Source organism: Chrysemys picta, chromosome 1, assembly GCF_011386835.1.
Source record: "Chrysemys picta bellii isolate R12L10 chromosome 1, ASM1138683v2, whole genome shotgun sequence".
In the NCBI taxonomy this organism is placed as follows: domain Eukaryota; kingdom Metazoa; phylum Chordata; order Testudines; family Emydidae; genus Chrysemys; species Chrysemys picta.
The window spans coordinates 293892889-293964977 of NC_088791.1; the positions used below are offsets into that span (position 1 = coordinate 293892889).

Sequence of the window (72089 nt, forward strand, 5' to 3'; positions counted from 1 at the left end):
CGGTACAAGGAGGTGGAACTGCATTAGCTTCAGTGGTGTTACAGGGGTGATGAATGTGGTCCATTATATTTGTTAAATAATTTTATTTGGCCATAGCAGAAACATTTTTACAGTTGGATTTTTTTCGCCACAGTTGAGCAAACATGGATCCCTTCCTACACAAGAGAACATGCCTTTGAGTGTAATATTCCTGCTGGGTTTCCAGCAAGGGAACAGCATTTATTTAAAAAAAAATAAACAGCTGGCAGTTATTGAGGTAGACTTTATATGGGCACACGATCAGTCTTGGGAAAATAAACCTCAAGTGCCTACTATAATATAGATATATACTTTAGAAGTAGGTGTTTATTTATACGTTTTAACAAAAAAAGCACTTTTCTAGAAACATCATGTGGCCCTTCAAAGAGTAGCTGTGGTATTTTCTAATAAACACACCAGCCTCTGGAAGGTGAGTAGAACAGCAATCAAAGCAGACATGAATTGTCAAAAGAAACTGCAATATTCACTATGAATATGATTTTTATCTGGGACACGTGTGTGTGTGTGTGTGTGTGTGTGTGTGTGTGTGTGACCAGAACCAGGCTGCAATGTTGTTTACAACTAGAAGTTGGTGAGAACTATATGCAGGGTACAGTTTTGCTGAGGAATTTAGCCTATCCTTTTTCATTATTCACTATTATTTGCCAAGTGGTTTGTGCAAACATATTTTTATTGTATGGATTTCTTGCCAGTTATTTGCTATGATTATTGCTTTGCGTACTCATTATTTGTAATTTGCTATTCATGCCATGTTATTGGCCACTTAAATCACATGGTGTTGTTTTTACTCCCTGACTGCGAGACCCGCAAGCCATCAGAGAGCTTTCGAGGAGGTAGTGTGCACACTGCCAGCACTGATATTTTTGTGACTATATATTGACAAAAGTATTTGTGTCACATGGACTTACCTCTCATTTGGAACATTCATTTTTAAAAGTTAGAGAGGGGACATAGGAGAAAGGCTGCATGAGAGATTAAATGTTTGCTATGCAAACCACCACATGTACTCTTAATAGTCAGATATTTCCATGTTTTGTAAGCACCCCCAAACATTATTCAAGTATTATATTTAATATTAGGGTTCTCTAGTGCCATTAAATAATCATGTTGGAGTGATTGATTATAAGCCGGTAAACTTGAAAATAAAATAAGAACTTGCTGATTGGAAGGTTTCCTAAACTTCCCCGATTCACTATTTGTCTTCTTTTAATGTAATTTCCTGCAGTTGCAATGCTCTCCTGAATCTGATTCCTTCGCCTGTCATTGAGGGTGAGCGTACCATTTCCATAATGCTTCTAATTGGCATATCAGGCACTTGGAAGCTCAGGTACAGGGGAGGATTGTGCCTCGTGTGATAAAGGAAGCAAAATCATTGAATCATATTTTGCTCTCAGTACAGTGCACAATGCTCATGCATGTAATCCAGTCACCGCAACTAAGGGGGAACTTCTGGGGTAAGAGCCTTTGATGCAAAGGCACAAAGCAGCCAGAGCATAGTGATGAATCTGCCCCAATGGAGTTACTCACAATTTGTATCAGTGCAACTGGGAGCAGAATCTGACTCAACAGTAGAACATTTACTGATACCACATGAGATGTCATCTCATGAACCTTTAGCCTGTGCACCATGGCCATGATATACATTCCAAATGGCATCCCCATTTGAGAATGCGCCTTCACTATGACAGAAAATACAGCTGGGAGCCAGAGAACCTGCTTCCCCATTACTTTGCACGTTGTGTAGTCATTTACACCTTTGCAAAGATGGTGCAAAATGCTACTATGGATGTGCGTAGAGAATTTTGATAAGGTTTTAGCATGACTACTATTATTTATTTGTATTACGGTCGTGCTTGGGAGCACTAGTCATAGACAAGGACTCCATTGTGCTAGGGGCTGTACAAACACAGAACAAAAAGACGGTCCCTCACCCACAGAGCTTACACAAAGGAAAAATCAGTGTCACAGTCTTTAAACACTAGGCAGGCTGTGGTAGCACCCTGGCTTCAGGGTTCTAAACATTCTGCATCAGTTTATCAAGATCTTCCAACATGTCTCTCTCTTATGCAGGACAGGACAGCTGTAGGCATCTGGAATGCACTTCTAGCTCTTGACCCAGCTGCTCTGGATCCACTTGTCTCTAAAACTTGGTAATTTATCAAAATGTTCTTCCAATTAAAAGAAAGACCTTCCACACTGATCTCTATCCCCCCTTCCCAAGCAAGAACTGCGTGAAACTTTCATGTGCTTTTTGAGCATTTGGCATACATTGTCCAAGTATGTTTGTATGTCACTCCCAGCTCAGTGGGCTAACAAACACACACCAAATGAAATATGAACTGGATTATTCAATGTATGTTTCCACTACTGCCAACTGTTCCTTGCAGTGCCCCAGGGGACTGAGGTCAATTGTATTCATTTCTTGAGTTTTGGTAGTTTTAAAAACCATAATTCAAATATATTAAGATAAAACAAATTTGAGGGCTGAGTCTCAGGTCCTGGTTTACTTAGCCTGGCCCTACTATTTGGATTCATTTAGAGGACAAACTGCAGCAAATTCATTCCTGATATAACTTCACTGAAGTTAACAGAGGTACACGAGGGATTAATTTGACCCATTGTATCTACTTTGATTCTTGCCTATTTACACTGGATTTGGCTGAAGAAACCCTTGGCCCGATTATGTCTAAGTTCAGTTTATTTGACTTGTTCAGGTCCTGCAGGGCTCCTAAGGGTTGCAGGCACCAGACAGCTGTGCTCAGCCTTGTCTGCTACAGTAATGTCAAGGAAACCTATCAGAACTGGCAAAGCTTCAGAACACTGGAGTGCGCCTGGGTTACAATAGGCAGAACCATTCCAATGAAAATAAACTGTTCCTGGACAAAAGAGCTACCTCCATTTCTTTTTAAAAACCAGGGGATATGCTTTGAGCAGGCTGCAAGGTGAGAGCTGATACTCTGGAAGTTATCTTCTCACCAACAAAACAGCAGTAAGCGAGAGAGGAAATGGAGCAAAGCTATAGCACATTTGTAAAAAGGCAAAAATCTGGCCATTGTATTTATCTCTTGCAAATTTGATTGTGAGCAAGGACAGAAGAACCCGTGTGAGCCTTAGCCAGGATTTCCACTGTTGCAGCATTACCCTATTTGCCTGAGTTCTGGATCCTATGGAAATGTCACTCGCAGAGGAGATCAAGAGCAATGACGAACGCACTTCCCCTACCTAGTGTTTTCTTTGTGAATATAGATTTTTTTGACTGTGAAAATCAAGTGCAAAAATGGCATACAGTAACTGACCACTTTACCCACAGCCCCAGCACAGCAAGGTCAGACTTTTCAAAGGCTTGGGAAGGTGCAAATAATTTGTTGACCCCTCTGGGGGCTCAAATGGTAGTTGAATGCCATGGGGATTTTCCAAGTTGGTAAATGGTCACACCCAAGTTATCTGAGCACCCAGTGGCTTGAGTATTCCAAGGGAATGTCTTACACAGGTATAAAAGGCTACCCAAAGGGAACACCCCTGGGGAATTAGGCCCACAGGGTCAAATCCTGCTCTCAGTTATGCTAGTGTAAATCATCAGTTAGTCCATTTGGCTAGATTCAGTGGTATGCCCTGGCTGCCTGTAACAGAAAATACCTGAAAATTCAGCTTAGCTATCCAGTTGAGCCTAGTTCATAGCTGTTTTGTACTGCCACAATGGTGCGAAGCAGCTGGAGCACACCAGTGAAAATGGCATGTCAATTTTCATGGAGTTACTCCAGATTTACAATGCACTGAGAGCAAAATTTGCAGCAAAAGAACCTGATCCTGCACAACTGAAGTCAGTGAGAAGGTTGTCATTAATTTCAATAGAAACAGGGCCTAACCTACCCTCTGACCCCTAGAGATGGGCTTTTCAAGGCAAGGCTGAGGTAGACTGGCAGAGCAAAGTGAAGGAAGCTTTTCACTGCCCAGTCCAGACTGTACCCATTCTGTAGATGAATAGAGGACTTCACTTTATATTCCTCATCAACTGGGGCCCTTTCACCAGCACCGAATTCTATATTTAGAATGAAGAAGCCAACCAAAGCAAACAGGATTTCCATTGGTGTGCATGGTTATCTTGTTTGCTTGGATTCTTAGTTGCAAAGAAAACTGCTTGACAGGACATTCAGAGGAAGGTAAATACAAACCATCCTCCACCTGGTCTTTCCTTTATGAGGACAGGTTTTGAGTGTGAAAATCAAGGGCAGGTAAAGCACCCACAGAGAGCAGGTCACAGGTGGTAATAACTATACAACAGATCAAAGACACTAAAACATTCATTAATGAGAGCTGTTGCTTATCAAATGATCCCATAATACAATTTTGCTTAACAGTCTTGACTCCAGGTGCCCATACTGCAGCTGATAGGTTAGATTAAATAATACCAGGATGAGCAATACTAAGAATAAATGGTTAACTGAGTTAAGGAGTTGGCAAGGTCAAATGACCTCTTTGGACTACTGATGGAGACACTTAGCATAATTGGGGTCTAATATAGTGCATTCAGATTCAAAAACGAAGAGAACATCAGAACATAGGATTTGCCAGACCAGCTCAGAACCCTGGTCCATTCTAGTCTAGTCTGTTCCTGTCCAGTAGCATCTAATAACTGACATATCCCTTGCTGGTCACTACAGGATGCCCTGAAGAGTGTGATTTCTTTGCTAGCTGAGCCTGCATGCTGTTTGCATTCAGAAAATTACCCAGTCCTTTTCAAAGCTTGCCACAGCAGATGTTCTGATGACCACCTGCAGCAGTGAATTTCAATGTTGACGACATGTTGCAAAGACCAGAATTTCCCTTTTTTTGTTCTAAATGTGCTGTCCTTTCATTTCAAGCACACTTTTGTTGTTCCTGTTTTATGGCAGAGGATTAAAGAAAAAGAGGGACCAATCAATTTTCATGACACTCTTCATAACTTTTGAATCCTGTGCATGTGAGTCCCCTGTAACTCTTCCTCTGTCTGGTAGCAGGAAGTAAACAAAAAGAAGTACCACATCCACCTCCCTCATTGTCCCCACCAAGCATCTGGAAACCCCTCTATGAGTGCTGGGAGAGACTGGGCTCTGCCACGTTAGAGGTGATGGGTGGAGGGCAGGAGGAGAGATGAGCCACTGTCCATGGCATGATGATCCCAACACCAGAATAGCTCTATCACTCCTCATCACAGCCTCACTGTAAGGGCGTGTGTGGTTGGGATAGGAGGAGGCATAAATGAAGTGTGTTGGACTCTAGCTAGTTCCAGCTAGTAGCTGTTACAGGCAGCCCTAAGTTAGAGTATCTATGGGGTTCCTATAGCTTATGCCATGGACCAGGCCAGGCCTCTGCTGCCTCCAGAATCCAAAGGGCTAAGAAGTGACATACATCTTGGTTTCTTTCCCCACTAAAGCTGTGCTGAGCTCAGCTTGGTCACAGCTCAGAATCAGGGCCCTAAGTCTTCCTGTCAGTTGCTAGCTGCGCCACTCTTCAGAACCTCTTCAGGCCAGAACCCCGCCAGTCTCTAGCTGGGCAACTGATATGCTCAATTAGAACCTTCTAGCCAGGCCCCCATGCCGTGTATCTGCTTTCTCCCCTTTCCTGTCTTGTTTGCTGTTCACCGAACCATCATCCTGCTATTAGAACAGGCCCTGAGTTGGCTCCAGTCTTCCAAGCAGAGTGCTCAGTGAGATTTGCACACCTCTGAGTGAACCTTCCTGATGCGTATGGTTGGCACACCCCACGAGATTTACTTTGAGTTTTAGGCTTATGCAGACCCAGACAATGATTGATTTCAGAAAATGTGTGAAAGTGGTAAATTTATTCAGCTTCTTTTTCTGAGGTTTTGATATTAATCTAGGTACTTAGAAGTTCCTAATCACTGCTTAACTTTGGCTAACATTGTCATAACTCTGCTTTCCGCTGGCTTTGGCCCCAAGAGATTTATTCATATTATTTCTATTACAATAGTGCTCACAGGCCCCAACCAAGATCGTGGCCCCATTGTGCTAGATGCTGTACAAACACATAGTAAGAGACAAAACAAAGGTGGAAGGGGAAACTGAGGCACAGTGCTGTGAAGTGACCTGACCAAGGGTCACACAAGTAGGTCAGTGAGCAGAGCTGGCTATAGAATCCAGCTCTCCTGAGCCCAAGTTCAGTGCCCTGTCCCAGCAACAGGTTTACAAAAAACAAACATTGTCCAGTTTCACCAGCAGGTCCGAAATCTGGTGAGTTTCACTTGGGTTCACAATTAGTTGCAAAAAAATCACACAGCTTTACTTTTAGGCTCAAATGCCCTGGAATGGTCCATTACACTATTTCCCACCCTGGCTTTCAGAAGGCAGAGTTCCCTTTTCAGTGCTGTACACTTTACATCCCAAATCAAACACAGATGGCAAAAGCTTTTACTCAGGTAGCACTTGCTTACTGTTTTTATTTAACAACAATATCCCTACTTGTGAGAGGGTTGCAACATCTAAATTATTAGTTTATTTAAAACGGGGTACCAGAAATCAGGCTGCAGCAGCAGCAACTTGCTGTACAATAACAGCCTCCTCATTCAGCTACAGTGTGTTGGACTGGGGAAATTTTAGTTAAATATACATATTTCATTAACCATTGACTTGATCTTTTAATGCATTAGGTCATGAGAGCAGGTCTGGGGAGATCTCTGGAACTATCACATTTGTCACTAGTGTACAGAGCAGGAAAAACTTCATATATACCCTGTCATGAGTAGCTCAAGACCATGTTCTATGTATGTTCTATAATTAGATTTCACCAACCAAGTATCAAGTGTGAACTCCTCAAGCACTATAACGGCCTTAACATAGAGTCACAGATAGTCTCCTTGGGCACTCCAGTCTATCTTGTCACCCAGGCAAGCCTACCTTTCTGATAGATGGTCCCTTACATCAAAAATCACAACAATGTTCAGGTTACCCCCAGGCCCAAAGGATCAGTCACATACCCCAGGTCAAAACAACGAGAAGTCCTTGTGGCACCTGCGAGACTAACAAATTTATTTGGGCCCAAATAAATTTGTTAGTCTCTCAGGTGCCACAAGGACTCCTCATTGTTTTTGCTGATACAAACTAACATGGCTACCCCTCTGAAACCTTACCCCAGGTCAATTTATCTTAGGTCTCTCACCAAAGACAATGCTTGAAGCCAATCCTGTAATAAACTAACTAAAGGTTTACTAACTAGGAAAAAGGAATTAGAGTTATTTATAAGGTTAAAGCAGGTAAACATACACACACAAATTGGTTAGTCTTCGGTTCCAAAAGACAATATAAGCTGCTGTAATATGCAAGCTCTAGAAGTCCTTTAGGGTTAGTCTAAGCTAAGCATCTTGGGGATCCCTTGCTCATGTTTAGAAATATTCCCCTCTCCAAATTGCAAGCAGCATAGCGATACACATCCAACAGGGATTTTTATTGCTGTCCCCCAAAGTTCAATCTGTGAGGGGATGAGGATTTGTGCATGTTCCTTCTCCATGGATGTTTGAAGGAGAAATCAACAAAGCCTTTTGTCCACCGATGTTCCACAGTGGTTCATCTGGGATCTGTATGCCTTCTTTTGTTGGGCAGGGGATGACATCTCTTCTGGTGAACTCCTAATTCACGCTTAGTAATGCTTCCCTCCTGGCTGTGGGGGTTTCCAGTTTCAGAGCTACCACTTTTATGGTTACAGAGCAAATACTTAAATATGACCTTATAACATGGAATCCAGATACTGTAAGTGAGATTAAGGCAGGAAGCAACTCACAAGCATTTCACAAAGTCCACACACTAAACACATCTCTATAAATCTAATACCTGTTTTAACAATACTAACACACAGGTGAGCCAGACTGGTTTCCAGATATTCATTTGTCAGTGTTCAGTGAGGCCTAGGGGCCTTCGCATGAGTGTCACATACGCCCCTCCACCCCCACGTCATTCCCTGTCAACCAAGAGGCATCACTCTGAGACCTGTCACTATCTCCTTGTTCTCAGTGTTGGTGTGGAAGGGAGTGGGTCGCAGGGCAGAGGGAACAAACCATATTCTCCTTTTCTGAACTATTTGACAAGACTAACAAGTTTCTGCCCCCTTCCTGTTTATATTACAGCCAGTTAATGCTTAGTCATGCTCTGGCGCGTGCTACGGAGCCTCAGCTCCGGCCTTTCACGGTGTGCATGGGAGTGTGTGTCTATATAACAGCATGTAACAATGTAAATGATTGCACTGGCATTAGCCCAGCTAGAATGGAAAGTACCCAGGGAAATGCTGCTGACAGATACTATAGTGTTACGGTGCGTCCTGTCAGACATAATGTGCTGAGTCTCAAGAGTCCGCCAGATTGATGAGCCCCGTCGGCTCGCCTGCAAACCAACAAACAACACTGGCTGAGTCAGCAAAGTGTCCAGGCAGCTCATCTCCTGCACGTGTTTTTATTTCAGATGTCGGGAAAAGGGAGACCGATACTCTGTAATCAGAGCATGTTCCCCTTGTTAGCTCTGATTTCTATGAGAAACTAAAGCAGCTTTTCCTGGTGCCATTTTCATTACCTTCTCTGCAAAGAAAAGCAAAAGCTGCAGAATTAGGTAACTGTGTCAATTGATTTTTATCCCCTTCTTTCCAGGAACGAATCTGGTTCACTAAATACACTGTATAATCATGTCTTTTTTCCTAAAGATTATCTTCGTTATATTTACCCATTCAGTGTCCATTATTGTTTCCATTTGTAACTATACAACTGCAGTACTAGGTTATTATTTTTTATTTTACAGGCATTGAAAGGGATTGTGTCTGTTCTTATCGGTGCCCCCCAGCAGGGCCAGATTTTTAGTTCAGTTACGCTGGTGTAAATCTGGAGTAACCCCATTGATTTCAATCTGGCCATTCTGTTTGTACACCTGCTGCTGGCAGCCCTGGAGAACAGGCTTGACCTCCTTTTGGAGACAATCAGTGCCTCACTTGAAATGGCCACTGGCAAAATTCTCAAGGTGTCCCTTACATAGGGAGCTCCCTTTTGGTTTTCAATTGTTTTCAATGGGAATGCAGAATTATGAATAGACTATTTTATTTATTGCAATGGAGAACACCACACTGTGTCATGCCCATCTGCTACTCTGGGTGCCTTTGATGTTATTTAAAAAAAAATACAACCCAGCAATAAACTCCCAGGAAGAGCTCCAGCAAAACTCCACTCCCAACACAATGCAATAGGGAGGACTTCCCCACCAACCCTCCGTCCCCATAAATAACCTCCCACATCAAGTGCCAACCTGTCCAGCAGCCCAGACAAGATGCACCTGGTAGGGTGCGCTTAAGGACAACAATCCCTGGCTATTGCGGCCCAAGGACAGGTGGGTTCCTTGCAGGGATAATGATTTATAATGAAGTTGCTAATGCACATAATCCAGCACATGGTCTTTTGTCCCCAGTCTCCATTTGATTTTTGATGGGTTCAGAGGTATGGACAAAAATATCACTGTTGACTCATGCTAGCCAATCCTTCCTTCTTGAATCTGAAAGCTCCTATCAGCCCACGGAGCAGCAGACTGAGATTAGGAAATGACTCCTGAGCTCCCACATGGCTGTGGGAAATACTAAGACTTGAGTTCACTTTTTCAAAAAAACCCAACACTGTGCTCAGCACCCCTGCTATCCCAGGCATGGGGTTTTCTTGATGATCAGGCCATATCATGTAGGACCACTCAAAGTTCTGTGATGTGGCAAATATGGCAGGACTATGATGAGACCAACAAGCTCAGTTTCATGTATGTATTATTTTAACACAGGATTTTAACTCAGATCTCTTGGAGACAGAAGGCAAGTGCTTTATACAAACTTTAGCCCAGGAGCTATGGTCTCTCTGACTATTCCTGGACTGATGAAAACACACCCTGTGATGTGTTGTTGCTTAGATATCAGTCACTGCTTCAATAATTACTGGTTTGCACGCACTTCACATGAATTCTAATTGATACAAGTGCAACAATGTCAACAGGGTGAAGCAACGCATCATCGCCCTTCTCAATGAACAGAATGGATTCTCATGCATAACTGCTTCAGATGTGACCTGCTCACAGTAGCAGCCACATGCCTGTTCAGCAGGGGACCTGCTGATGACCACAGTTGCATGGATGTCCAGGTATGTTACCATCTGCTGTAGCTGGACTTGGTCCTAAAAATGTGTTAACATTCAGAAGACCTCTTGAAAATATTGAACCTCTAACATTTCACAAGTCCAGCAGTACAGGCATATTAGCAATTATCTAACAAGGTGTGTGGAGGACTGTGTGGCCAAAGCGAGTTATACTCTAGAGTATTTCAGAATCATTGTGAGACATGAGCCAGCTTTAGGCCTGAATGTGGGGTAGAAACCATATCATTTGCTTTAGTCAATGATATTCTCGTGTCTGCAGATGATGAAAGAATAACAGTGCTGATTTCATTTAGATCTGTCAGCAGCCATTCATACCCTTGACCATGAGAGTATATGGAAACATCTGCAGGCCCTAGCACACTTCTGATATATAGGTGCCAATTCTCCTTGTTCTGAGAGGACCCAGAGAGGAGCAGTGGGAAAGTGCTCTTCTGTCCTGAGGCCTCTCTCATGAAGGGTGCATGCACAGAGGTCTTCTTTGTCACCCGTTGTTCAATGTATACATGAGACTGCTGCGGCGAACGGGTGAGGGGGCTAGTGAAGAGATGTGCAATGTTTTCAACCTGCTGATGACACCCAGGTCTAAGTCTCTCTCACTTCTGACTTGGTTTGTGCAGTGGAATGAATATTCCAGCGTCTTCATGAGCGTGGGGCTTGGGTGAGGGCTGACTGATAGTGACTCTGACTAGGGAGGAAAGAAAGCTGGTTGGGGGTGGGTACCAGAATTTATGCCACTGCCCCCAGCTGAAGGCCTGTGATTGCTGAAAGACTGTGATTGTAATACAGGAGTGCACACTAGGTGTGTTATTAGATTCTGGTCTTCTGAATGCTCAGGGAATGACAGTGGCCAATAGCACTTTTTTCCTCTCCGCTTGAGACGAGTGTGGATTAATATAATGTGCTCTATCTGGGGCTGCACACTGAGACCACTGGCAAACTGAAGCAGCCAGAATATTAAGTGCAGTTTCACTCTGGAAGCAAATTACCTCAGCGTTCTAGAATCTGCAGTGGGCTCCCAGGCAATTCCCGAGAGGAATCCAAGGCGTTTGCCTTCCCTGTGCAGCCCTCAATGAGTTGAGAAGTGGCTACCTGGGAGACAACCCCCTGTCTCCCCCGGTACCATACTGCAGCGGCTATGCTCAACTGAGGTACAGGACCTGGAGTTTTGCCTTTGGGATTCACTCTACACCCTGGCCTGCCAGCCCCTGGATCTGTTAACAAGCCGGGCATTCATCTTCTCCTGGGTATTTAAGGAGTGGGGAGGGTTGAAGAGGTCTCAGTTCTGTTTCACCTGCTGGTTATGTAAATGTTATGTCTGAAAGAGGAAGCCATTGTAATTTTTGTAGGGGGGGGGTGACATTAAATTATGCCTGACTGCTCTGAGCTTAGAGTGAGCACTTGTTGATGCTTCTCTAAATCAGAAAATAATTTTTAAAAATGCTTAAGATGAACTGCAGTATAGAAATATTATTATTATTTATTATTAGTGGCTTATGTGAAATGGGCCAGAGGGTTCAGGATACTTCCATTGTGATATGTGTCCTGCAGATTTCCTTTCTTTGTTATCAACATTAAACAGAAAACAAGTCCACATTAAAACAATTGTTGTGATGAAACCAGAGCCTTGTTAAATAAAATTCCGTTCCAAAAAGAAAATACTTTTAAACTAGAGCTGGAAAATACTTGATTACACATAAAGCTTTTTGGTCTCAGGTTCACAACTTTTGCAAATCATCATGAATTAGTTTGAGCAGGATAAAGTGAATTGCTTTGAACAGACTCTACTTTTAAACAAATTAAAAAACTTCATCGTGAAAAATTGATTCCCAGGCATGTTGTAAAGCCACTTCTGCTTTTCAGATGCCCAGAGAGATAGTTTGCACTGTTTGTATAGCGCCTCGCACAATGCGGCCTGATCCATTATTATGGTTCCTAGGTGTTATCACAATACCAAGGAATAATAATAATAATAATACCAACCATGGGCTCACATGATGAGGAGGCAGCATGCTGGAAGGCTCATCATCATTAGGGATGAGTCAAAAATTATTAAAATTGAATGTAGCTATTTATAAGCTACATTTTCATAGGAAGAAGCAATGGGTGCACATGCAAAAAACTCATATTTGCGAATGCCAGTGAGTATTTGCATATGCAAAACTGTTGACTGTAACTGCTGGAGCTCACAGAGCCTGACCTTGAACACAGAAATGCTCATCTGCATGGTCAACTACAGGCTTGCTGCAGGCAGAGTGAATTTGCCACAATTAATCTGATGTTCCTTTGTGTGTTAATCTCTGAGTGCCAGATAGCTCAAGCATTCAAAAAATCAGTCAGTCAAAACAACATGAGATAGTCTTAAAAATCATGAGGGGTTTTTTTTGGGGGGAGGGGTTAAATAAGTTTTAAGTTCTTCTTATTTCCCTTCTGGTCTTGGAGATTTGAGGTCACATTTTCTCCCTTTTCACCCCAATTATGATGGCTGGAAACTTCCATATTTAAAAAAAGAAAAGAAAAGTGGAGATTCTCAAGTAATCACTTGCCTTCAGGAGCTGGGCCTTTGAGTAAAATATTGTGACAGGATAAAAATGCAACAGTTGGCAACAGTGTAATAATAAAGAGCTTCCTCGCCTTGCTCAGGGGAGCACAGGAGCTGTGCATACTTCCTTGGCATACTAAAAGGGTTGAAGACATAGGAGAGAGGCAGGACTCTCCTTTCTCCCACCAATACTCTTGGCAGCAGAGCTGGCTAGCCAGCTGTCTGTAGGGTGGGTCATAGCAAGCTGGGTGTCTGCCAAGGAGACATTCTGCAGACTGTCTTCCAGTGTTCCACTTGGAGCATTGCAACAGCACACCACTCCTTTAAATAGGCTGTGCCTTAGGAAGCCCTTAATAAATAAAATGATTGTCTTAGCTTTCTGCCTTCCAGTACTGAGTTCCACACCCTATACATGCCCCACCACACAGACTCTCCAAGGAGCTGCAATTAGCAAATGTAAAAAATATAAATGAAGGCCTGAAGACTAAAATGTATTGATTGGATGGATCCCTCTTTTCTGACAGAGACTGGACCAATGGAAAGCTTTGTTCCTTTTCAATGACATCACTGGCTTCTGTGACAGGCAACTAGCAGAGATTTTTTTTCTACCAATCAGGTACATTCAAAAGGCCTTGATAGAGCAGATACGAAAAGTTAATATTTGGCTTGACAGTGCCCACCATTGTTTTATGAAAAACTGTCACACTGCAGTAGCAAGTTCAAGCAATCGGTAAAGAACATTCTTGAGAAAGTGTCACCGGTGGCTTTGGCAATATTAGCACCATTGTTAGAAAAATGAAACCAACTAAAAACATGTTTGGTCCTGGTGAGCACAGCCACTCAAATATCTGCCCTTAAGGGCTCTCCAGCCAGTTGTCGTCAGTGCAGCTCTTGCCAAGTTTCCATACAAAGGCACAATCATAGGCATCACATTGTCTTCTTTGTACTACTGCTCTGAGCAGTGAGATGTTTTGGCTTTTGGAAAGGTGGTGCTCTTTCCAGGAAACAAAAGAACAAGGAATATGATGATTTCTGTTTGGCACTCCAAAGTAACGATCATGTGGTTAATACATACACGGTCCCCAGCAACTCTTGAGGTGGACATCTACGATGCAGACAAACAAAAACAGAAAGAAAAGAATTAGGTGTTGCCCCCAGAAAAAGTCTAGTTCCAGAGCACATCAAACACAGACACCCCAGCCCCATCACTCAGATTTCCCAGTGCCTGAGCAAGATGAGCCCCGCGGTGAAGAGCAGCTGATTGGGACCCAAATCTACAGGAGATGCTGGTGGAAAGAGGAAAGATGATCTTGTGGTTAAATCACGACCAACATCCCAAGGCTCTTTCTTTGAAAATTGTCAACTTTTAGTTAGAAAACCTAAAACCTGAAAACCAAACCTCTTTGGCCAAATTTTTAGTTTTTTTAATTTTTTGACAAAAAGTCAACATTTTCCATAGGGGAAAGACTCGACGTTTTGCAACCAGCTCTAGTTACGATGCATTTGACCATATCATGAAATGTCTCCTACTATAATAAAATGCAATCAAATCCCATCTTGGGAAGGGAACCATGTGGCAACTCCTCTCTCCCCCCCCCCCCCCCCCGAGTTACTCTTAATAAACAAGTTGCAGTAGCTCTGGAATGTTAGCAGAAATGCCTGTGCTCATAGGTGAAGTATCTTTAACAATAAACACTTTCATACCTGCCAAGTCTACTGGTTTTCCCCATAGACTGCTGCTTTGGGGTCCTGTGTATGTGGATACAGAACCAATCTAGTGTTTTTCTGATGGTGGGCTCCAAGTTTTACGTGTGGGGATTTCACATTAAACCACTGTGTTGTTTGGGTGTGCTAACGGTGATCTTCAAAAATAAATGTATCTGCCCCTTTTTGCTGCTTTCGGGTGTTTAAAGAGAACTTGACAGGCTTGTTGAGCAGTTTCTTTTAGAAAGGGCCGTTTTCTTCTGGTTTTCTATTTTAGAAATATACTGACAGTCTGGAGAGGAAATTTTCCCAGCTCTCAGTTGAAGGCTGCTGTGCTTGGCTATTGCAGCTAGCTAAGTATTAACGGTGGGGGTGGGGGTGGGAGTTGGTGAAGTGCTGACACCAGGCTGTTTGCTCTCCTGCCAGCTGTCAGCTGGGCTCTTGCCCTGAATAGCGTCTTCACAAAGAGAACTTTTCCCTCTAGTGTTAGTCAGAAGTTTGAGCTAAATCAGTGTTAACACCCCCCCCCCCCACACACACACACACGCGCACGCACACACACTCCAATAAACAGAGTCGTATCCTTGGCCCTGCTGTTTCTCCTTTGCACTGCTCAAGTGGCTAAGCTGGTCTGTCTTCCCCTTCACATAGCTGAATGGCAGAACTGGCTTTATGGCTTTGCCATATGTAGTGACAGAACAGAGCTCCCTGTTGTGCAACTGAAGTGGGGGAACCAGAATTAGCTCAAAAGGTTTAAAACAAAGATGGATCAAAGCCATAAATGTCAAATGTAGATCCAGATCCAAACCTTCTCAAAGTTCAGGGGGATTTCAATCAAGGCTTCTGGTCTGGCCCAAGACAGAAGCAGGGGCCAAAGCAAAGTCATTCACCAGATCAGAACTTCCTCAAAGTTTGGGGATGGTTGGATTTGTGGTTTTGATTCAGTTCCATCTCTAGTTTAATAATAACTTTCTGTTTCCCTGACTTCTCTCATAATTCAGGGGAAGCTAAATCCAGATACCCACCCTCTCTGGCAAGACAAAATTGTAAGCAAATCTTCCACCGGATTGATTTTTTTGTTTGTTTAACCTCCATCATTCTCAAGTAGATTTCTCATTTTATCTCTGTCAGATTGGAAACGCCCATTGAGGAAGCTTCTCAGGGGCTATATTGGATGGGTCAGGTTGCTGTCTGGAACTGTGATCCAACTGTTTTTGTGGGGTGGAGGAGACAGAGGCGGAGGGACAGGACTAGAAGAAGAAGCTAGAGTTCCAAAGATTGCATTTCCAATGTACAAACTTAAGGGGATCTTCTGAGTTCCCAGGGACACAGTGGTTGAAAATGGATTGACATTTCTGCACTTCCTTTTGACATTGCTGGGGCTGATTAAATGGTAATTAGGCTAGAAGCTCTGCTAACTGACACTGCTTCCCCACATTCTTTTACCGCCTCCAGATTTGTCATCATAGAATAAAGCGGATGGAAGCAGTATTGGAAATGCATGCAGTTTTGGCACAGTTAAATTTAGGAGCACAGGCTTTTAATGATTTGTGGTTAAATTGATACAAATCAAATTCCTAGACTGATTTTTGGGGTAGGAGGTGTTAAAGGAAGTTGGCAGAAAAGCACTTTATTAGTGAGTGCTAGGTAACACAGGTTTGCTCTCTGGCCTGCGCCTAGGGAACATGGTGTGACAAAGTGGGAATTTTCTGCAATATTTCTATAAATTCTAGGAATGTCTCAGTTTCCCTCTGTATGTTGCATTGCTATTGAATGGGCACAAAGGGGTTAACTCTGCTCCTGGAACAGTGCAGGAGATAGGAAGTGTGTGTGTGTGTGTGTGTGCGCGTGTGTGCACTGTCTGGGGAGAATGAATGGAGTCATTAAAGAACTGGCTCAAACTGACCCAAATCAACAGAAGGTCCAGCAAGACAAAGAGATGCCCCAAGAACTGAAAAATCAACACCTGACAGTAGGAAATGCCAGCAGGTGAGACTTGGGAACTGAGCTGGAGGAAGCCTGGACCAAGGAAGACAAAGGATGAGCAAGAGAGCCAGAGATGGAGTCCATCACAGCTTGGCTGGTCCACCAGGGCACTTGTTTGATGAGGATCGACTATGGCTTAATTTCTACCTCTCTGTGCTAAGCTAAGAACTTTCAAATTCATTATGCCAGGTTAATAATAGATGGTTACCTTGTTTTGAAAAGGCTGCTTGTGTCTCTGTGAATACTCACTGAGAAGAGTAGAGCACAAACTTCCCGCATGAGTTTGGCTTGGCTGGATTCGCTGCAGGAAGCCACAGAAAGAGACAGGGACTGCTGGTGCCAACAGCCCAGTCTTGGAGGCAACAGGCTTGCCTCTGTGGAAACATGTGGATCCTCTAAAGAGGTCACTCCCAGGAGACTGGTGATAGGCTGGGGCATAGACCAGCACCTGGGACTCCGTGCAACATGGATGTTACCCACCCATAATACAAAAAGAAAATTGCAATTCTCAGTGACTGATCTTTCTCTTTAGAAGAGTGGCTATGGGAGATCATAGTGGTGACTCTATGTCATGCATTTTTCAGGGTAACTCCCGTTTTAAACTGCATGATGTCTTTACGTTTCCTTTTATTTTGGTGAATAAACTATAAACTTCTACTAGGCACCAACTCTGCACCTGCCGAAGTGAGTCCATATGGGTCCTCCCCGATATTTTTACAGCCTACACAATTCAGCTTCATGATCAAAGATAGCCTTTTGTGGTAACAGTCTTGGCTTTTTATAACTAATGAATTGGAGGGACTTTTTCTGGTAGAATAGCACAGTTGGAATTTGGTTTTCACCGGAATAATGCTCTTTCTATAATCCTTGTGCTAAGGAATAATCTTTAGCTTTACATCAGTGGGTGGCAAGAATAAGAGTTTGTTGCTGTGAAAACAGCAAACTGAGTATGTCCCCAAATGAGTAAAGTTTCCTTTGCTTGAATTGTCTTCAGTAGATGTTTTCTTAAGTGTGGATGTTGGTGGGTTCATTTAGATGTGGTAGCCCCCGGAAATCTGTTGCATGTTTAGAACATTTACATGTGGTGATTTTTCCCAGTCGATCAGTTACTCCATAGTTATTGACACTTTGCAATAGAAATAAACAGGCTGGCCTATTGCAAGAGCACCCAGTGAGAATCACAAGTTGAAAAAACATTTTAGTGTTAATGGGTGGGATTCATAAAGATACTTCAGTGTGTAACTCCCACTGATTTTGGAGTAAGGTGCCTAAGTACCTTTGTGAATCCCACCCAACATGTTTATAAGGACCATTGCCTATTCCATAATTAAGGGAGAAGGTCGGTTTAGCTCATGATGCCAGTCAGCGAGAATTACAGCAACAGTAGCCTGACAGCAGCATCTCAGATGGAAGGTGAGTCTTGTGGGTCAGCCGAGAGGACTTAGGACTTGTCAGCATGACTCTTAAGCTGCAAAAATGGGTGATAAAAATGGCCTGTCCTCCAGGACATTGTTGTATGCAAGTACTGGCAGCTCTGTGGCCAGCACATCCCTCAGCCCACGCCGCTTCCCAACGCCCCCATTGGCCTGGAGCGGCGAACTGCAGCCAGTGGGAGCCGCGATTGGCCAAACCTGCAGATGCGGCAGGTAAACAAACCGGCCCAGCCTACCAGGGTGCTTACCCTGGTGGGCCACGTGCCATAGGTTGCCGACCCCTGACCTACCTCATGAGAGAAGACTCAAAGAGCTTGGCTGAGGGGAGATATGATTTCTCTCTATAAATACATCAGAGGGATAAATACCAGGGAGGGAGAGCAGTTATTTAAATTAAGCGCCAATGTGGACACAAGAACAAATGGAGGTAAACTGGCCATCAACAAATTTAGTCTGAAATTAGGTGAAGGTTTCTGACCATCAGAGGAGTGAAGTTCTGGAACAGCCTTCCAAGTGAAGTAGTGGGGGCAAAAAAACCTAACTGGCTTCAAGACTGAACTTGATAAGTTTATGGAGGGGATGGTATGATGAAACTGCCTACAGTGGCGTGTAGCTGACCTGTGATTACTAGCAGCAAATATCTCCAATGTTCCGGTGATGAGACATTAGATGGGAAGGGTCCTGGTCTTTCCCACATGCACAGAGTCTAACTGATCATTATATTTGGGGTTGGGAAGAAATTTTCCCTGGGTCATATTGGCAGAGACCCTGGGTGTTTTTGCTTTCCTCTGCAGCATGGGGCATGGGTCACTTGCAGGTTTAACCTAGTGTAAATGGAGGATTCCCTGTAACTTAAAATCTTTAAATCATGATTTGAGTACTTCAGCAATTCAGCCAGAGGTTATGGGTCTATTACAGGAGTGGGTGGGTGAGTTCTGTGCTGCAGGAAGTCAGACATGATGATCCCTTCTGGCCTTAAAATCTATGAGCCTATGTTATCCATGCTGAAAACAAGCCAGCATTTTCTTATTTATTTGGAGCTAAAAGCTAAGGCTCTTACCCAGTCCTTTCCCAAGCAAACTCTCGTCAACAGTATTAGGTTATCTTCTGTATTGCCTGCTGAGTGCCAATTCCAAAGTACTGGGATCAGTTTTCTTTCTTTCTCTCTCTGGCATACAGAAAAAAAGGCAGCATGAGCTCTCCATGGATGACATCGTAAGGTCCTCACTCTGTTTTTATTTCTGGTCTTAGACAGATGCCTATGGGAATATTTAACATTGTTAATGTTTATGTAACTTTGAGAAAGTAAGCATCTATGAAAAGCAAACACAGAAGGATATGCGCCTGGCCAAAGTGAAATTGAATGAATAGTTATGGGAAATGCTTGTGGTATTCACCCAGCTCTTTCAGAAAACACAGTAAAAAAAACCTCCCAGTAAACGAAGTTCTCTTGATGGATTTCTATTTTATTCTACGTAGGTTCTTATGCCCGCTTATCACTGCGCACCTTCCAGCAGTGCTTTAAGCAATGTAACTACACATCTGTCATGAGTGATTTCTTCTCTCATCCCCTCCCCAGGCAGAGAAGCGCATGCGCAGTGAAGTGTTTGTTTTTGGTAGGGGTTTTTTTGGGGGGGGGGCAGTTTACAATATCTGTACATGGTGTTCTCTGTTTCTGTTAGAGAAGGCAAGGTTAAGGAAGTCCATTTTGCACTAGGAGGGAAGAAAGATGGGGAGGTTTGTGATGGTCCTGAGTTCCTGGGGAAGTTCTGAGGGGGGATTTGATAGCAGCCTTCAACTATCTGAAGGGGGGTTCCAAAGAGGATGGAGCTCGGCTGTTCTCAGTGGTGGCAGATGACAGAACAAGAAGCAATGGTCTCAAGTTGCAGTGGGGGAGGTCTAGGTTGGATATTAGGAAAAACTTTTTCACTAGGAGGGTGGTGAAACACTGGAATGGGTTACCTAGGGAAGTGGTGGAATCTCCATCCTTAGAGGTTTTTAAGGCCTGGTTTGACAAAGCCCTGGCTGGGATGATTTAGTTGGGGTTGGTCCTGCTTTGAGCAGGGGATTGGACTAGATGACCTCCTGAGGTCTCTTTCAACCCTAATCTTCTATGATTCCACTGTCTCAGGCTGACCCCCAAGCAAACTCTATATCCTGTGCAGGCAAACTTAGTCTTGATGTCTGGATACAAAAGACAGCAATCACTCAAAGGCAAATGGTTGGGATTTTCTATAGGCTGAAATTTAATTTCAGTGGGAATTGTGTGGCTACAATTATTTTTCCAAATCTCAGCCAACCAAAGAGGGAAGGATAATCTACCAAACACATCTCTGCCCCTCCCCTCTTTCAGGACATACATTTCATTAGAGCTCTTGGGCATGTAGGAGGCATTCTAAACTGAACTACAGGATTCAGGTCTTCTGTTGTTCATGCTGCACGTTTGGTATACATGTTCCCTTCTGTCGCCCATCAGGATCAGCACCATCCTTCCGCTGCTCAGTATTCAGAGCCTGCTGAATCCACCTGCTTTTGATTATATTGATTCTTCAGTAAAAATGCTTGTCAGCATGAGTACAAGGGTAACAGAGTGCTTTCCCCTTCTCAGCTAACTACAGATCAGTGTTTTATACTGAGGCCCTAGAATTGGAGAGGATTTTATTTTCTCCTGCATGCGCAAGACAGGAGGGTGAAATTTGCATAGCCTTTGGCACCGATAGGGACAGCTGTGACAGCGGGGAAATTATTACCTGCTCTTCTCCCTTGGGGTTCTGTCTGTGAAAGGGAAATTTCAAATGAGCTGCATAACAGCCCAGCTCTCCAGGAGATGCTTTGATTCTGTTAATTTCCTGGGTGTCCTGGCCCCATTCCCTCCTCAGCCAGCCCCACCCGCTTTGTGTAAATGGGCCTTTTCAGTGATGTCACAACTGCACAGCAAATCAGTTGTGCACCATATTGTGTCTGGAATTGGACCCAAATAGGACTAGGACTCACTCCCAGCATTGCCAAGCCCAAGGGTTCAAAAATCATGAGTCAGGCCCCCACAATCATGAGATTTGTTTTAAAATCAGGGGATTTTTAAAAATAATAAATGTTGGGTTCTTTTTATTTGCCTTATTGTTGTTGAATAAGTTTATGGTTTATGTTTCTAAGCTTTTCTCCACAACCCTACAGTCTGGAAACTTACTGTAGGCTGGTGGGCCCAGTCACCAGCCTGGGGGAAAATAATAGGCCAGACCCACTTCATAGCCCTTGCCTCAGTCCGGGCTTTGATAATTGTCCAACACAAAAGAAGAAAAATGTGGAGTGAAACAGGCCCATTGAGATACATTTGGAGCCCCAATAGAGCATGTTTACTGAGACTACAATCCCTCCCATTTCACTTTATTTACACAGATGCTACAGCCATTTTGGGGAACCCCTGAGCTCAGGGCCTCAGTACAATTGTTCTCCCTTTGCCTTCCTCTTGTCAGCCCTGAGTGAAAACATAAAGCAATGGTCCTGTCCTAGCCCAGGTTGTGGGTCCTATGGCTTCTGGCAGTTTTGTAGCCAGGGCCTCCATCAAACCTAGGCCTTCCACATGGCCTCCTGCCCCTATGCAATCCTCCACTGCACTGCCTGCAGCCTGCTCTGTAGTTACAGGAACTGAGGAATGCATTCTCATAGCCCTCTCCTGGTCCCGGTCTCCCCTAATGGAGATGAGGCCTTCCTCTGCCTCCTCTAGCTGGTAGTCATCAGACCCAGTTATTTGATGCTGCCCATCTGGTTCCCATGATTCTGTGCACCACCTGCTGAGCTTCTCCCCAGAGCAGGACTGGCTGCTCCAAGCTCCCTGTGGCACTTGCAAGGGGAAGCACACACCCTGTTACACTTACTTAAAAAAAAGAAAAGAAAAAGCAAAGACACCTGAGATTCTCACATAATAACCTAACTGCAGGAGCTGAGTCTATAATAAAAACACTTGATATCAGGAGATGCAGGATTCACTTGTGAACATTGGCAACACTGCAATACTCACCACTAGCTATCATGACACTAACACAGTTCGTCGTGGTCTGCACTGACTGGTTATTTGTGAGAGACCAGGTGGGTGAGGTAAAATCTTTTATTGGACCAATTTCTGTTGGTGAAGGAGACAAACTTTCAAGCTACCCAGAGCTCTTCTTCAGGTCAGCATTATTAATTATTATTATTCATGAGCATTATGTCTGCTAACTCGACTCTTCATACATGTGCTTGAGCGTGATATCATTTTGTAACGTGACAGATCCTGAACAAACCCACTAATTCTGAATACAGTAGTCCCGCTGACTTGTATGAGAATTGGCAGGGTCAGGCCCAGTGGGTTTTTTTGCTTATTAGTGAAAAATATACACTAGAGATGCCTGAGAACTGGGTTTTTCATTTTGTTGGAAAATCAGTAATTTTGAAAAAAAAAATTCATCCTGAAACAACAAAACCAAAAAATTTCCTGTGAAACAAAGTTGTAGAAAAATGTTTTTTCATATCTATCAAAATGTTTTGATTTTAATTTTTTTTTAATTTTATATAATACAAAATTAAGAAATTGAAAAAAAGCCACGTGGAAACAGTAAATGGAAACCTTCCATTTTGACCTTGTCAAAATACTTTTATTTTTCTTTGTGAATTAAATTTTCTCAAAATTTACACATTTCTGTGAAATGTTTTGCTTTCAACGAGTCAGCATTTTGCAATGGAAAACCGTTTGCCCTGAACATTTCCAAGCAGTTCTAGTAACAACAGAATGCTAGTTTCTGGTACTGATCTCACATACTCTAGCATAAATCAGAAGTAACTCTGCTAAACTAATGGCGTCACACTGGTGGAAGGGGAATCAAAATCAGTCCTTATATCTTTCCCTCACTTCATATGACAGAACCATTATTATTCTGGGAGTGGACGACGGGGATGGATCACTTGATGATTGCCCTGTTCTGTTCATTCCTGCTGAAGCATCTGGCACTGGCCACTGTTGGAAGACAGGATACTGGACTAGATGGACCTTTGGGCTGACATATATATCTATTTAAAGTGAATGTAGAGAGGAAGGATGGTCTTGTAGTTAAGGCTGTGGACCCAGGACATCTGGCTTTGTTTCTGTCACATAGTTTGTGTGTGACCTTGGGCAAAGTCTTACACCTCAGTTCTTCACCTGCCAACTTGGGATAATAGTACTGCCTTCCTCCCTCTCATTGTCTGTCTTGTCTATATAGCTTGTAAACTCTTTGGGACAGGGATTGTCTCTCACTATGGCTACACATACTCTTAGTACAATGGTGTCCTGGCCTTGGAGTTCCTGTGTAAATAATTATTGTGCTTTACAGTCACTTTGCACAGCTCTAAATGACTAAACAAGGACTAAGGCAGTGGAGAATCAGGCCCTCAGTGCTCAGTAATTGACTCAAGAGCTGGCACAAGCATAGTCTAAAAATACAGGAGTCAAATGAATACCGTCACAGGGTGCTGGACAGAAAGCTTTTGATTTAAACCGGTGACTCAGACATTATTTCCCGTTCCTGACTTTAGTAACGCTCTGCAGAAGGGCATTGCTTTCCCAATCGCACAAAGTCGGTTTTATTGCTGCCATATGCTGGGAAATGTTTTTGATCGTGTCCATGCAGAATGTGATTAGATCTGTTAAAAATTAATTCGCTCCTTTCATCTGAAAACTTGTTGAGAATACCAGTGCTGGCAGTTTGTTTACCACGATACAAGATAGTGATTTTCCCCTGTGGGTCTGATTCTCTGTTGTCTTGCACCTTGTGTAGTTATTTACAGCAGGGCAAAGTAGTTGCAGAATGGTACCGTTCTGCTTCAGTAGCATTTTACAACCACTTTCCACTGCACAGGGCGTAGGACAATGGCGAATCAGACCCATGGTTATTTGCTGATAGATGATTAGGGATGGAATACTGCCCAGTACACCTCTGCCCCAGCTTATGTCTCTGCTTGTGTTGCTCTCACCCACAGCTCCACTAATGAACTATATCTCCTCCTTGCATTTACTTCTCCCTCTTCTCCCCACCTGCCCCGTACACCTGGAATGCCCTCTTCACCGTATCCAGGCATCCACACACTCCTCACTTAGATTCCTTCTGAAAACTCGCTGCTTCTACCAGCTTTCCAAATGCTAATGTGTGTCAAACAGGATGTCACTGCAAGGAACAAAACCCTCTCCTGAACTAGTACCTTCCAGATCTCCCCCAGAGTTCTTGTCCATTGGTTTGTATTATAAGCTCCTTTGGGTAGGGACTCTTACTTTAGGCCTTTTGTATAACCAAGAGTTACATTAACAATAATGATTCTTATAAGAAAGAACAATTAATGGGAGAATCTGAAGCATTTTGTTCTAGAAAGTACCCAAGAGTTTGAACACAGAAACTGATGTGGAAATTTTGACATTAATTTTGTCCTCTACTGAGTCTTCTCCAATTCTCACCTCCCTTGCTTTTCCCCTCTTCCCAATGCATTTAGTTCCCTAGCCACTGATGAATGTACATTGCAGATCCCCCTCTGTGGCTATTATTTGTTACAGTTCCAAGTTACGGAACTATGACTCCTTACCTCAAGCTATAGCAGCTCATGTTTTTAGCTCTGGAGGTCCCCGCTTGAAACCCCAGTTTGTTGGCCAAAAAGGTGGCCATCACACAAACACTTCTTACTTGGCTTAGTGCTTATGGCTGTGTGTAGTTCCATTGGTGTCAATAGGACTACTAATGGTAGCGAGTATCCTTACCTAGCAGTAAGCAAGATTAGGGGGAAAAAGGTGAATTGTGGAGATTCCAAAGCAAGAGTGAGATCATTCCCCACCTCCTACCACAAAAGATCAGTACTACACAACTGACTAACTGATAGATCTCAGAATGTAACTGAAAATGGGGACTCATCATCGAGTGGGTCTGTTTCCAGTGGAGTCCCATGGGGATCGGTTCTTGGCTGTAAGCTATTTAACATTTTTATTAATGACCGCTGCAAAATCCTACCTCAGCGCCTCATCATGGTGCAGCGGTGACCCTGGCCGTCTGACAACTATGGTAGCGGGGCATATGCCCTGGTAGGTTTAACCATGCTACAAAGGTGTCGGACTATCTAATCCAAGGAGGGGGATTGCTCTCTCAGAGGAAAGAACAAGAGTACTTGTGGCACCTTAGAGACTAACAAATTTATTAGAGCATAAGCTTTCGTGGACTACAGCCCACTTCTTCGGATGCATATAGAGTGGAATAAATATTGAGGAGATATATATACACACACATACAGAGAGCATGAACAGGTGGGAGTTGTCTTACCAACTCTGAGAGGCCAATTAAGTAAGAAAAAAAAAACTTTTGAAGTGATAATCAAGATAGCCCAGTACAGACAGTTTGATAAGAAGTGTGAGAATACTTACAAGGGGAGATAGATTCAATGTTTGTAATGGCTCGGCCATTCCCAGCCCTTATTCAATCCTGAGTTGATTGTGTCTAGTTTGCATATCAATTCCAGCTCAGCAGTCTCTCGTTGGAGTCTGTTTTTGAAGTTTTTCTGTTGTAAGATAGCCACCCGCAGGTCTGTCATTGAATGGCCAGACAGGTTAAAGTGTTCTCCCACTGGTTTTTGAGTATTATGATTCCTGATGTCAGATTTGTGTCCATTAATTCTTTTGCGGAGAGACTGTCCGGTTTGGCCAATGTACATGGCAGAGGGGCATTGCTGGCACATGATGGCATATATCACATTGGTAGATGTGCAGGTGAATGAGCCCCTGATGGTATGGCTGATGTGATTAGGTCCTATGATGATGTCACTTGAATAGATTTGTGGACAGAGTTGGCATCGGGCTTTGTTACAAGGATAGGTTCCTGGGTCAGTGGTTTTGTTCAGTGATGTGTGGTTGCTGGTGAGTATTTGCTTTAGGTTGGGGGGTTGTCTGTAAGCGAGGACAGGTCTGTCTCCCAAGATCTGTGAGAGTAAAGGATCATCTTTCAGGATAGGTTGTAGATCTCTGATGATGCGCTGGAGAGGTTTTAGTTGGGGGCTGAAGGTGACAGCTAGTGGTGTTCTGTTATTTTCTTTGTTGGGCCTGTCTTGTAGGAGGTGACTTCTGGGTACTCGTCTGGCTCTGTCAATCTGTTTTTTCACTTCAGCAGGTGGGTATTGTAGTTTTAAAAATGCTTGATAGAGATCTTGTAGGTGCTTGTCTCTATCTGAGGGATTGGAGCAAATGCGGTTATATCTTAGAGCTTGGCTGTAGACAATGGATCGTGGTAAGGTACGTGGTAAGGTAAGTACCTACATGCCTCCAGCTTCCATCCAGGACACACCACACGATCCATTGTCTACAGCCAAGCTCTAAGATATAACCGCATTTGCTCCAATCCCTCAGATAGAGACAAGCACCTACAAGATCTCTATCAAGTTGGTAAGACAACTCCCACCTGTTCATGCTCTCTGTATGTGTGTGTATATATATATCTCCTCAATATTTATTCCACTCTATATGCATCCGAAGAAGTGGGCTGTAGTCCACAAAAGCTTATGCTCTAATAAATTTGTTAGTCTCTAAGGTGCCACAAGTACTCCTGTTCTTTTTGCGGATACAGACTAACACGGCTGCTACTCTGAAACCTGTCAGAGGAAAGAGCGTTTTTCCTTCTCCTTAGAGGTTGAAGACTAGCTAAGCTTGAGGAAGTACATATGCCTGCCCACCTAGCCAGTGGGATGGCTTAAAGATAACGGCTAAAACAACATGAGTAAATGGGTCTTAGTTCCCTGCGTGTCATCAAACCATTCTTCGGTGGTGGAGTGAAAATTGAGTGACAAGAGGTTGCTAAAAATGTCAGGTGCTAGGCCAACATGGAAAAGGACAACCCTCACTGTGTGTACTTACAATTGTAGGTCGCTGGCGAGGGAGGAAATGTTAAACCATCTGATGGAGGAGAAGAAAAGGATAATATGCGATATCCTCGGTATCTGCGAAACCCGACGAAAGAAGGAGTTGGAAGTCAACTGGAAGGATCGAAGCACTGTGAGGCTCGGAAGGGGAGACGGCGCTAGAAACGTTGGAGGAGTCGGATTTATCGTTAGTAAGGATTGGGTTTCGAAAGTCATATCATGCCAGCTAATAACATCATGTATTGGTGTGCTGCATCTTCAGATGGAGTCAAAAGCTATCCTCAAGGTCATCCAGGCCTACGCTCCCACAAGTGCAAGTGAGGACGAAGAAGTGGAAGAATTCTACCAAGAGCTCAAAAGAGCCCTCGCGCAAAAATCCACTTACACTGTCACGATGGGAGATTTCAACGCTAAGGTCGGGCGAAAAGTTCATAGGGAGATACAGCAGCGGCGAAAGAAATGAAAGAGGAGAGAGGCTGGTAACGATGGCAGAAATGAAAGAACTGTACGTGGCAAACACCTGGTACAAAAAGAAGATTGCAGAAAGGTGGACGTGGATCGCGCCAAACGCGAAGAGTAAGAATGAAATCGACTATATTTTAGTCAATAAAAGGCGCATCGTTCAAGATGTCTCTGTGGTGCAGCCCTTCAACACCGGCAGTGACCATCGCCTGCTTAGAGCAAAGTTGATTTTCGATGAAGTAGTGGAAAAGAAAGCTTTACAGATGGCAAACAAGAAACAGCGCCCAAAGACATTCGATGATGCAAAGCTGAAGAAAGCAATTTCTGGGTTTGACTGGAGCCAGACAGAAAAGTGTGACAAGGACTATAGTATCTTTGCTGACAAGCTAAGACGTTGTATAAAAGCAGCTGAAATTGAAAAGATGAAGAAGGCAAAGGGAAGAATCTTGAATGAAACAAAAAGCTTGTTAGAGAAGCGGAGAAATATGAAAAGGATCTCGGATAACAACCTCGAGTACTCCACTCTGTGCAAGCTTATACAGCAAAAACTGAAGGATGACTTTGAGAACTTCTGGAAAGAAAAGCTCCTTAAAACAGCTGAATCATGCAAGAGCCTCAGGACATACAAGCGGGAATTGGTGCTGTATAGATTGAGCGTAACAGCATTGAAGAATAAGGATGGATAGACAGTAATTGACAGAGCAGGGATGGAGGAGGTTTGCAAGGACTTCTATACAGAACTGTTCAAATCAAGAATCAACGTCCCTTTCCCAACGCTCCAAGAGTCAGAAGAACGCGTCCCCCCAGTAATCGTCAGTGAAGTCCGAAGCACACTACACCAGATGAAGAAAGGAAAAACTCCAGGCAAAGATGGAATAACATCCAAAATGATTTCTGCAGGAGGCGAAAAACTTTGGAAGGCTCTCGCTTTAAGATTCAGTCGATATCTCGAAGAAGGAAAAATACCATCAAGCTGGAAGGAGTCGAATACCATCTTGCTGTACAAGAAGGGGGATCGAGAAAATCTTAAGAACTATTGCCCTATATGCCTGCTCTCTCATATCTATAAACTCTTTACAAAGGTGATAACGAACAGACTCTGGCAGAGTCTGGATGAACAACAGCCGAGAGAGCAGGCAGGATTTCGAAGAAATTTCAGCACGATTGACCATATATTTACCCTTAGCCAGCTCCTAGAAAGAGCGAGGGAATACAAACTCCCGCCGTGCATTGCTTTTGTCGACTATGAAAAGGCCTTCAATAGCATCAAGTTCAATGCAATATTAAAGGGGCTCGCAGAGCAGGGCATTAACACGCAGTACATCAGTTTGTTGAAGGAAGTGAATACTGGATGTACAACAGACATTACTCTCCTCGAAACTCCCCTCCGCATCCCAATCGAGAAAGGCGTAAAGCAAGGAGATACGATTTCACCAAAACTATTTACCGCCTGCCTTGAAATGGTTATGAACAAGATCAATTGGAGGAGTGGTGTTACTATAAATGGAGAACAATTATCTCATCTCAGATTCACAGACGACATAGTGCTAATTGCCAAAAGCACCAACCAACTACAGAGCATGCTACGAAGACTTGACAAGAAAAGCAGTCAGGTCGGTCTGAAAATGATCCGTTGCAACACGAAATACATGCGATCAGACGTCTTAAGAAAAGCCCGAATAACGGTAACAGGAGAAGAAATTGAAGAAGTGGAACAGTACGTATATTTGGGCCAAGAAGTTAATATGCGCCAAGACATGAACGGAGAACTCTCGTGAAGGATTTGGGCAGGATGGTGTCCGTTTAATTCCATCAAGGACATCCTCAAAGGAAAAATCGACAAGACCACACATACAAATATCTTCAATTCAACAGTGCTGCCAGCCATGCTGTATGGAAGTGAAACCTGGACACTGACGAAGAGAGAAGAACAGCGGCTGTCGGTAGCTGAAAGGGCAATGGAACGAGCTATGTTGGGAATTTCCCTTCCGGATCGTATCCCAAATTAAATGATTAGAGAACGCAGTGGTGTGAAAGATATTGTCACGGAAAGCAGATATAATAAGATACAATGGGTGGGCATGGTTCACGGACAATAGGTGGACCACAATCATTACTGAGTGGTACCCGCGAGAACAGAAAAGACCACCTGGTCGGCCTCCAAGAAGATGGGAAGACGACATTGCTAAACGTTTCAAATGAACATGGAGAAGAAAGGCAAGAATGCGAGAAGAATGGCGGATGTGTTGTGATCGGCGCAGTCTTAACGACAGCTGAAGACCGATTGATCCAGGTGATTAATGTCCTGGAAGAAAACATAAAATCATCACTGATGAAGTTTGCATATGACACAAAAATTGAGGGAGTGGTAAATAGTGAAGAGACAGGTCACTGATTGAGTGGTAAGCTGGGTGCAAGCAAGCAATATGCATTTTAATACAGCCAAATGTAAACGTAGATAAAGAATGCAGGCCATATTTACAAAATGCGGGACTCTATCCTGGGAAGCAGTGCCTCGTAAATGGTGGATAATCAGCTGAACATAAGCTGCCAGTGTGATACTGTGGCCAAAAGAGCTAATGCGCTCCTGGGGCACCGAAACAGGCGAATCTCGAGAAGGAGTCGAGAGGTTATTTTACGTCTGGATCTGGCACTGGCTTGACTGCTCCTGGAATACTCTGTCCCGTTCTGGTGCCCACAATTCAAGAAGGATGGTGATAAATTGGAGAGAGTCCAGAGAAGAGCCATGAGAACAATTAAAGGATTAGAAAACCTGCCTTATAGTGATAGACTGAGGAGCTCAATCTATTCATCTTAACAGAGAGAAGGTTAAGGGGTGACTTGATCACCGTTTATAAGTATCTACACGGGGAACAAATATATCATAATGGGCTGTTCAATCTAGCAGAGAATGATATAGTACTATCCAATAGCTGGAAGTTGAAGCTAGACAAATTCAGACTGGAAATAAGGAATAATATTGTAACAGTGAAAGTAATAAACCATTGAACCAATTTACCAAGGGTTGTGGTGGATTCTTCATCACTGACAATTTTTTAATCAAGACTGGATGTTTTTCTAAAATATACACTCAGGGAATTATTTTGGGGAAGTTCTATGGTCTGTGGTACACAGGAGGTCAGAGTAGATCATCACAATGGTCCCTTTTGGCCTTAGACTCTATGTGTATGTCTACACTGCAATCAAACACCTGCGGCTGGCCCGTGTCCGCTGACTCGGGCTCACTGGGTGTGGGCTATGGGCTGTTTAATTGTGGTGTAGACATTCCGATTTGGGTTGGAGCCTGGCTCTGGATTCTCAGGGCTCCAGCCCAAGCCCAAATGTCTAACACTGCAATTAAACAGCCCCATAGCCTGCACCATGTGAGCCCGAGTCAGCTGACACAAGCCAGCCATAGGTGTTTAATTGCAGTGTAGACATAGCCTATGAATCTTTTATTTGAAAAAACCATGTTATTGCTTCTCCTGCCAATCTCTGACTCAGCCGCAACTGGATATATTTCTGAGAATGGAGGAGTTTTTACAGTAATAGAGCTTGAGATTGTCACACAACCTAAGGGTGTTACTGAACCATCCAGCTTCCATGGAATATCAATGGAGTCTAGACATGTAACTCCCCTACAGCTTTTTGGAAAATCCCAGACTGCATGCCCTGAATACGTTTAGCACGAAACACTGAACAATTGTTGTTAACATTCACTTTGAGCAAAAGAGCTGGGAATAGGATCTAAATGCATTTGACTTTTCTCTTCCCAAACAGTGAACATTCATTCCACTGAATGGTGCTTTCCTGGTAAACACTCACTAAACTCTACGCCTTTTACAACATATTTCACAAAGTGATGATCTTGACTGATGCAATGAAAAGCCAGACCATTTCAGGAGTCTCAAAATATCTTGGAATACCAGAACATTATATGAAAAACTGGGATTATTTTAGTAAAGCCAAAATATGTGGTCTCATGATCCCTCCCTTCATTGCAGCCCAAGGAAGGTAAAAGTAGCATCCCACACTGTACATAGTTTTGTGTGGGTTTTGGGATGGGGAGCACAGGGGAATATTTCACTCCTTCAAGTGCCTTTGGAAGCCCCAGGAATCTCCACAACTTTCCTGTCTTCCTTTTTACCCCTATGTTGACCAAACCAGCTTTCCATTCAAGGAGCACTGGATGTAGTTCTTTATTGGACGTGTGAAGACATTCCTGAGCTACCCTGTGTGGTATTTAGAGAACACCACAAGGACCTCCCTCTCCAAGAGGCTGAAGATGCTTCCCGTGCATTTGCCAGCTCAGAAGCAAGGGACTAAACAGGAACTTTACATTCAGATCCGTGTACACTCTGCATATAAATATGTAGTTCGCAGGAGTGTAGCATTGGTATGTATATAACTCCAATGCATTTCCCACACCAGTGGGGAAGATATACTGAGTTAAATAATAGCATGCAAGAATAGACCTATTTTCTTGTATAACTATCCCATTCCAGCCTTCTCTCATTGCAACCACCATTGCTATATCTAAATATTAATAGTTGAAGGTGCCAACATTTCACAAATTCACTTGCCCACTTCCAGCTACAGAACGTTAAACCTGCAGCCACTTGTAAAAAACAACAACAACTGGGCATGACTCATAAAGGTCCTGAATGTGTACTACAAGCTTTTATAATGATGGCTTCTCTTAAGGAAAAGAAACTATCCTATGAACAAAGAGCTCCAGTGTTAGTTTATGCTCAGACGCTGCACAGAACATGTCAATATGTTGCTTCTAGCCATTAGCAAAGGATAGAAATAAAAAAAAATCCCCCAAATTTCCTGAGTTTTATTAGCAAACACATATTACATTTCAAATGACAAGACTCAGATGTGGTAAATAAACTCTGCGTCATTGCTGGAGGAAGTGGGGGACTGGCTGGTTTTGCCTCTGTACAGCAAATTTACAGAAACTACATCTGAATGATGCAATTTTTGTAGTGCATAAACATTAAAAGCAACATCAGCTGCCTACAGTCAGATCCTACATTTGTTAACAACAGTTCTTCCATAAAACAAGATGCATTTTCAGTCATGCTGGACACCTGCAGCTCTCACTGAAGCACCTCTGAATATCAGCCCCAGATCTCAAAGACTTATCTCGTCTATACTGTGCACACACACGTACTATGGAGCGAGCGGGAGATCCTGGCTTACTGGACCTTCTCTATTCAAACTCCAGATTTAGCCAAGTTCCTTAAAGTCTCTCAGGTTTGCACTTAGCCTTTCCATTGCCAGCCAACTATGCAGACAACGGAGGTTTACAGGGCCCATGCTAAAGCCAGTTTAAACCATGGGAGCTGACTGCATTCTTTGACATCCACACATGAGGACTGAGACTCAGGTCACAGGGAGAAAGGGTTAACAAAGGAATTACTCCAAGTGAATTAAACCATATTACTATTGCAGACTCCTGTAAACTAACAGGGACACCCATTGCAGACACTAAAGGTACATCTACACTACAGGGGGGAGTCGATTTAAGATACGCAAATTCAGCTACGTGAATAGTGTAGCTGAATTCGACGTATCGCAGCCAACTTACCCCGCTGTGAGGACGGCGGCAAAATCGACTTCTGCGGCTTCCTGTCGACGGCGCTTACTACCACCTCCGCTGGTGGAGTAAGAGCGTCAATTCGGGGATCAATTGTCGCGTCCCGTCGGGACGCGATAAATTGATCCCCGAGAGGTCGATTTCTACCCGCCGATTCAGGCGGGTAGTGTAGACCTAGCCTAAAAGTTGCTGAAATTCTACCCTTATAGTCAGTATATTTTTGGATCTCTGTATTTTTGCCCATGGCAAACATACATAAGGATACAGTGGGATTCATTTTTAGCCTGGTGCAAGGATAGCTACATAAATCAAACTTTTGTTCACAGAAATATTTAGCACAATGTTCGCTGAAAACATAAGCTCTGTTTGTTAGTTCATTGTTGGCTTTGAAGCTGCTTCTTTAAGCACAAGAGTCGTCCTGTGGTTAAGGCATGTGACTTGGAGTCAGGGACATCTGGCTTCTTTTCCCAGCTTTGCCGCAGACTTGTTATGTGATCCTGAGGGGGTTATGTGACCATCTCTGTGACTCAGTTTCCTCATTTGTCAAATGAGAATGAGACTAGTTCCCCTTGCTATTTCAGAAGGGTGCTGTGGGAATTAACGAATGCTTGCAAAGTGCTTTGAGAAGCTCACATATAAGATACTTTAAAGCACATGGTATTGTTGGACATTAAAACATTTGCTCAGTGCAACGAATGACATTTCACTTTGGGGAACAAAGCACCTGTATAGCATGCCTGTTCCAGGCTCTGTGCACCACGCAAGCCCCACATTAAAGGCTTAACTCACGTCTGTGACAGAGGAATACAACCCAGACTTCTGACTCCCAGTCTCCTGCTCTAACTATTAACCCGTGTCCCAGGAATTACTGCTTAATCAATGCACCACCATGTTCTTCAAATGTAACCGATTGGAACCCCTCCTCTCTGTGAGACTCTAAGGCAGTGGTTCTCAAGCTTTTGTACTGGTGACCCCTTTCACATAGCAAGCCTCTGAGTGCGACCCCCCCTTACAAATTAAAAACACTTGTTTACATATTTAACACCATTATAAATGCTGGCGGCAAAGCGGGGTTTGGGGTGGAGGCTGACAGCTCGCGACCCCCTGAGGGGTCCCAACCCCCAGGTTGAGAACCCCTGTCTTAAGGTGTCTGGCTCAGCCCTCAAAATGAGTGGGGCAGGTTAAGGAGGGGCAAGGTTAAGCTTTATGGAGATGTGCTCAGTCAGCAGCGCTGACGGGGCTCCCATGTCCGAACCCCTGGTGGTGAATCTTTCCTCCCCTAGCACAGCTGTCCCCAGGGGCGCAATAGGATGCAAATGGCCTTCCCAATGGTGAATCTAGCTCCTCTACTTTTGGATGTGGGAGGCAGGTATCAAAGGCTAGGGGAGGCTAAGCCTCCCATAACCCAGGCTGTGGCTCCACCCACGCTCCATCCTGAGGCCCCACCCTTGTTCCCCCTCTCCCCTGAAGCTGGCGGGGGCTCAGCGCCAGTGAGCAGCTTGAAGCTCGGGGCTCATGCTGGCGGCCAGGGGCCTGGGGCAGCTTGGGGCAGCTGACGACCTCGTGCTCAGGCCAGCCAGTGGCCCGGGGGCTGGGCTGGCCCATACAGCTGGGGTGGGCTGGCCAGTGACTTGGGGAAGCTGGGGCAGGCTGGCAGGACTCTTCCAGTCGTGGGGGTGCAGCCCGGGCCTCCGGCGGGGGGCAGGGGTGGGGCCTCGGGCTGCTGGGGCAGGGCTGGGGGCTTCACCCGCCACCCATGGTGTTTATCCAAACCTCTAAATCTTTTGAGGTTTGCCAACTGCTAATTTATATAGGATTAATTGTAAGGAGGTCCCCAAAATGAATCCAAACACCACAGATCTTTGGGGAGGAGGTTTGTATCCAGCTTGAAACTTTGTAATTGGCTCCTATATCCATAAAAGGAAAACTGAAACTCAGCTGCTTTAGGAAAGCTCAACACTGGGTTCAAACTGGTGCCATGGTCTTATCTCTAGTGATTTTACAGTAAGTCATTTGAACTTGTGCATGTACTTGTATATGAGTAACTAAGAGAGCGTGAGAATGTCTGACTCTTCTACGCACCTGTTGGTTTTAATGCCCTGTGTTGTAACCAGACTAGGTTTAATAAAAGACGTTATATAGCCCATTTATTTTGGTCAAGAGTTTTTTGCAATGCAGTTTGATTTGCCTGTGCACGATAGATTACACTGGACAGTTCCCTATTCAGCTCCAATGTTTTAACATCATAGATCACAACCTTGTTTGTTTCAGAATGAAGCAGAACAAGCCCTCACCCGCCCACCCACCCTCAGTGAATACAGTCGCTTTATTGTTAGATAATTAACCTTTTCTTCCCCCCAGCAGTAAATGAAGTGCAAAGCTTCGTAATTGGTGCTTCTGTTGTCTTTGACTTCTTATGAACCCCTGAGGGGGCATTCAATCATTATTAGGGCTGGATTTTCAACGTGACACATAGCTCTTTATCCCTCACTATTTATCCTGAATAGAGATGCAGCAGAAATCAATAAAATGAAGGCTTATTACCCAGAACTGAATAGAATTTGGATGCCAAAAGACACCTGGCTCTGAAGTGTTAAAAAGACAGAGGTCACTGATTGGGCCACAGAGTTTAGTGAGAAAATATAATTCTCATTATGGGGTGAGTACTTGAATCTCAGACCTGGTCCACACTAACCCCCCACTTCGAACTAAGATACGCAAATTCAGCTACGTTAATAACGTAGCTGAATTCGAAGTACCCTAGTTCGAACTTACCGCGGGTCCGGACGCGGCAGGCAGGCTCCCCCATCGATGCCGCGTACTCCTCTCGCCGAGCTGGAGTACCGGCGTCGACAGCAAGCACTTCCAGGATCGATCCGGGATCGATTTATCGCGACTAGACAAGACGCGATAAATCGATCCCAGAAGATCGATCGCTTACCGCCGGACCCGGAGGTAAGTGTAGACCTACCCCTAAGTGAAGTTTCAGTGCCTGGTTAGGAGGAAAGTAGGAGCAATTCTACTGACTAATGAACAGTCCCAGGGTGTTGGGCAAAGTGGCTGTGATGGGTTGGATCACAGAAACCCCCTTGGGAGCTGCCACCCGATGTGCAAAGACTACCCCTGCTTCTGTTTTCCCTGCCAGCTCAGGTCTCCAGCACCCTGTCTTGCTGAGCCAGACACTCCAGTCTGCTCCAACACAGACCCAGGGTCTGAATCACTTGTCCCAAAGCTGCAAGTTTACCTGAAAACAGCTCACAGTAGTGTGCTTGTCTTTAGCACTCAGATGCCCAACTCCCAATGGGGTCTAAACCCAGATAAATCCGTTTTACCCTGCATAAAGCTTATGCAGGACAAACTCATAAATTGTTCGCCCTCTATAACACTGATAGAGAGAGATGCACAGTTGTTTGCTCCCCCAGGTATTAATACATACTCTGAGTAAATTACTAAATAAAAAGTGATTTTATTAAATACAGACAGTAGGATTTAAAAAAAGAAGAACAGGAGGACTTGTGGCACCTTAGAGACTAACAAATTTATTAGAGCATAAGCTTTCGTGGACTACAGCCCACTTCTTCGGATGCATCCGAAGAAATAAATTTGTTAGTCTCTAAGGTGCCACAAGTCCTCCTGTTCTTCTTTTTGCGGATACAGACTAACACGGCTGCTACTCTGAAACTTTTCAGTAGGATTTAAGTGGTTCAAAGTAGTAACAGATAGAACAAAGTAAGTCACCAAGCAAAATAAAATAAAATGCCCAAATCTATGCCTAATCAAACTGAATACAGATAATCTCACCCTCAGAGATGCTTCAGTAAGTTTTTCTCAGACTGGACATCTTCCAGGCCTGGGCACAATTCTTTCCCCTGGTACAGCTCTTGTTGCAGCTCAGGTGGTAGCTAGGGGATTCTTCATGATGGCTCCTCTCCCTCTCTGTTCTCTTCCCCCCTTTATATATCTTTTGCATAAGGCGGGAACTCTTTGTCTCTCTGGGTTTCCACCCCCCCCCCCCTCACTGGAAAAGCACCAGGTTAAAGATGGATTCCAGTTCAGGTGACATGATCACATGTCACTGCAAGACTTCATTACTCACTTGCCAGCACACACATATACAGGAAGACTCACAGGTAAATACAGCCATCTGCAGACAATGGGAGTCATCAAGATTCCAAACCATCATTAATGGTCCACACTTTACACAATTACAATAGGCCCTCAGAGTTACATTTTATATTTCTAGTTTTAGATACAAGAGTGGTACATTTATACAAATCAGATGATCATACTCAGTAGATTATAAGCTTTGTAATGATACCTTACAAGAGACCTTTTGCATGAAGAATATCCCAGTTATGTTACATTCACTTATTACCGTATTTTCTCTAAAACTATCTCAGTTACATTATATTGACTTATTATCAAGTTTTTATAAAACCATATAGACTGCACAACGTCACAGTGGCATCCAATTTTTGAAAGAAAAGTCAGTGCATGAGGCCTTAAAGTGTAACCAAACAGATATGAAACTATCCTAGAGGGGCTTGTTGCCACAAGTCTTCCTCATGTAAGCAGTCCCAGAGACAGCAATGTAAATGCGTTTTTGTGAGTAAAGATTGCTCACATGAATACCTATCTCATAGAACTGGAAGAGACCCCTGAAAGGTCATCGAGTCTAGCCCCCTGCCCAGGGCCGGCTCCAGGGTTTTTGCCGCCGCAAGCAGCGGGGGGAAAAAAAAGCTGTGATTGCCAGCAGCTCCACTTTCTTCTTTGGCAGCAAGTCCTTCCCTCTGAGAGGGACAGGGACCCTCTACCAAATTGCCACTGAAGAGCCTGATGTTCTGCCACTTCCCCTTGGCTACCCCAAGCACCTACTTGCTCAGCTAGTGCCTAAAGCCAGCCCTGCCCCTGCCTTCACTAGCAGGACCAAGTACTGATTTTTGCCCCAGATCCCTAACTGGATCCCTCAAGGATTGAACTCACAACCCTGGGTTTAGCAGGCCACTGCTCAAACCACTGAGCTCTCCCTCCCCCTAGCAAAGTTGGGCTCTTGGTGTGAAGACAAATTATATGGACCACCTGCCAGGGCACAGGGGCATTTAGTCTTTAGGTCATAAAAGGGCTGTGGTTTCTTGAGAACTGGATGTTATTCATTAACAGACATCACCATTTGCTAGCGATTAAAAATACTGTGAGCAGGAACTGCTTTCCTGCTTCCCAGCAGCTGAGCAAACTGGATTGTGTAATACCAATCCAGCTCATGGTCTGGCACTGGAGGTGTAGTTCCCATAAGATTGGTTGCTGCTGCTGCTTATGTACCTTACTTGGATTTAAGCTACATTTTGGTTTTCAGATAAGTGTGACAACAATACAAATGCAACAGGATGGATGGGGGGAAAAAAACCAAAACATTTAGCTTCCAGAATTATAGGAAGAAGGAAAAGAGGGATTTTACAGGCTTTCCTAAACCTCCTTTTTGACCCATCCTCTTCCTTAATTATATAGACAAATTCTGAACAGTAATCAGAATAATCAGGCATGCTACTGGTTCATAATCACAATTTACTGAGGAACAAAGACAGTGCTTTGGTACAGGCACTCCACTCAGAAGACCTCCATTCAGTTCCCAGCACTGCCACAGGCTTGGACATGGATCCACCACCTACTGGAGTAAATGAAAAGGCCCCCACAAGCACTGGATTGGACCGTAAACACATATACAAACCAAAAACCTGTACTGAACTCTCAAGAAGCGCACATGCTTAATGGAGTCACTGCATTTTGTTGTTGCCACTATAAACCTTAATTGAAACCATGTGTGTCTAGAAGATGTCACACTAGCTCCAGCATATCAGTGCATGTTTATACTTAGTGTTCTGTTCTTTTTTACTAGTGCAGAGGAGATGTTCAACAGGAAACTGTGGCTCAGTCCTGCCCCCTCCCCAGTGAATTTCCTATTGAGCAACGGGAGCAGGACCCAGCCTTTGGGGAGTCAGAACTAACTCGGCTATTGGTGTGTTACCCAGTTGTGGCCAGATTCTGTGCTGCTCCGACAGCGGGCCATGCAAAAAGCTTCCCTTCATGCAACCACTGCTCAACAGCACTTCACACTCTGGGGACTGCACCCTTCCACTTGCCCATGGGGATCAAGGCAGCTGGAAGGGATGGGTTGGAGCAGGGCCATGCCTTCCCCTTCTGCAATAGGCCACAGAGCAGGGTCAGCATGGCAAGGGGAACATTCGGTGCCAGGCTAATGACCAGTGCGACATGCATGCCCTATTCAGGGAGCAGCACTTGTGGATTTGTGTTTTCTGAATTACAATCTTCCCATTGCTCCTCCTGGTGGTGTACTCTGTACCCTCACCCTCCACCCCAGGGTACTCTGTACCACCCCTTAGAGTTGGTGGCACAAACAGTCAAGCCCTTTGTTATTAGCATGAGTACAAAGGCAGGATCCTGCACATCCTTCCATGTGTGAGCAGGCAGGGGGGCTGCTTACAGGATGGGGGCATTGCAGGCTCAGGCCCATCATCTCTGGAGTGGTCCCATTTCTGCTTTGTTAGGTTATTTTTTGTACGGCCCTGCAATCAGGAAACCATCCAGGGAAGGCAATAAGATATGTCAGGTTTCATTACCACCCGGCAGTCTGAGAAAAGAGCAAGGCTTAAACAGCCACGTTCGCACAGTTTTCGGCTTTCATTTGCTTTTGTGCAGGGAGCAGCATTTCAAATGGCACAACTTTCTCCTGCATATCAGGGGAGGCCGGGCCTCAAGTAGAAGGTATAAAGTATTTTGTTTATTCAGGAAAACGATAACAATCGTGCAGTGAGGCTGGATTTGAAAGCCCGAGGTTTCATTAGGGAAACTGATTTCAGTTTATGAAGAAAAAAGGAAATTTTAAACAAAACTGTTCCAAGACCTCTCATTCATGAGTTTAACTTCTGCCAGTTGTGCTTAAACAATTTCCCATTAACATTCCTTATTCAGTCCTGTAAATGGAGAAAGCAAATAAACACGGGGTCAGTGCCTGATGTGTTAGTCCGTGATGCTGTACTTGATTTTTAAAATGCTGTCAGCCAGGAGGGAGGTGTCAGCTACATTGCGGATAATAGTAGGGCCAGGTCCTTTGGCTGTGTCTCCACAGAGCCCAGGGTAGGGGCAGCAAAGATGGCTTTATGCCACCGTTGAGCTATTCAGACTCTGGGCTGATGTGACTCCTCCCTCTCAGTTAGGAGCTGCTCTAACCGGAGGCTGCCTTTCCTTTGCCTGCAGACTGCACTGCAGTCTAAAATCTTTAGGGCAGCGAGGGCTATGGCTACTCATCTTCCCATTTCTGACACGCCCCTTTCTGCCAGGGCAGGTGGGACGATGGGGAGCGTAGGGCCACTAACATTAGCCCTGTGCTGCAGGAATTCTCACGCCACCCCTCAGAGCTCACTTACAGCCTCTATGTGTTGCAAGCATGGCATGTTGCTGCTGAAGCAAAGGCTAGAGTCAGACCTGCGCTTGGTCAGTCCAATAAGCTGTAGAGTTTGCACAGGAGCAGATTGGGAACTGCATTGTGGACTTGGCACAATACTGGAGTCGCAGAGGGAGAACCGCCCCTCCTTTTGCAAAAGTGCCACTAGATCTCTTCTGCAAGAAAGCACCTCAGGACACTGAGTCCCTGCAGTCCAGCACATGTTTCTGCAATACTTGGGTGTTCGGTCAATGCTTCCTCTCCATGTGCTGACCAGTAATGTATTGCCAAGATTAGAATGATGGGCTTCTGCAGAATGGTCCCGCTTAACGTGTGATAAAACACCTTGTACCTTGTTCAGGGCTGTGTGGATGCAACCCAGTGGGTAGGGTTACCATACGTCCGGATTTTCCCGGACATGTCCGGCTTTTTGGGCTCCAAATCCCTGTCCGGGGGGAAATCCCAAAAAGCCGGACATGTCCGGGAAAATCAGGACATGCGGGGCCCGCCGTGCGGGTGCTTGGGGGCCAGGCCGGCGGTGCGGTGCGGTGCCGGGGACCTGGGGGCCGGGCCGGCGGAACGGGGCCGGGCCGGGCCGGGGGCTCGGGGGCCAGGCCGGGCCGGCGGTGCGGTGCCGGGCCGGGGGCTCCGGGGACGGGACGGCGGTGCGGTGCCGGGCCGAGGGCTCGGGGGCCGGCGATGCCGAGCCGGGCCGGGGGCTCCGGGGACGGGACGGGCCGGCGGTTCCGGGCCGGCGGTGCCGGGCCGGGGGCTCGGGGGACGGGCCGGCGGTGCCAGGCCGGGCCGGGCCGGGCCGGGGGCTCGGGGGACGGGCCGGCGGTGCCAGGCCGGGCCGGGCCGGGGGCTCGGGGGACGGGCCGGCGGTGCCAGGCCGGGCCGGGCCGGGGGCTCGGGGGACGGGCCGGCGGTGCCAGGCCGGGCCGGGCCGGGGGCTCGGGGGACGGGCCGGCGGTGCCGGGGGCCGGGACAGCGGTGTGGTGCCGAGGGTCGGGCTGGGGACCGGCGGTGCGGTGCCGGGGGCTGGGGGGTGCTTGGCCGGGGGCCCGGGGGCCGGGCCGGGGACCGGCAGTGCTGGGCAGGCCGGGGGTGCTCGGCCGGGCCCGGGGCCGGCACCCCAGGGCCCGAGCCGACCCAGGCTGGAAACGCCGGGGGGGCCAGCCTGGGCCGCGCCTCCTCCCCCCACCCCACCCCTTACCTGCTTCAGGCTTCCCGCGAATCAAATGTTCGCGGGAAGCAGGGGAGGGGGCGGAGACTTTGGGGAGGGAGCGGAGTTGGGGCGGGGGCGGGGCTGGGGGCGGGGCCCCGTGGAGTGTCCTCCTTTCGGAGGCACTAAATATGGTAACCCTACCAGTGGGGAGCACGCGTTACAAGTCCCCCTGCTGTGCTGATCCCCAGAGGATACCATTTGTTACAAGCAGCAGCTAAGGTGGCTTGGTTCTCTAGCTATAGCACCTCAGGTTTTAGTTCTGGAGGGGCCCTAGTTCAATCCCCAATGTGCCAGCCAAGACGGTGGCCATCATCCAACGAAGAAGCGTAAGGAACAGGGGAAGCTATTCATTTGTTTTTTTTCATCACCATAAATGAAGAAGGCAATCACACTTGGCAAACAAACTTATACCAAGTGCCTTTGCTGGAAATGTTTATGCTTTGTTCCTGAATGATGTACTGAGTATACGTGTATAACTTAGCAACGTCTGCAGCTTGGGTCATTTGAACTGCGGGGAGGGAGAAGGGGAAGGAGAGATGGGGGATGGTGAAGAGAGAGGAAGTGAAAGTGACTATCTTGTAAGGGACCAGGGAAACTTTTGGAAAATCCCTGCCATTGGGGCAATCTAGACCATCCTAAAGACACAAAAACTGCTTTCCAGAAGAAATTTGTATGCGCTTCAGGGACAGGCCATTTCTAGCAGCCATTTCAGCAGTATACAGAGAGGGAACGAATTGCCCGAGAGGCAGAGAAATCACCCCAATCTTCCTTTCAGTGTAGCTGTAGAATTTTAGCCAAAGGCTCCCAGGGTTGTCAAAGAGCCCCCTTTCACCACATCACTATTGCTGACCTGTCATGAGCCTGATTAGGTTGTCAAAGCAGAGAGGTTTACTGCACAAAGTGGGCCTTCAGCTGAGAACTCTCTATAAGGGGCTAGAGAGGGGAAAATTGGGTGATCAAGGATATGCAGCACTGCTTAAAGAAATAACAATGGGGCTAGAGGATAGGATGTTGCCAGGAGTGCTCTAGCTTATTTAGAGACAAGTTGTCTAGCTGTTAGACTCTCTGTTCAACGAAAGGTGAATTTAGTTACCCTGCAACGTGAAAACAAACAACATTGTACACACACCCTTTTACCTCGCACTAAGTCCTCGCTGTATTGATTTTTTATCTGCAGACACCTTTATCTCATCTCTGTGGTATGCATAACCCTGAACACAAATTGGGCCTGACTGGCTAATGGTGAATCACAGCTGTGCATGAACACGGCAATTGCATATCATAAACATAATTGTCAAAACACAACTTATAAAGACAAAGACTCTTTTACAATGCTTTCAACCTTCCATTACGGGAAAGATCCTTTCTTAATAGCATTCAGGCATGCCCTGCTCGGAGGATACTGCTGGGCCCTACTCACACTTCTCAAGTAGCTGAAGGTAATGCCATGCCTTCAATCTGATCCCGCATGTCACACCCTTAAAGGGTAACTAGGCAGGGCCGGATTTAGGGGCAGGTGACCCAGACAACTGCCTGGGGTGCTGGGGTTGGAAGGCGCTGGGCTCGGGGTGCTGTTTTTGTTATTAGTGACCAAAGGGAAAATAGAAGGTTTGAAGTAAAATGTTTCAGATATTCTGTATGTGGAATTTTTTCATGGATCTCCTAAAATGTTCTGGACCTTTATAGAATCTTGTGGAAACTTCCAGATTTTCTGAGAACTACATTTTCCTTGAATCTCCTAGAATGTTGTCAGCCATGCCCTCATGGGTATATAAGGGGTGGGGCATATAAGTCAGTGAGATATAAGAGTGAAGTGAAGTGAAGTGAGAGCCCAGCTGCGATATTGTGAACCTTATTTTATTGTGTAATTGTGAAAGTGTACTTGTGTTTTAAGACTTGAAGAGTATAAGTAGCAACTTATAAAGGACATATTTAATGAGATGCCAGAGATATCTATCAAACTCCTATCTTCACAACAATATAAAAGAAATACTGTTACTTCTTTTGCCATGCTTAACACGTAATGTTTGATAACTTTCTATGACTTTTGCTCTCCCTAATACTGTCTGTTTTCACCCACAGAAAATAAAAGATGCCCCTGAAGAAGCCTTCAGGAGCTCAGTTTAGAAAGTGAAAAGCTCAATTGCAGTCTAGTTTGCAACAAGGAGCAAATTTGATGGGAAAACATCTGAAACAGAACAACATAGACTGGGTTTTAGGCAGTAGCGATCGTCCCAGTGCAGAAGAAATTGAGGAGTGACACGTAAATGATGGAAGTGCTATTACTAAGGAATTAGCAAATTTACTTGAAGATAGGGACTGGAACTGTGAGGAAAGTGAGGGAGAATCGTCCAGTTTTCCTGGTGGTGTAAAGGAGAGTGATGATAAAGAAGAATGTGGCTCACGTGAAAAGGAAAAAGAACAGGAGTACTTGTGGCACCTTAGAGACTAACAAAATCTGGTTTACGTGAAAAGGAGAGAAACGATAAAGAAGAATCTGCCTCGCATAATGACAGAAACAGCAATGAGAAAAATTGCACACCAGAAATTGATATATCAGATCCTGCTTTATGGCCAGCAATCCTAAACTCTGCCGATATTGATTATACAATTTTGAACAGGCCGGGGAAAGTCAAGGATATGACGTTTCCAGTAAATGAGAAGAAGTGACATTTCTCAAAGTCACACTGAGGCAAAGAAGCAATGGCAGGAGTCGGTTGGAACCAGTCGCTATGATAGCTCATGTTATGCAGTGCTGATCAGTGAGAGCTCAGACACTGAACGGAGAAGAACCCTGTTAGGCTCCTGGTCGTTGAGTGACTACTGAACACCACACCACCATTTGTCTGCCTGTGAGACCCTAAAGGTGGGGAATCTCTCTTACTATTTGAATGTACAGTACCTAGCTCACTAGGGCCCTGATCTCAGTTGGGGCCTCTAAGTGCTACTGTAATCCAGTACTACTACTACGTAGGAGTATGTGCTTTGCACCCCTCCCTGCCACCGCCAGCATATGCTGTGTGACATGGACAGGACCGAAACTGTAGGATATCGCAGAAGGATCATGCCACAAGCTGACGATGTAGGATGTTTCCCACCTTTGAACAGTTGTCAGAATCTTCTCCACATCACAAAAAGGAACACACTGATAATGGGAGCGACCAAAGAGCAGAGGGAAGAACCAATGACAGTCTACGTTACAATTGTGGATTTGTTAGTGCTGTCGTGTGTGGCACTAACCAGCCCTGCCTGCTCTGTGACTCCTCCCAGAAGAGTCATGTAGTGTCGTCTGCAGCCACTGGCATCCACCAGCCATTACTGAGGTGGCTGGAATGGAGTGTGGAGGAGGAGGCACCGAGTGCACCTGCTGCAGAGCCACTGGCTTGGGTATTCCTTGCAGCTCATGAACACACATGTATTTTTCCAGCCCTGCCTCCTGCCTATACCACAGTTTTCTGGAGTGGGGGGAACATGGGACCCAATGGCCACATGTCAAAACCTGCAGGGGGTAGGATTTACTACCTTGTTCCCCTCTAAATGGTTTTTATGGAAAAACTGGGGCCTTAATAAACAGCTTAAGTGGTTTATTACTGACTTCAACATCAAGACAGTTTGTGTGGCACTACTGAGGAACACAAGCCATCCCCCTCCTTCTGGGAATGAACACCCTGGTTTCACATTTCACACAGCCAGAGAAACTCAATTTCATTTACACCAATGTAAAGGCAGAGTAAATCCACCAAAAACATTGGAACCAAACCCAGACAGGCAGAAGTGCAGCACAGAGCACTGACCACAAAACCACAAGTGCATCAGGCTGCAGGCATAGTTTTTCAATGAGTTCCCTTTCCTCATTATCCAAAGACAATTGGGAGTCTGTCCAATGTCTTCAATGGGCCCTGGATCAGGCCCTACCAGTGTAGCCTGGGGCTGCATAACACTTCAGCAAACAAAAAAAGTTAACTGGTCTCCATTTAAAAAAATGTTCAGTGATGTGAACGGCCTGAAATGTGGGTTTGCTTTTCTAGTGAAATAAATCATGTTTATACATGTGAGCAACCGATACATGGTGTGATTCAAATGCAGAAGTTTACACTCAGAGTGAAAGGTTAAGAGTTGAAAACCTCACTCCATGTTCAACAGCAGCAATAAACATCAGCAAGTAGCCACTCATCAGACAGTGGCTCTGATGACAAGTGCACTGATGGCTCAGACAGAATCAACTTGTTCCTGTCACTGAGCTTTGCAGAGCTTTCTGGCAGGCTGCTTTGAGCCAGGCTCTGCTGAACCATCTGCTTTGCAGTGTCTTTATTTTCGTCAGGGCTTAACTCACCACATTGTCATATCCTCAGGTAAAGCCTTTTGAACTCTGCTGTGGAGTGCAGCTAGAGAGACATGTTCCCCCTATCAGTCCAGAGAACCACTTAGCACAAAGCCTGAAGGCCCAAACTGCCAAGACCTTCTCATTGGGATTGATTTACTAATTATTGACTTCAATTTCATGCTCCATTTGTATTAATTTGACTTCTAAAGGAAGAGTTCCATGCTGTATTTCAGCAGAAAATTCCAATTCACATTCATCAGCTCTTTAAATCATATTCGCCATGAGAGGAGAGACTTAATTCACAATCACAAGGCTGCCAAGCAAAACGGCTCACTCCATCTCTTCAACACCAAGATATTACATTTTTCTCTGATTTATTCATAATAATAATTGTGATGGGGGCTATACCCCACACAGGCGATGAAAGGGTTAACGTGGGCCTGAGAGGCCAAGTCTGCTACCTGACTGCACCTGAGGGGAAAGCCAGGCTTCACTGGAGATGAAGCCCGGCTGGGTGGTAATTATGAAGGCAGGAAGCTTAAAGAAGAAGGGGGCTGCAGGGAGAGCGCTCCCCTTCAATCTCTGGGATTAGAGATTAGGGGGAAAAGCAAGCCCAGCAATCCTCATCTGAGTAGAAGAGGCTGGCAAGAAGCCAGGAGTGACATAAAACAGCCACCGGAGTGGAGTAGACTGTGCTGGGATGCCCTGACAAAAGGACAGGAAGTGAACTTCCAGGGAGAGAAGTCTGAGAGATGTCTAATTGAGAGGGAGGTAAATAGGGTTGCTAACTTTCTAATTGCATAAAACTGAACACCCTTGCCCTACCCCTTGCTCCTTCTCCGAGGCCCTGGTCCCCACTCACTCCATCCCTCCTCCTTCCATTGCTCACTCTCCCGCACGCTCACTCACTTTCACTAGGCAGGGGTAGGGGCTCTAGCTGGGGTGCCAGAAATGAAGGGTTCAGGGTGCAGGAGGGGGCTCTGGGTTGGGGAAGGGGGTTGGGGTGTGGGAGGGGCTATGGGCTCAAGCTAGGGGTGTGGGCTCTGGGGTGGGGAGGAGTTCAGGATGCGGGACAGGGTGAGGGCTCTGGAATGGGGCTGTGGATAAGGAGTTTGGGGTGCATGAAGGGGCTCTGGGCTGGGGCTAAGGGGTTTGGAATGCAGGAGGGGGCTCAGGACTGGGGCAAGGGGTTGGAGTGTGGGAGGGGGTATGGGCTCTGGCTGAGGGTGTGGGCTCTGGAGTGGGGCCAGTGATGAGGGATTTGGGGTGCATGAGGGGGGTCTGGGCTAGAGCCAAGGGGTGTGGAGTGCAGGAGGGGGCTCAGGACTGGGGCAGGGGTTTGGGGTGTGGGAGAGGGTGTGGGGTGAAGGCTGCAGGAGGGAGTTTAGGTGCGAGAAGGGGCTCAGGGCTGGGGTCCAGGCGGCACTTACCTCAGGTGGCCACTTTCGGGAGCTGCAGGGAGCCTGCCTTAGCCCCGCTGCACTGCCAACCAGACTTTTAACAGCCCAGACAGCGGTGCTGACCAGAGCTGCCAGGGTCCCTTTTTGACTGTACATTCTGGTTGAAAACTGGACTCCTGGCATCCCTAGAGATAAAGTCAAGTGGGTTTTGTTTATATATTTTGGTTTGGCATTTTTGGGGGGGGATTCCAGTGGAGGGTCCCGAGAGTCTTGGCCCTGAACAAAGGGTGAACCTGGAGATCTTGTGGGGAAGAAGGCCTGAGAGATTCTGGATAAGAAGCAGTGAGGAATTGAACTGAACAGACCTTGGCTGCTGGTTATATGGTCCAGTAGTGGGAGGGCCCAGGTTTCCCTAGCAGCATTGGCAAGGTGGTTTGAGTCCAGAGATGAGGGGGACAGGGATTATAGGGAGCCCAGAGAGAAGGGTATGAAGGCCATAGGGCCTGGAGTTGGGGCTGAAGATTTTTTGGATGTTTGGACTGTTTATTTGGTTGGACTCTTTGTTACCGCAGAAGGGGTGGTGTAAATAGTGACCTAGCCAGAGGGCCAAATTATGGGAAGTGGTCACAGCAGCCCTGGAGTGACTGTCAGCAGGGGGCACCAGAGAGGGAGAGAACCGTTATGCCACACCTGACCATGAGGAGGTGCTCCAGTGGTGAGTGAACTCCCTCACAACAATAAAAAATTAATACTTAGCCCCTTTCATATTCAGACCTTTAAAAATATTAGTTACTTAATCATTAAACCTCTAACAGTAAGTAGGGATTAATCCTGTTTTATGGAGGGGGGCCTGAGAGAGAGAGACTAAGTGACCCAAGGCCTCAAAGTGAGTTAGTGTCATAGCCAGTATTAGATGTTACGACCTTCCGGTTCCTTGTCCTTTCAGACTTGCATGCGGACAACCAGACCATATGGTATGTTTTCATTAGACATTGTTTAATTAAAGAAAACACTGACAGGGCCGTATATATGATCGGAGAGACTGCATCAGTCATCGGCCATTTTAGTCCAAACATCCACACTATTGTTGGACTTCCTTAACACTCCCATGGACGGGAGTAGATTTCACAGGACAGTCATAGGTACAGTCCTACCAGTGAAGGAAGAAGTGTTTCATTTGCAATGGTAACTGCCTGTGTTTGCCATTCTCAACACTATACTGATTATTCCCCCATTTTGCACCTAGATATGCTTAAGGATTCCCAGACACTACCAGCTGAGCTTGGGCTGACAAAAGAGAAGCCAGCAGCCTAAACCACACTGTCCTATTGTGGTGCTGAGTGCATAAATGAACCCAAATGTGTTCTTTTCTTTGCAATCTGTGTTCCTGCTGTAACCCCTCTAATGTTTTCTCCTTCCTCTCTATGATAGCACTGCAGACAGCTATGCAGACAAAGGTCTTGTCAGCAATAAACAAGGGGGGGGGGGGAGAAGCATTCTAAACTGCTCAATGGAATACCTTGATCTTGCAATTCCTGGCCATCCCAGCCTTTTTTCAAGCACTGATTGTTCTGGCTGGGATCAGGTCTGAGAGTTTCTGTGTCGAGTTCACGCCAACGGGAGTTTTGACTGAGTAACAACTGAGGAAAATCTGAGGGAAAAGACTGAGTATTCAGCCATGTTGTCCCTTGTTGCTATGTAACTGCAGGTAAGGGAGTGGGGGTGGGGGCACTTGTTGGGTGCTGGAGGATTGTTTGTGGAGGGTCAAGGCCTCCATGGTTCTGTCTGCTTAACTGTGTAGGCAAACAACTTAACTATTTTTAAGATGGTGCTTGACAAACTCGTTAGCAGGATTCTATGTTGGGGTTGCCCTCTATGGCATAGGATCCAGTTCTGTGACCTAGGGAGCTCCCTTCCAGTCCAAAGTTCCAAACTGAACTCCAGGCCTATTGACAAATGAGATATTTCTATTAAAATAGCCTAATTCTACATATATGACATAGGCCATTTCAAACCAAGCTTGAAAGCACTAAGACTATTTGAAGGACTAAATGCTCCAAACTGTAATTCTGGTTTTGATTAAATATATTCAGTTTTGGCCTAGAAGTTGGCAAAATTGCATCAGAGCTCCAAAGAACTGGATAAACTTTGCCAGACTCTGATTTAACCCATCTGAATTTTTTCAATATCCTGGAAAAAAGGAGTTTTAGTAAAAAATACATCCAGACCACTGACCAGAGTGACAAGCTGGAGCTGTTCAAAGCAATTAAGTTATTACACCTAAGAAGTGCTACACATTACATGGGGGTGCTTAGCCAGACTTCTCGGAGTGACCCAGAATCATCCCAGGGAATTGTTCCCTCCCCATACTCTCCACCAAGGTGGCACATAATGGCAACAATTGGAGGTGGAGGGTGGGAGGAAATACACTTTTAAACTGTGAGAGAAAACAGGTACTAGGGTGGTGGAAAGATTAAAATATGAAGGGTTTAATTTGTTCTCACTTGCCAGTTTAAACCTACGGTCAAGCCACTCTAGTCAGTGGAGCTACAGAGATTTGAAACCAGTGTTGAGAAAAGCAGAATCAAACCCACAATTTCTTGACACTGAAGGTGTGGCTTCTGTACTCTAACTTCTCTTTTCTGAGAAAAGAAAGATTTGAGTCTTTAGCAATAACAAAACAGGATTAGTGCTTAAACACTGCCATCTGTGACTCCTAAATATATCTCAGTAAGCAAGGCAGGTTCGCCAGCAAGCATGCTATTCAAAGGTGATATAAGGTATTGATTTCTCTCCAAGGTACCTTAATTACACAGTTCAGAGTATTGAAAACAAGAACATCCTTGATGTTACCAACGGCTCAAGATCATTGGTTGGATAAAAAAGAAACCATCGGCAGTTTAGAGCTGTTTGAATACAATTCCTGATGTGTTCGTCAGAAAACAGACACAATCATTGCCAGCAATGCTCTTTTAATCTAATTGGCTGAAGTGATACACAAGCACCTACTTTTCCTGTTATTTTCTCATACTATTTATGGTTTTGTGCCTCATGTGCCAGAGTGGATAACCTGGCTATAAAGTGACTTTAATTCATAGCATCTTAAAAATTTCCTAGAGATGCCATTCTAATTAGGCTGAAACAAGGCAAATCTCTGTTGATATATCGTTCTGTTCCGATTAACAATAAAGCTGCCTCATGTCGTTGACGGACGTTAATACTAAGGTGACTTTGTCGGAGTTATAAGTGCCTGAATGTGCTGCAGTTTCTCTCTAGTCTTTGGGTGTACAGTAGTAAATATACAGTTGGATCTCTCATCGTCAGCCACCTGATAATTTTTCTAAGTAATCAGAAAATAGCAACTTGCCTATTTTGAGAAATATACTGTTAAGGTGTGTAGGCTCAGCTCCTTAGCTGAGGTGAATCAGTAGAGCTCCACTGTTTGTTTTGTTCTTTATAACAAAAAGAAAATGAATTTCATTTTTTTCCCATTGCAATTTTGAGAAACTGGGTTTTTCTATCTTCTAGAGTGTCAGATCAGCATGTCGTGCGTGGAATGTCACACTTCTGGCCGAAGTGACCCTACAGACAGGGAGGGTGGCTTTGTGGTTACCACACACATCAAGGTCTTGCACGACACAAGTTCTATTCCTGCCACAAACTTTCTGCAGAAGCTTATGCAAGACACTTAAACTCCATGTGCCTCAGCTAACACTTACCTAATAAAGAGCCATCAGTCTAAATGAATATCTGAAAATTAGTGTTACCCTCCAATAGAAGGAGCTCTGTACCTGCAAAGATGTCCTCTCTGCTGCCTTTCAGTACAACATTCTATGCTGTGTGAGGTCTCCTCTGCAAGGGTGCATTTTTACCTTCCCAGCAAAGGATTATAAAAGAACTTTACAAATATTAATGGATTAAACTTCACAGCAGCCCTGCAAGGTTGAGAAGAATCATTATCCTTCTCTTACAGTCAGGAGACTTTCAGGGTAATGTCTATACCACAGCTGGGAGGAGATTCCCAGCACAGGTAGACAGAGATGTGCTAGCCCTGCTTGAGCCCGTGTACTAAAAATAGAAGTGTGGCCACGGTGGTGCAAGCAGTTGCTCAGAATAGCCACCCCAGTACAATCCCACCTGACTGCCTGGGTATGTACTTTGGCAATTAGCCGAGCCACCCCAGCCACACTGCTATTCTTAGAGCACTACGTCAAGCGGAGCTAGCGTGTGTCTACTTGCACTGGGACACACATCTGATAGGTGCTGTGTAGACATACCCTTAACCAGCGAGGTTTATGTAAATTTGTCCACGTTCACTCAGGAAAGCTGTTGCAGAACAAGTAACAGAATCCATATCTCCTGTGTTCCCAACCTGTGCTTTAACCATAAGACCCTCCTCCTCCTAGGAAGTGGCATGTGCAAAGTCTGTACCTTTGAAAATAGAAAACTGACCCAAACGCATCAGAAAAATATTAGCTGTTGCTACTATTTTCACTGTCACTAACCTCAAAGAGTAGACGTTTCCCAGGAATTAGCTGGATTATGTGTTGTTCCCCACCTCCCCCAGTGCTAAAGCTTTAGAAGGGAGGAGCAGAATTGTTTCAATAAACTTTCAATTTGTTCAGTTGCCTGATTTGACTTAGGGCACCAGGGACATAACATCACTGTCTCACCGTAAAGCTCTGTTGTATTAAAGATGAATGCGCCTGCCACGCTGCATAGGAAATCACAATCTAATTGACTGCTGTGTGCAAAACAGCCATGCTATGCAAGATTTACCATTTAAAAGAGCTATAAACTTTAATGAACTGTGTTTCTTATATGTCTGTTTATGTGTCTATTGATTTATCTATCCATCCACCAAAAAATTCAGCAGCTAGAGTGTGGTCAGATGCATGAGCAGTAATTCTGTGTCCCTTGGCTCTGATTCTCCCAGGGACTATTATCCTGGCATTCCACACAATTCTGTGACAGCTTCTGTAAAATGAAGAACCTAACGGTACAGAACAGTTAGATGATTTCGAGTGGGGGGGGATGAGTGATACCCACTACTTATACAAGTGACAGAAACTACTAAATCAGCAATGAATGATAACTTGCTTTTTAGGGAAAGCTTTCAGATAAACTCCTGGGAAGTTTCTTATTCGGTTTTACTAAACTGAGGCCAAAACTGGCTGCATTTTCAATACAGGGAACTCACAATTACAGGTGCAGTTGAACAGCAATCTAATCTATGTGCATAGTGATTGTAACTGTGCAAGCAAAGCATGTAGGAGAGAGGAAGGCTGGCCCAACAGTTAGGGGACTAGCCAGAGACTTGGATTTAAGTCTTTGCTCTTATAGAAACTTACTGCATGACCTTGGGCAAATCACTTAGGACCAGACTTTTAATGGTCTGTAGGTGCATATAGATGTGGATTGGTGCTGAAGGGATTTTAAGACTTGAAACTCCAATTGCAATCAATGGGAAATACACGCCTATCTCGTTAGGCACTTTTGAAAATCCCCTTAGGCAACTAAATACCTTTCAAAATCTGGCCCTGGTCTCTCTCTGCCTCATTTCTCCATTTGTAAAATGGGAAGGAGTGGGGGGAGAGGGTAACAGCATTTACCTACCTCACAGCGGTGTTGTGAGGACACATACATTAAAGAGTGTGAGGTGCTCAGATACTCTAGTAACGGAAGGCCATATTTAAGATAGAGATATACCAATGTGATAATTTGAGAGGGCTTATCGTAGAATTTTCTGGACCATTCGAACTCGTGTGTGTGTGTGTGTGTGTGTGTATTTGTGTAATAAAGCAAATATTTACATATTCTTTGTTCTTAATATTTTGGGATTTCAACTTTATTAAATCAAGGGGGAAAACATACTGGGACTGATTTTTCAAAACAACATGCTTACTGTTGCGTGTGCAAATAAACACACAGCTGTGTACCTTATTGGTGTGTTCCATCATTTTGATTGTGTGTTTAAATCAGGTATCGGCTTATGCAAATTGTTTGGCTGTAGATTCCTGTTATACACAAACAGCTGTGGCAAAATGAGGGGAGTTAATAGTAGAATTTTGGCAGCTTCTCAAGATATTGACCCAAAGGCTGCCTCTCTTTCCCCTCTGCCCTGCCCTCCACTGTGGTCTGAGGAAGAAGGGGTGGTTTATGGCTTTAAACATAGGGTTACCATATTTATCAAATAAAAAAAGAGGACCCTCCACGGGGCCCTGGCCCCGCCCATTTCCCACCCCCAGCCCCGCCCCAACTCCGCCCCCTCCTCCCTCCCACTCCCAGCCACACGAAAAGGGCTGCCCGAGCGCTACCGGCTTCACAGTTTGCCGGGCAGCCCCCAGACCCTGCGCCCCCGGCCGGCGCTTCCCCAGCGCAGCTGGAGCCCGGGAGGGGAAGCGCCCAGCCGGGGGCGCAGGGTCTGGAGGCTGCCCGGCAAACTGTGAAGCCGGTAGCGCTTGGGCTTCGGGCAGCCCCTATGCCTCCGGACCCTGCGCCCCCGGCCGGGCACTTCCCCTCCCGGGCTCCGGCAGCGCAGGGTCCGGAGGCATGGGGGCTGCCCGAAGCCCGTAGCGCTCAGCTCTTAAACAGAGCCCAAGAGTCAGGGGAGGAGCAGAGCCTTGGCGGCTCTGCTCCTCCCCTGACTCTTCGGCTCTGTTTAAGAGCCGAGCTGCCCGAGCGCTACCGGCTTCGGGTCCGGAGGCAAGGGGACTGCCTGAAGCCCATAGCGCTCGGGCAGCTCGGCTTTTAAACAGAGCCGAAGAGTCAAGGGAGGAGCAGAGCAGCCATGGGAGGGGAAGTGCCCGGCCGGCATTTTCCCGGACATGTTCGGCTTTTTGGCAATTCCCCCCAGACGGGGGTTTGATTGCCGAAAAGCCGGACATGTCCGGGAAAAAACGGACGTATGGTAACCCTATTAAACATGAAAGTGCAGGGCAAGGTTTGACCAGGAAAAAGTGCCTGCTTGGGGAAGTGCCAGGGGTGAAAGTAACTTAAAAGACTTACCAGTACACCGGAGTCCTGAGCGGGGGCGTGGCCTCAACCGGAAGAGGCGTGGCCTTTCAAGATTTAAAGGCCCTGAGTCTCTGGCTGTGGCTGGGAGCCCCAGGGCCTTTAAATCACCCCGGAGCTACCAGCTGCAGAGGCGGCTGGGAGCCCTGGGACTCAGGGGCGAATTAAAGGGTCCAGGGTTCTGGCCGCCGCAGAGCTCCGGGCCCTTGAAATCACCGCGGGAGCCCGGCTGCCAGAGCTCCGGTGGGGATTTAAAGGCCGCGGAAGCCGGTCCAGAACGGCACAGCGTACTGGCTCTTGCCGGTATGCTGTACCGGACTGGACCGGCTTTCTTTCACCTCTGGGAAGTGCCCCACTTGAGGATTCTGAAGCTTTCTGGGGTGCCAAGCAGGGTGCTGGAACAATTTGAATAGTGGGGGTGCTGAAAGCCATTGAACCAAACTGTAAACCCTGCCTATGATGCAAAAAGAACAGGAGTACTTGTGGCACCTTAGAGACTAACAAATTTATTAGAGCATAAGCTTTCATGGGCTACTGCCCTCTTCTTCGGATGCAGTAGCCCACGAAAGCTTATGCTCTAATAAATTTGTTAGTCTCTAAGGTGCCACAAGTACTCCTGTTCTTTTTGCGGATACAGACTAACACGGCTGCTACTCTGAAACCTGCCTATGATGGAAACCACTTCAAGCCAGCACCCCTAGTTCCAGCACCTATGGTGCCAAGTGTCGGTGGAGATGAGCCCCAGCTAGACTTAACTTGCCCCCGCGTAGGCTATTTTATACCTTGTATAATAGCTAAAACATTAATGTACACAGCAGAGACAACATGTCACTATGGACAATGGGGCGGGGGAGCACAATTTAAAGGTTCTGGTGGTATGCAGTGGGTTCAGGGGAGGGCATATAAACCTTGTCAGAAATCTGAGGGGGGAGAACGTGAGGTCACATGCCCCTCCCATCCAACCCAGAGTCACCTTGGGTACACAGTAGATACTAGGCCAGACCCTTCATGTCTTTGCAACTTGTGTGGTCACTCACACCTGCATCAGGTGTATGTAAAATGCTGCCAGTTCAGAAGGATGGCTTTTTTTCACTTGCTTTGCACAAGTATAAGTGACTACATGAGATGCAATGCCTGGGAAATCAGCCCAAGTGTAGCGGGGTGGTTACCCGCACCTGCCCCAAGGGGTTTAAAACAGCCCTGGAGAAGGGCTGTGGGAGGAGAAAAAGCAGTGAGGCTGATTGGGGAAAACAGCCTCAGCTGGGGGGCCATGCCGGCTCTATAAAGGCATGAGCCAGGAGTAAAGGCACACAGTTTCTCTCTAGCTGTAGAGGGAGACAGGCCTGGCTGCAGGGGAATAAGGTACCAGGAGTGGAGCAGGGCTGGGGGAAGGCCAAGGGAGCTGGGGAGCTCTGGCCTGGAACCGCCCCCGGCTGCAGCCTAGTATAAGGCCAAACAGATACTGGGGTTGTAGGGACCAGCCCAAGGCTAGACACAAGCAGCAGGTCCAAACCCCCCTTGCCAGTGATTAGTGGCACACACTGCAGTCTGCCCCAGGGAACGGGGGCTAGTTGGTGACTGGCAGTAGCCTTACACTGAGGCAAGGTGGGGATAGGGGGTGGGGGTTTCCCTGGGTGTGGAGACTGAGGGGTTACTGCCAGAGGGGCAGCACCCCAGAGAAAGGGGCACTGGGGTCCCAGGAGGGACATGGGGGCCAGCGGTAAGGCAGATCACTGGCCTGCAGAGGGTGCTCTAGAAGCTGGACAAGCTAATTCCTGACAGAGACCAGTAGAAGGCACCACAGGGGTGAGTCTCACATCACTACACCAAGTATCATGGTTTGTTCCCAGTCTCCAGTAAAACGCCTGAAGGACGGAACAGATTAGTAACTTTCTGTCCCTCATCACCATCCCTTAGATTTCCTTGACTTTCTGAGGCCATTACTCTTATCTCAAAGGCTGTCTGAGCTGAATTTCTATTTTCCCCTCCCTTGCTCTCTACAGCCTCTGGAGTTTAGCTTATGAGCTCTGATCTCTGTAGGTGTTTCTTATCTTGGTTTCTTAATTGAAATTTCTCTCTCATGTCTCTTTCACACATACACTTGAGCAAACATGCTGAAAATGTAAAAGAGAGGGAAATCTGTGTTACATAATAGGCTGAATAACCCAAAAGGATCTGCTCATTCATGTTAGGTCTTTATAAAGCATTAATCATTGTCATTTGTAGGGAGACAGTATGGGTATTTTATTTTTCAAATGCTAAGGGGGGAGGGATAGCTCAGTGGTTTGGGCATTGGCCTGCTAAACCCAGCATTGTGAGTTCAATCCTTGAGAGGGCCACTTAGGGAGCTGGGGAAAAATCAGTACTTGGTCCTGCTAGTGAAGGCAAGGGGCTGGACTCAATGACCTTTCAAGGTCCCTTCCTGTTCTAGGAGATGGGATATCTCCATTTATTTATTTAATGAATAAGCCTCTGTAATATTGACCAACTTTTCAGCCTCCAGTGAAGCAGGCAAGCTCACAACATCTCTTTCCCCCACCGACACCCCTGGATTTTCTTTCTGTAACCCCACAGTTGCACACACAAATTATGTGATTTCATATACCGTCAGTAATTAGGCACACAACTGCCTGAAATTTGCCCTTCGGTTGAGGCCACGGTTGCACTCATAGCTGAAATGGAGTCCTAATGCTCATCCTTTGCTGATTTTCAAAGTTTAATAAATAGTTCTAATGATAATTACTGGATTTCTACATTTTTAAAAAACTGTCTCTTCATAAATACAGGACAGTGCTCTTAGCTAAATATCTGGATTTTATGGAAATTCAGGAATCACCACTGGAACTCTTGGTTAATATTTAAAAAAAATTAAACAGTGAATAAGAGGCACTGTCTACTTGTAAACACTCAGACAGTGCCACTTCCAGACTGCTAGACAAATGAATGCATGGAATGCAAGAAATGTCTATCATCTCCAAAGAGTTAAGATAAAATAAAATTCGCAAGGATTTGGTGTTGTATATTTAAGTCGAACTTTTAATTCACAGCATCCTAAAGGAGATAGGATGAGTTTTCTGAAGTCTAAGTGTTTGATCCTGAATTCCTTGTACATTCAAACCTCTCACTAATAATTCAGTTATAGTTTTCAGAGCAAAGCTGTTACACAGTCATGCCCTAAATAGCTAGGGTTGCTTTGTTGAAATCTACCCATCTATCAATGAGATTTTTTTTTTTTCCAAATCACTCATTTTGTGGACCTTTAGATATAGAGGGCTACATTGTTAGCTGGTCTAAATTAGCGGAGTGGGGATCTGGCCCATGGTTTCCATTCTTCTAAGAGGGTATTACAATAAAGATTTGAAAAATATTATATAGACTCACTTAACCATCTCTGAAGATTTTGAGCAAGAGCTGGACCTGAAAAGCCACTTTACAATTGCCTCACTTTGTCCACGACAAAAGTTACTTATGCTGCAATACTATCAACTGATGTTTTATTGGCACACATCCACAGACATGCAGAAAGGTAGATAGATGGATCATTTATTACCTACATCAGCGATGGGCAGCTTTAAGGTAGTAGAGCACCACAAATTTCACTAAAACTCTTTGGCAAGCCATACATTGGAGGGGTCGGGTTCTATTCCAGGGTGGGCGAGAGGGGGTGACACCAGGAGGGTCTGGTCCTGCACCCACAGGTGTGACATGGGGGAGGAGAGTGAGCCTGCCCCAAACTCACCCTGCAGTGATGGCTCCTGTCCCAAAGGGGCTAGGCTCAGCTCCCTGCTCCAGCACACTGGCTCTCACAGTGAAGATTAGAAAGAGCCCACCACAATGTCACATGACATGCATCCATGCTCAGGCGAGGTTCTCCGCCTACAATGCCCTGCTCCCTTCTTGACCCAAGCTGGTGGTGGCAGGCCAAATAAAACAATCCGGTGGACCAGAGGCCTGGGCTGCCAGCTGCCCATTCCTGATTTACATGAAGCGTTAAGCCAGCTTTACCATTTGCAAATGATGCTCTCTGGCCTTCAGAGCTTTGACCCTTTAAACTCTAATGAAGGGGTAGATAGATTTAGCCTACAAATCAATCCCTTTCTGAAACAAAGCAGTTCCTTTATTAAAGGCTTTCTAAGGGGAACGCTTAATGTATCACGTAACGGTAAAATCCTTTTACTTAGCAAATAACTTCACATTTCCAGAACTGGTCCAAGCTCAGATTTTATTGACTATATAGGCACCATATTTATCTTTGCTTATTTTTTAAAATTAGATGTAAAAGTAATGGAAAGGTGTTTGGTGAAAAGAAATCTCTCTTTAAAATGTTTCATGCTTTATTGGTGAAATAGAATGAAATAGAGTTCTTATGGGGATGTGGATTTCTTTACAGGTATACTGATCTATACCATTGGTTCATGGATGTGGTACAGGGATATGGACCTTCAGTGCATGTTCTCTCAGGCACAGTGCTCAGAGCCTGGGGAAGTGAGAATATTCCATAGCTATACTGCCTTTTGGAGAAGTAAGGAATGAGTCCCCCTAGGCCAAACAGGGGTCACAGTTTTTTTTCCCTCAGGAGTATCAATGAGGCTGTGCAATTTAGGTAGAAGCTGAGTTTAAATTAAAACTAGGAGATTGACCTTTGGAAGCGAGATGCAATTGGATTGTGTAAGATTTAGATCTAACCGGACTGTGCATGCACATATGGGGCCAAACTGGGGCTGTCTTGTGTGGGTGCCTACAGGGTGCTTCTCCCCCACTAGCGCAGCCGCACAGGAAGCAGCCTAAAGTGGTGCCAATGCAGGAGAGGCTGGGGCAAGTGATGCTGCCATTTGCATGGAACACCTCAAGGAGAATCTATCTGGGTTGGTCCTGCCCCAGCTGGGCAGCAGCTAGTGCCAGGAAGGAATGCCCACCACACTCAGACACTTGGTTAAATTAAAAAAAAATGAACAGTGAATAAGGGGCACTGTCCACTTGTAAGCTAGTCTCACAGAATTCCTGGCTGGGACAGGATATTGAAATCCAAGCAACCTCACGGAAAAGTCGGTTTTGATGAGATTTTGATCATTCAAGAGGTTTGGATCCAGTATTTTGGATTTTCATCCACAGCCAAACTTTGATGATTGAAAATTCCTGTTTACAAAAATCCTGGCTGGTGAGCTGGAAGCAAAACAACTAATCCAGAATGCTGGATGTTTCATGCTCCAGGAAACAAGCCTTGCCAAGCCAACCTGCTTTCACTCCTGCCTTCAGGAACCCACAGGAGATTGAAAGCTAATCATATTCAGTATAGTAGTGCCTAATGGCCAACCAAGAGTGCAGTCGCATTGTGCTAGGTACTGTACAAACACAGAGTAGTAGATGGTCTCTGCCCCCAAAGAGTTTACAATCTAAGTAGACAAGACAGCCTTTCCCCCATTCTGTGGCAATCACACACAAGCAGAGTGAACAATGTGATGGAAGTGCTGCTCTCTGGAGCCATTCAATGGGAATTCTTATTCAAATTCATACATTCCACAGCCTGAAGGGACCATTGTGATCATCTAGTCTTACCTCCTTCATAACACAGCCCATAGACCTTCCCCAAAATAATTCCTGTTTGAATTGGAGCATAAAACATCCCATCTTGATTTTAAAATGAACACTGTCTTAGCTGCATAGCAACAAAGCAGGCTGGAAGAAGGAAGGAACGGCGTAGCAAGCATGCCTGTGCTCACCACGTCCATGGCCACCTTCACGATGTTTGTTGTAATTAGATTGCTCAGCTGGGATTAAGACAGTTGTAGTTCCTGATTTAAAGGCCATTTTTTCCTATAGGAGGTGAACCTGGAATAACATTGATGATTTAGGGCTGGAGTGGAGTAGGGTTTTACCATGACAATGTCTCTTTAACCAAAGCACTTGTAATACAGTAAAACCCAAGAGTTCCTTGTATCCTCCAATGTCTCAACTGAAATTTCATAAGAAGAAATCCATCGTTCCATGAAATTTATAGATGCATTATAAAAAGAACCATATTGCAGGTTACTTGATTTATTGTTGATTCTTTGGGCAGCACTTAACAGAGTAATGGAGGAATGTGATTTGGAAATACACTGGAGGGGGATTCAGCAGAGTTCTGGCAGCATCAAGTTTCATCCAATTTGAAGGTATTTTCACTCTTTTTGGACACTGTAACTAGCTGGGATTATTATCAAATTTCATTTTGCTGAATCTCTGTAAAGCTGAGAACTAGTGAAAATAAATTCAATGGCAGTGACTTTTGCTTCATTTCCACTCACGTGAAGCTTTCAGTTATTTCAATATAATTTGTTTCTTTCTTTCTTTCTCTGGGATCCCTTTCTGTTTGCAGGGATTTGATATAAAGACCAAAGCTTTGGGGATATGGGAACCTCTGCAACAGCAAGGCATGCAGCAGTGATCAGAAGGGAGCCATTATCTAATTCACCAAAAAAGGTCTTTTCTTATCTATGGCAGATCTAAAATATTGGCTATGTCGTATGTAATGTTGGCCTGAAGAGAGTCTGCCACTCTATCCAAGAAGTGTAGATCTTCTTTATTTTGAGTAGCTGAAGTCTGGATTTTTGGAACTCAGTTCTCCATGTGTTTATTGTAGCCTGGAGTTGCTACAGCTGAGGCCAACAGCAGTTCAAATTCCAGAAACCACCCTACTTATGTGACAGCTGCCACTTCGGTCAACACACTAGGACCACAATGCTAAATGCATGAGCTGCTATAGCTTGAGCTAAAGCTTTCTATGTGGGGCTGCAACCAACTCATGTCCTCTGTGGATTGGACACAGATGGGGGGGACCTGTGGCATGCACACACCCTGTACTGGGTTGTATAATGCGAACTGGACCAAGTTCCCGGCTGGTGTAAATTGGCATTGAAATCAGTGGAGCGACCCCAATGTACACCACCTGAGAAACGGGCTCAGTTGTGTCTGTATTCCACAGCAGATTGCTTCATTATCCAGGGGAAGGAATGTGCTTCCTTTCATAGGAGGTGCCCTAGGACGTGCCCTTTGCTATTGAGCTGTGAAGAATATGGTTGACAAATGTCCCTAAATACTAGAAATGTCCCAGCATCCCCATCAATTCCACAAATGTGAAGGTATTGTCCCAGGCTTCTCAAACTGAGCTAACGAAAGGCCCGCTGAATGCATGTATATTTCAAGGAGCTCTCCTCTAACAGGCCCAGCACAAGTGAGGCCCCTGTCCTCCGCTCTCCGGGTCATGTAGTGAGCACATACTTTACAAGCCCTTGAACTGGAAACCCTACACATACCCAGATCCATGGGTGGGCAGGGAAAAGCATTAAGTGGCACAGGAGATGTGGGCACTTTGGCAGCCTCCTGTGCAAACCTCTTTGCTGCTCACCTTCTTCTCCAAACTGTCCCTCCCCAATCCTGGGTCAGCTGGCCTGGGTTTTGCCCAGGGGATCTCATGTTCTCCACTAGTAAGGAATAACCCCAACAGCAGGAGAAACACAGAACTCTGATCTCAGGTCTTAGAAGATTAAAAAGCCTTTCAGTGTCCTATGGTGTCAGCTGGAACTGCCTAGTACGATCCAAGTCCTTCAACGTATGGCCTAGGAATGTGACAGATGAATTCCTTGCCTGCAGCTGTGGGGGGCCCTGTAACACAGTGGAAGTGGTGGGATTCCACTGCACCGAGGGCTAGGGGACCAATGACAGAAGCCCATACGGTGACCAGACAGCAAGTGTGAAAAATCGGGATGAGGGTGAGAGGTTATAGGCGCGTATATAAGACAAAGTCCAGGATATCGGGACTATCCCTATAAAACGGGGATATCTGGTCACCTTAGACCAGGGGTTGGCAACGTTTGGCATGCGGTTTGCCAGGGTAAGCACCTTGGCGGGCCGGGCCAGTTTATTTACCTGCTGACGCGGCAGGTTCAGCCGATCGTGGCCCCCACTGGCCGCGGTTCACCGTCCCGGCCCAATGGGGGCCGCGGGAAGCTGCGGCCAGCACATCCCTCTCCCGCGACGCTTCCCAACGCCCCCATTGGCCCGGGACAGTGAACCGCGGCCAGTGGGGGCCGCGATTGGCCAAACCTGCTGCGTCACCAGGTAAATAAACTGGCCCAGCCCGCCAGGGTGCTTACCCTGGCGACCCGCATGCCAGAGGTTGCCGACCCCTGCCTTAGACCATGCTGTGGAGCCCAGCACCACGAAGCGCCCTGAGAAACACATACAGACTGGCTCTTTGGAAGCAAGATGAACAAGGGGCCAGGGCACAGGATGCACCACTACCTGGATCCATTCACCCTCCCCCACCACTCAATGGGGAATGCCATTGGTACAGAATCTACTGTTGCCTTTGGGCTATTTTGCTTCTGTTCTGTTCCTACGAAGTTGCCAATCAACCATCTGAGTTACCTGGGCTGGGTGCAGGGAAGAGAGTTGGCAGTTTACTGACCGTTCATTAAATTATCCTTTGCAAGCACGGTGGAATTAAAGATGAACCTTGTATTTTTAAAGTATCAATCTCTTAACTGAATGCAGCGGTGCCGGCCTAACTTCGCATTTAAAGAGCAAGTAATTAGCTATAAAGTAGCAGCAAGCACATAGCAGAACAGTGCTGGAAAGGCTGTTAAATATGATGAGACCATGAAAATTATCAAATGCTGGCTCACACAGAACTGAAGGAGCATCAGTCCACTAATTGAATGCAGCAGGACCTGCCTAACTTAGCCTTTAAAAAGTGTCAGAAGGTGAGACATGAACTGCAATCTGCAGCAAAACATCTGAGACAGTGATAAACAGAAGCTTGAAAATGCTTGGAGTTGGTAAATGCAGGGCCGGTGCAACCACTAGGCGAATTAGGCGGGCGCCTAGTGGTTGAAAGCGCCTAAAAGCCCACTCAGGCGAGGAGGTAGAGTGGAGATGAGCTGGGGCGGGGAGGGCCGCCCGCAGTAACGGTGGGGGGGCGCACAAGGGAACTGCTCCCTGCTCCAGATCACCTCCACTCTTCCTCCTCCGCTGAGCACACAGCCCCCACTCTAATTCTCCTCTAATCAGCGCCGCAAGCCTGGGAGGGGAGGAGAATTAGAGCGGCGCTGACGTGCTCAGCGGAGGAGGTGGAGCAGAGGTGAGCTGGGGCGGGCTCCCCGGGTGGGGTTAGCTGCTGCCGGGGGCTCCCCAGGCGGGGTTAGCTGCAGAGGAGGTAGTTGCTGCGGGGGGGGGGGGGGGGGAGGGTGGCAGGCGGGCGGGGTTAGCTGACATGGGGATGGGGGGTGAGTGTGGTTAGCTGCCGCGGGGGAGCGGGGGGGCACAAGGTAGAAGTTTCACCTAGGGCGCGAAACTTCCTTGCACTGGCCCTCGGTAAATGTTTAACTTGCAAGTCCTGGCTTGACTCAGTGTTGTTTAGGTTTATTTATCCAGCCCTCAAACAAACGGGGGGAAATTCTTTATTGGGCTTAAATAAATAGTTAATTACAAAAGAAGACCTGAAAGAGCACATGTCCTGCCTAAAAGTGAAACTGACTGGTGTGCTTCCCTGCCTTCCCCTTATGAAATGAGACAATGTTTTTTTGCTGGTTTATGAAAATTCTCTAGGCAGAGATCAGATTAACCTTGGGCTTGCAACTGGACTTGAAAATCATCTTTAAGACCCAATTACTGCCTAGCACAGCTGTCCACATGGATGCAAACTGTTATGACCAGGATCTGGAATTATAGCGTAACCAGGGATGGGCTGAGGAGGGACTGTTCAACTCCAGACCTATTTTAGTTTTAGACTATGGTTCTGAATTAAGGTTCAAGGCCAAACCTGCCTTTATGGAACATTTCTCTGGGGATTATCTAGAGATCAGTATGGCAGTACTATTGAATTCCATAGCAGAACTATAATTCTCCTTTCAGTTTGATAGGTTGTTTAGATTAATTTCTGCAGAATATTTTGGTTTCATCCCCATTCTATTTGATAGGCTTTATCCATCTGGCCAGGGCTAGCATTTAGGTAGGATAGCAGCAAAATCTTGCAGGATCACAGAGTGGCATTCAAACTAAATCTAGAAAGTAGGCCTCACACCACCACTAAAACTAAAGGGGCAGGTTCAGAGCCAAAGATTTGAAACCCAGCCCTGAAAATTAGGGGGACTCAGATTTTAAGTTTCAGCTCAAGTCCATGTGTTATAACACAGTTCACATAGAACCATTATCATGGACGTTGCTCCGGAACAGCTATGTTTCATGAAAACACCATCCCCCAGGCAGGGCAAGAGAGACAGATCTCAACCTAGACAAAGGTAGATTTCCAGACTCTTCCATTTCTGCAATCTGCTTTAACTAAGACTTGCTATATTTTATATATATAAAAGTCACTGTGCAATAATAAAGGCTGAAGTGCTATTTTTAGGCAGTGGCACCAGGAATTTCTGCTCCACATGTTTAATATAGAAGCAACAGATCCCTTAAAAGCCAGTGCACGGTTCTACAATTTTACTCCCCATCCACGCCTCGCTGCACAATTTTTTAAAGTCCCAATTTAATCCTCTTGTTACCATGGTAATGGTAACACAAACACCTCCAGAGGATGAGCTGAGGCAGTGTTCCTGAAAGAAGAATGTCCTACTGTATACACAAGAGCTGAAAAAATATTTAATGTAATTTTCCCTGGTAAGCTAGTTTAGTAAGTCATAAAGCATAAACCAGCATCTGGGGCCAGAGAACGTTTTACTTTGTTCCCCAACCACTGCAACAATCACACTTTGTCTTTTATCCAATCCAGCTCAGTGATATCAAGTAGGCTGAGCATTCTGCATCCTAGATGACCATTTAGAGCTTAGGTAAATGGACCATTTCTTTCTAAAAAGTTTCTCCCAGATTCAAAGCCAAACAGCACTGATTTTTTCAGCAAAATATTCTAACCTTTGCCCAGCTCTTCGAAGTGTTTTTCCAAACATGGAAAGACAAATGAACCCTCTTCATCCCCCTGTGAGGTTGGTACCTGTTAATAAGTATCATTATCCCTATCGTGTGGGTGATGAAATGGAGGCAGGTTGTTTAAATAACACGCTGGAGGGAGTCAGTGACCGAGCCAAGACTAAAGCACATGAATTTTTGGCTCTCAGCTCTGTGGTCACACCATTGGACCACACCTCTCTTTGGTAACCAAAGTGTAATTTGAAATGTAGGTCTCACAAGACTGCTTTAGCATGGTCACAATGTTCTCCTCTCAGTACTGGGTGTAAGCTGCATGCCAAAACCTTACGACAGTTACCATTGCCCAGGATCTTCATAGAGGGGGAAAAATCCAGCACTCATGTTGCCAAGTTTTCTGTGGCTTCGGATTTACTTTCAACTGGTATAGAATCATTGGGTTGTAGGGAGACCTGAATGAAGGTTCTGCCTGGCACCAAGAGGAAAATCTCCGCAAGAGGGTAAAATAGAAATGTTCTCTTATGAAAAAATGTGGAACCCCTACTCCATTGTAATTCATATTCCCATTGAATTCTCTCATTCAGCTCAGAAAGAGTTCCATCAAAATGCTTTGAATCCCACTCTAGTTATGGATCTGCTGAGTTCATAAAATAGCTGGTCTCAACTCTGCTTCATCTGTGCGCTTCAAACATCAGATATTCCATCCCTCAGAGCAGCAATGGAGGACGCACAAAGCTAATACAAAGTACAATATTATTAAGCTGAAAAAAATGCATGAACAGGGATTGACTTGAATAACACAGAGGAAAGACTCTGTTGATTGTGCCTTCTCTGTATGCTCCTCAATGACTTGAGATCACCAGGCTGCCTTTCAGCACAGGTCCATTTCCCTTTGCATGTGCCGGAGTGCATGTGGTATAACATGGCATTTGCTAAATTAAAGAACTGCTCCCTCCAGGAACATTTTGAGAAATATCTCCATTAAATATACATTCCTCCCCTCCCCCTTTGGTTTTAGTGAAGTCATTGGAAGTATTAAGGAATTTAGATCGCCCTACGACCAGCGGAGGAGTTATTCATTTTCGTTTAGCAGTGCAATTCTCTAATTTTTTTCTCCACCGCCAAATGGAACACCTGGTCTGAAGTTTTCTGAAAATAAAGAAACTGGGATACACCAGCACCTGAGTATAACATTTTTTAAAAAAAAATCTTACTTTGTGGTAGATCTGTGATGTGAAAAGGAAAGTGTGGGGTAAAGCAAAGTGATTGCAAACTCTATAGTATAAAATAGATTTCAAAGTAACCCTAAAGGTATCTCCAGAAAGGTTTCAGAATTTGGCACTGAAGTGCCTGTAAATTTCCTGGGGTAATTGTTAATATGGCAGTTTGAAGGTGGCTTTTTTTTTTTAACTTACTTGGCAAGAGTTTTAATAGCAACAGCTGTCCAAACATGACACAAGACCCCTCTATAGAATTTAGCTGGAAAGTACAAAATCTACTGAACTGTTGGACTGGCGTATTATTTACAAGCAAATCAAATTTCTCCTGCACTTCATGGATGGTTGGGTTTTTTTGTTTTAAAAATCTTTAAGAATTTCCGACTTAGAGAGACAACACAGGAAATACAAAAGCACAAGGATAGAGTACAAATAGGTCAAATGCACACTGTTTACAGAGTAGACATTATTGCTACTACAAGTAAACTTTTTTTTTTAAAATGTATTGGCTATCCTGTGAAGTATGTGGCATTTGGTGACAAATATAAAAGCTGTAAGTCCTTTACCTTTTTGCATTTTTATTGTTTGTTTCTTTATGAAATTTTAATTAAAAAATTAGTCAGAAAAAGATACTCTAGAAAAATAGTCCATTATATTAACTATATTATAGCAGGTATTATAGTATATTAACTATATTATACTGGGTATTCCTCGAGAATTAGGGTCTAATTTTGAAAGAGGCTTCAAGACAGACTCTCTCTGTGTATGTACAGACTCCTTTTAGATTTTTTGCAGCAATCACAGCATTGAGTAGACTGGTGGCCACCTGTGGAGACAATGCTGGCAAACATATCTTCTTCTGTTGTTACTTTGTGTACCATCATTTGGTTTGTTTATCCATCCATTGCATTGTATGATCATCCTAGTAAACAACCTTCCAAAGGGAGCAGTTGGGGCAAAAATCATAATTGGCTTAAAGCAGAGCTTGATAAGCCTATGGAGAGGATGGTATGATGAGACTGCCTATAATGGCAGGTGGCCCATCGGTGACTGCTAGTAGCAAAAATCCCCAGTGGCTGGAGATGGGACACTAGATGGGGAGGGCTCTGAGTTACTACAGAGACTTCTTTCCCAGGTGTCTGGCTGGTGGGTCTTGCCCACATGCTCAGGGTCCATCTGATCACCATGTTTGGGGTCGGGAAGGAATTTTCCCCTAGTCAGATTGGCAGAGACTCTGGGGTTTCTTTGTCTTCCTCTGCAGCCTGGGGCACAAGTCACTTGCAGGTTTAAAGGAGCATAAATGGCAGATTCTCTGTAACTTGAAGCCTTTAAATCATGATTTGAGGACTTCAGTAACTCAGCCAGAGGTTATGGGTCTATGATTGGAGTGAGTGGGTGAGGTTCTGTGGCCTGCAATTTGCAGGTCCTACTAGATGATCACAATGGTCTCTGGGCTTAAAGTCTGAGTCTAAACGGTGAGCTCCCCAGAGCAGGGGTGGGGAGGGGGCAGGGCTGGCTCCAGGCACCAGCTCAGCAAGCAGGTGCTTGGGGCGGCTAAGGAGAAGGGGCGGCATGTTGGGCTCTTAGGCGGCAGGTCCCTTGATCCCTCTCGGAGGGAAGGACCTGCCGCTGAATTGCTGCTAAAGAAGAAAGTGGCGCAGTAGAGCTGCCGCCGAAGTGCCGCCAATCACAGCTTTTTTTTTTCCCCTCCGTCGCTTGGGGCGGCAAAAACCCTGGAGCTGGCCCGGGGGGGGGGTGTCTTTGTTTTACTCCTGTGTACTGTACTCGATGGGGCCCTGGGCCCTGGTTGAGGGGATAGCACAATTGTTATTGATACTAATACCTTCATGCACAGTTGGTAGAGTGTACATGTGCAAGCCCCTTACTCATGATTAAAAAGCACACATGAAATTGTTGGTGTGCACATCAGAGGAGGCCAGACTGAGTCCTCTTTCATAATCAAGCGCTGTGCATTCTGTGTCATAGCATCATGCACTATGTATATAGCAATGGCTAAGCCACTTAGAGCATGTCTCTGCTATGAAATTAAGTCGACCTAACTTAAGTCCGCATACAACCGCTGCAGTAATTACATCGCTTGTGTGTGTCTACACTTTGCTTCTTGTGTTGGCAATGCAGGTCCTCACCAGGAGCGCTTGCACCGATTGAACTATCAGTGTGGGGCATTGTGGGATGGCTTCTGAAAGCCAGCAACAGTCAATGTAAGGAACATAGTGTCTACACTGATTCTCCGTTGACCTAACTACATCACACTCTACGCCTCTCACGGGGGTGCTGTTATTAAGTCAGCGGGAGTGAAATTTTAGAGTAGACACTTACAGAGTTAGTTTACAGATTACATTGACCTAACTCTGTAGTGTAGACTAGAGCTTAGAAATAACACCGTCCTGTATTAGTGCTTCTATTTATTTATACAAATCATGGAACTGGTAGGATTTAACTTGAACATTTTAATTCACATCATGTTACAATTTAGCAACTAGAGGCGACCATTTTTCATGTGCAGAATGAATGTAGTGCTAAGTGACTAGCAAAGCCAACTAGAGCCAGGCATACTACAGGCAGGCACTGTGCAAACTTCCCTACAACACTCTGCCAATGCCATTCACTCCTGCCATACAATGGCCTTGCTATTCCAGTCCTGGACCTCTCTTGAAAAAAGCCTGCCAACTGTGGAGAATTGTACAGTGACTTTGTTGTAATGTAATATCTGCTAAGGTATTTTTGTAGCATTCTCTTTTGCACCCAGTCGGCTTTGCTGGAATAAGGACTGGGTAGAAACCCAGGGTCAGATTTTGCCTATTGTGGGAGTCAGGGGACTCATACACTGTGTGATTAGGACTCACAACCTGGTGGATACCCTGGTATGTGTGTGGATCTCAGGGTTTTATAGGAGGGAAAGAGGCATCCAGGAGGAGAAACTGCATCCCCACAGCATTGCTGAGGACTCTTGTGGTTTTCCTCCAGCCCTCTGGCAGCATGGAGTCAGTGATTTTCCCATGTGTGACAGCCCCAGGAGTCCCGCGATAGGAAATGCAGGCAATGCATTTCTCCTGTGTCTTCCTCCTTCTTATCACAGCCCCACATGTATAGATCCTTGGAACTATGGAGATCCCATTCCAAATCTAGCGAGAGTAGAAGGGTGGTGCTGGAGCAGCTTCCCACCCCACCCCATCTATGCAGCGCGGCAGATCCATATAAACAGATCTGCGGAGCTTGATCTGGCTTGGAAAAAGGACTTAGGTGCTAGTACAAGCACAAATAGCAAAGCAGTAACCCATCCTACCTGTTTGGGAGAAATTTTGGAGGCACCAGCCCTCTGCTCAATTAGTTAGGATTATCAGTCATTAAAAAACAATAACTAAAAATATATTTTGCATTAGGAATAAAAAAACCCTAAAAATAAAATAAAAGCATCAGGGAAAAAATCAATAAGAGAAGAAACAATTCCTGAAAAGAGAAAAGGAAACTAATGAGCTATTTTCAGACAAAACCACAGTATTCGTCACCCACTGTCTGGGAGAGCTCCACAGAGCATGGTTCGGTCATAGCCCCACCAAACACACACAGACGTTACACTAAAAGAGTTTAGGGGAAATATAAAAAACAGCTTTGACATAAGAGTTAAAAATTTAAAAATAGCTATGGTTTAAGAGTAATTGTTTCAGATTTAATTCACATAATTTAATTTTGGATTTAATGGACTTCGGAGGACTAATTCTGCCTTCATTTACACCCATGCAATCAACTGTTGTCCCCAGAGCTTCATAGTGTAAACCAAGGGCATTATTTGGCCCCAGGTCAGTTTGCTGGCATATCAGGGCAAATTAAGTGCGAGAGTGTGTGTGTCTGTGTAATTTACTGATCCAGGCAGTTCATTTCAAATGCAACATCTGGAGTCTAGACTGAGCATTCTTTAGGTAAGAAACAGGATTATGGATTAAACATCTGTATGTCAGCACATGTTGTAATTATCTGCATAGCCCTGCATTCTATCCTGACCATCTTGCAGATCAGAGAGACAAGGTGGGTGAGGTAACATCTTTTATTGGGCCAACTTCTGTTGGTGAGAGAGACAAGCTTTTGAGCTCACACGGAGCTCTTCTTACCTGCAGAAGAACTTGGTGTACACGCGAAAACTTGTTCTCTCAGCAACAGAAGTTGATCCAATAAAAGATGTTACCTCACCCACCTTGTCTCTCTCATATCTTGGGACCAACACAGCTATAACAACACTGCATGTAGATCAGACACCTCGGATAATGCTGTCTAGGTAATTATGGTGATGTGTGCCTTACAGTGGTTTTAATCATAATAACTGACAATAATAAACTCCTGTATAGGTCTGACCTAATCCAAATCAAATCATCCTAAATCTGGCATCCTAAAAATGCAAAAATAAACAGGAAAAACCCCTTTACCTATTTAAATCTGTTTTGCTTTAAACAGAATAAAATGTGTGTCTTATTTAATATGCTTGTTTCTGAATCTTAACTTCTGCTTTTCTGAGAGACATGGCCATCGTGCCACAAGTTCATTGCTCTATTTTTAGATGCTAAAAGGTGGGGCCCAAAGCCAAGCCTCATTGTACTTTTGCAGTAAACAGGAAGCAAATGATACCTTACTGAGGTCTGGCTCAATTCTGATTCTCAGAGAATTTATTTTCTTTTAACACAGGATAGTTTTCTAGTTATGGATACTTTTTTAATGGCTCTTCATATGGCTATTTTGGTACATAGGGTGTGGAGGTTTTAAAAAGTTTTAAATGACCTACCTGACACCTGGAAGAGCACCACATTTGGGTTAAATAACCACTCTGCTATTTTTACATAACTCTTCTGATAGTCCAAAGTCAGTCTTTGTGAAAGGAAATCTCAATATTAACTGCCACGTTCTGTGTTTGAAAGAGATAATTACAGGGCGGTCACCAGCTTTTGTCAACAAGTCACATCCGTAAGGCAGTGACGCAAGAAAGAAAAATTAAGGGCCAGATCCTGTAGTTATACGCAGGACTGCATGCTCCTTCCAAATACACTGAGCGGAGCCTGCATCACTGCCAGGCTCTCAGCGGCATCTCTGGTGACATTTTTGCAGATGTGATTATGGGAAGTGAGCATGCTTCCTCCAATACAGCCCTTCCCCCCACAATAATAATAATACTTCCATCCCAGGAATTGATGGTGCTTTCACCTGCTTTTGAGGTAGGTCAGCATTATCATTCACATTTTACAGATGGGTAAACTGAGGCACAAAGCGGTGACATGTCATTCCCAAGGTCATATCGTTGATCAGTGGCAGAGCTGGAAATGGAATCTAGAAGTCTGATTCCTAAGCTTGTGCATTAGCTACAAGATCATCCTTCCCCTGTTTGTATCTGTTCTGTTTACTTTCCTTGCAATCTCTCTTCCATCTCATTTCTTCACCACTGTCTCTCTCTTTGCTACCACACTACGCTTTTCCACTGACCCGCTCCCCACAGTGATCTGGCTTCCCCTTCTCTGTCCCTGCTCTCATTACATTTCCTTGTATTCCCTCTGGTCCTGTATCTCCCATGTCACTGCTGCCTCCTGCGGGTGGAACATGCTGCTCCTGAGGGTCAGGAAGCAGCAGTACTGGCCATTCCTTCCCCATTGTGTTGCACTGAAAGGCACAGTGGGAGCCAGAGCAGAGAGCAGTGGGAAGTTGGGGGGGGA

At 45.3% G+C, this 72089-nt stretch overlaps 1 long non-coding RNA gene across 1 annotated transcript; it reads right to left on the reverse strand.

The window, feature by feature from the left end:
- Positions 1 to 6444: 6444 nt before the first annotated feature.
- On the reverse strand, positions 6445 to 19274 carry LOC135983168 (uncharacterized). Its single transcript, XR_010600697.1, has 2 exons — positions 18921 to 19274; positions 6445 to 13842 (listed from the first exon to the last, which is right to left on the reverse strand). It is a non-coding gene; the product is annotated as an uncharacterized LOC135983168 (long non-coding RNA).
- Between the last annotated feature and the right edge of the window lie 52815 nt (positions 19275 to 72089).